The sequence below is a fragment of the Pleurodeles waltl genome, chromosome 3_1 (genome assembly GCF_031143425.1).
Source record: "Pleurodeles waltl isolate 20211129_DDA chromosome 3_1, aPleWal1.hap1.20221129, whole genome shotgun sequence".
Classification (NCBI taxonomy): Eukaryota; Metazoa; Chordata; class Amphibia; order Caudata; family Salamandridae; genus Pleurodeles; species Pleurodeles waltl.
This window is the reverse complement of record NC_090440.1, coordinates 1,046,608,321-1,046,680,409: the sequence shown is the minus strand read 5'-3', so window position 1 is coordinate 1,046,680,409 and position 72,089 is coordinate 1,046,608,321.

The following is a 72,089-nucleotide window of genomic DNA, read 5'->3' as shown; positions in this document are numbered from 1 at the left end:
AAGACCGCCAGCACTGGTAGTCTTCTGGTGCCCGGGGTTTTGGCGGTCTTCTGTGAAGACCGCCAAAGTTGTAATGAGGGCCATAGACATAAAATTAGAAAGGCATACAAAATACAGTTGGCTAAGCAAAATACCTTCTGCCTAAGATGACCTAACAAAGATTCTCACAGACCACCATTCTATATACACTGTGTGTCACACTAGGTGGCCAAATCCATTACCTACTAAAGTAACCTTAGAGATTCCATTTAACAAAATATCTGTTGGTAGGCTCTAATATAGAGTAATATCAAATCACACTTAAATTCCTATAGAATTTGACAAATGTGTTCCCAATAAATATATTAGGCCTAGTGCCTTTATCATAGGATTTCATCTTAAACAGCTCAGACCTATAGCCATTATCATCAGCTTGCCACCATAACCAACTCAGTCTTGCTTTATTGAGTATAAACTTTGCCACAAGCTCAAAATTGCAATGTAAGCAGTCTTTTTAGAGGACGTACACAAATGAGCCCCAATCAAATCCTGTACTGAGGGGAATCCACATGTGGTCCTCTCTCAGTGGCACTCTGAAAGTTATTTTTTGTTGATCACATGAGATAAGGCAACAGTTGCACTGTCAAAATACATCTAGATTAGTGTAGCCTGGGCTCTCAAACACCTCACTGCTTTTAAAGTCTGAGGTTAATGACCATCCACTTCTCATCTGTGCTGCTGTCTAGTTATCTATAATACTTTGAGAACATTGTAATGTCATGGGTGTGACACTGAAAGTTCAAGCTCAGGCAGCTGGATAAATAATATGATTACAGTTGCATGCAGGGCAATCACTTATTTTGTGGAATCAAACTTCTTCTGCCCAATCAAAACTTACTTCTGGCTACAGTGTTGTAATCGGAGACACAGCCCCTCTCCTGGTAGTGTTTTTTAAAGCCCTTTTAAAGTTGATCACATAATGTCTGGTGACAGCTGCACTATCAAGCCCGACCTAACAAACTAACACCTTAACAAGACTGTATCACTGAAAGAATATAACCAAATTCAAAGTAATGTACCAGAAGGGATTATTATTACTTAAGAGAGTTTTACTTAGACTTACAACACTAATTAAGAAATGAAAGGAAAAGGTTGTGCTAGGTTACCTGTGAAACTGAGGTTCTGAAGAACTAAATGGTTTCAGTTTCAAAGCCTGAAGTTTGCTAAATTAAGAGCCATGGAACTTCAAAACCACAAGAGACAATGTATCAATAGCACATTTTGAGTTGAAAAAGTCTTTCCGACTTGCACTTTGTCCTCACACACTGAGGTTGGAAAAGAGGAGAGGGTGTGAAAGGAACATCCTCTCCTTATGAATTGCAATGACCTGTATCAATTTACTGTCATTACAGTTGCAAACCATTGATGCCATATTCAGTCCTCAAAGGAGATAGTATTGGATTTGCAGAGTGAAAACTGTCCATGATTGATGGCTTCAACCTTGTGAAAGTTGAATCAGCCTTTTTGCAATGCACTATTTTCATTTTTTTTTAACACAGGAATACTGCTTCTTATTTATGTTGCTTTTGCCCTATCTGCCATCTCTAATGATGTCTTAGCTACTTACACCCACAACTGTACTACTCTACACCACACCTATTCTCTGTGATACTCCATTCTATACCACTCTATACCACTCCTCTGCACCGTACTCCACTCTATGCCACGTCACTCTAGTCTATGCCACGACTCCACTGCACTCCATGCCACTCCACTCTATGTCATTCCACTCTGCTCCATTTGACCCAATACCACTCTATTCTATGCCACTCTACTCTATTCCACTCTACTCAATGCCGTTGTGAGACACTCTAGACCATGCCAATCTACACCACTGCACTCTATGCCACTGTAATATATACCACTCCATGCCACTCTTCTCCACCCCACTCTATTCCACTCTACTCTACACCACTCTACTCTATACCACTCGATACCACTCTACTCCATCCTGCTCTACTCTATCCCATTCTACTCTATGCCACTTCTTTCTACACCACTCCACTATACACCACTCTGCTCCATTCTATGCTACTCTACTCCATCACACTCCACTCTACGCTACACTAGGCCATTCCACTCCTCTATGCTACCCTACCTTCTGCAACTCTACTTTGTGCCACTCAATGCTTCTCCTTTCCACACAGTGCCACACTATGCCACTCCACTTAATGCCACTCCGTGCCACTCTGCTTTATGCCACTCTTTGCCATGCCATTCTACTCACCACTCTACTCTACCTCACTCTATGTCACTCTAAACTATGCCACTCTATGGCACTCTACAACACTCCACTGTAAGCCACTCTACTTTATGCTACTCTGCTCTACCCCACTTTACTCTACACAGTGCCACTCTGGCATTCTACACTATTTTACTCCACGCCATTCTACTCTGCTCCATGCCACTGTACTCTGTGCCACTCCACGCCACTTTCCTCCCCTCTACACCACTCTACTCCACACCATTTTACTCCATGCCACTCTATTCAATGCCCCTGCACTATGCCACTCCACACAACTCCATACCACTCCATGCTACTCCATGCACTCCACACCACTCTACTCTATGCCACTCTACTCCATCCACACACAATGCCACTCTATGCCACTCTATGCCACTCTACTCCACTTTACTCTGTGCCACTCTACTCTATGCTACTCCATGCATCTCCAATCCACTCCACTCCAATCTACTGTGTGTCTTGCAACTGTTGTAGGACTTCTGTTGTAGCAATGGGACTGCTGGATTTTCGGCGGCAGCACCAATAAGCATGGGGGATTGAGTCTGATCACAAACCATATGACAACTGTCAGCCTATACCTTCTGGCTGCTTGCATCACCTCACCAGTACCAGAGGTAGAAGTAATTTGTGGCAGCCTATTGCATGACACTCAGATACCTCAAGGAAGTTCTGGTAGAACATATCGTACCCCTTTCTCTCAGTTACACAAGTATCATACATGCAAAGACAAACAGTAGCAGGATCTTGGTTAAACGGGTTTCATTGGAGCAACTGCGATCAATGTAAAAAGACATGAATTGTGATTATGAGGATAATGAAACACAATGCTGTTACAGCAGTGACCATGAAAGTGAAACACAGGAAGAATCCAACCATATTGTCATAGTGCATCTAATATCCCTACCTACACTACTAAGTTTCTACATGACAACAAATAGCAGTGGTAGCCCTAATCCGCCAATCTAGTCCAGGGAAAGAAGCCCAATCTCCATACCTGTCCTAGAGGTAAAGAAGAGGTCTGCAGAGCAGAGACTGAGATGACGTGCAGCATGAGATGGCAGGCTGGCTGGAATGTCCCCCTGACTTAGGTCTGTATGGCTGTTGTTTTATAATAAAACATGTTGTTGTTCTGAGAACAACCCTGATGTGATATTGCATCTTTTCTGTGTAAGGTAGACATTTCACTCTCTTGCACAGGATGAAATATTGTGCAGAAAAATGAAAAATAAAAATTCTGCATGGAAGGGCAACTGATATAAAATGATAAAACATCACCACTAAAAATAAAGCCTTGCTAAATCAATAAGAGGAATAAAATGACAAGTGACTAGGTGAGAGGACACATGCCTTAGATCCAAGCTAAAAAAAAAGTGCCAACATGAATGCTAAAATAACCACCCTACTCTACGCCCCTCCACACCACTCTATACCAATCTACTTTAGGCTACTCTACTCCACGCCACTTTACTCCATGACACTCTACACCACCCAAATTATGCCAATGTACACTATACCACTCTGTGCAAATCCATGCATTATATTCCACTCCATACCACTCCATTCTACTCCACTCTAAGCCACTCTACTCTATTCCACTCCACTTCACAGCACTCTACTCCACTCTATGCTGCTCTATGCCACTTCACTCTATGTAATTCTATGTGACTCCACTCTATGGCACTCTACTTCAAGCCACTCTACTCCATGCTCCATGCCACTCCCCTCTATGCTCTTCCACTCTATGGCAATCTACATTACACCACTCTATCCCAGTCAACGTACTCTACTCCACTTCATACCTCTCTATGCCACTGTACTCTAAGCTGCTCTACTCCACACCACTCCACTCCACTTCATGCCACACTATGCTACTGTACTCTATACCACTCCACTCTATGCTATTCAATGCCATGCTCCACTACACCACTCTACTTGACACCACTCCATTCTACTCCACTCTACTCTATGCCACTTTATTTTATGCCTCTCTACTCCACTCTATGTCCCTCCACTCTATACCACTCTCCTGTATGCCCCATGACTCTCCACTTTACGTCACTCCACTCCACTCTATGTCACTCAACTCGAGATTACTCCACTCTATGTCACTCCACTCCACTCAACACAAGTCCACTCCACTCTACGCTACTCTATGCCACTCCACCCCACTCCACCCAATGCTATTCTGCAGCACTCCTCTCTACCCCACTCTACCCTACTCTCCTCTATGTCACACACTAACTTTCAGCCATGCTGAACAGCAGCCATGCCGCTGTACAACATGGCTAAAAGACATTGGCTAGGTCAAGAGCTCTCACATCGGCAAGACCTATTGTCTTTGCCAAGGCTTGTTTTTTTATTTTTTATTGTGACCACCGTACCTTTAAAGAGTAGTGGTGGAAATCAAAGGCAAAGTAGACACTCTGCAAAGGCATGAACGGTAGTCTGCTGTTCAATGCAGGTGTTGATACCACCATTCCAACAGATTGGCAAATTTGTTACTACTTCAATAACATGAATGAGATCTGCAATATGCACATTTCTGAGACCTGTCGCTTTGAGGTATAAGAGCTTATTAAACCCCTCCTACCACAAAGGGAGTAGGTATTGTAGCGCAATGTAAACATTTGCTCTAAAACCAACCTGACTTGTAAAACAGGTAGAGAAACCTCAATGCCTAGACAGAGTCTTACCAAAAGCATGCAACATTCAATATGCACATACCTTGAATTTACAGACAGAAGCTGGGTATTGCTATAGATGCTGAAGAACAAAGTCACCAAACAAAGCCAAAAAGCCTGAAGGCTCTATATTGGCGACTGTCAAACAGGGATCTTACTTCATTGCTTTATGGGATAGTGTACAAGGCGTTAGCAGGATTTCTCCTGAATACCTTTAAGATACATAACCCATGCAAACCTACCAGAACTCATTGGTCAATCAGTTTGCACTGAAACAGTGTAAAAATAACTGAACAGAAAAAAGTAAGTGGCACAAAGCCATTTACAAAAAATGTGTGAAAAAAGAATACAGGCACATTAAAATCGAAAAAAGTGACAGAAAACATTTTCAAAGATAACTGTTTCATTAATGAAATGTGGGAGCGCTGATAGGCAGGGAAATGGCAAAAAATGTCCAGGGCTCCTGGAGAGGTAAGTGTCCAAAACTCTTGCTTGCTTTGCACCATTATTTAACACCTGGGTCAGACCAGGCATTAGCAGACCTGTGGAGCCATTTCCATGATTAAACACCATGGAATGGGTCCACAGGTGCCCTCTCCAAGCACCAGGAACACCCCCACCACCACCAGAGGGACACGGGAGGATGGGGGACCCCATTCTATGTAAGTAGGGTAAGTATTGGTAAACATTTTTTTTTTTTTTATTAAAGTTCCATCAGGGGCCCTAACATGGGGCCCTCTGGATGGCACAGGGTGCAATGGCCATGCCTAAGGGACACGTTTTCCCTGTGCTGGCCATTGGGGTGATGGGCATAACTCCGGTCTTTCTCAAGGCCGGAGTCATGTTTTTGGTGGTTGTGCGCCAGAAAATGATGCTGGTCTGGTTAGAGGAATTTTTTTGTTGCCTCAAACAAGGCTAGAGAAATTTCTTGGTGCACAACTCCCTCCTTCCCTACCACCACCCCCTCCCAGATACCATCTTTTTAAAAGATGTTAGCCCTAGTTGAGCGCCAACTTGCGCCATTCAATAAATACGGTGCCCGGCTGACGCTTTGGAATGGCACAAGCCAGCGCTATCCTTTTTGCCGCAAAACTGCATTTGGTTGTCCATGATGCTGAGCAAAGCTTGCTCCCAGCCCACATGGGCTCACATCAACAGTGATCTCACTGTGAAGTTTAGGATCAAAGGAAGCCATCTCAGTAACATTTTTAATCACGTTTTATACTTTAGAAGCAGTGGTCACATACAGGTGACCATCAGAATGGTCACTCACTGTGGCAAAGTCACAAATGTACCTGGTCATGCCCAAGAAGGACTGTAACATGGTATCATCTTGTGGAGGACTGGTGGCTGATAGTGCTTGCACTTTATCAAGATCAGGACTCATTCCTCCATCAGAAAATATGTGCCGAAAGAACGTGAGTTTTGTTTCATGGAGTTCACCCTTTTTGGCATTTAATGTTATATCTGCATCTGTAAGTAACTGGCACACTTTTTTTAGAGCCTTCCATGTTGTTCGAAATACCAGTATATCATCACTGTAATTGAAGGCATGTATAACAGGCTGAATAATTCTTCGTATAAAATCTTGGAATATTTCTGCAGCAGATGTCACCACAAAACTTGGTCTTTTATATCTGAACAAATCAACATGATTCAAAAAAATGGTAATGTGCCTGCAGTTTTCTCCCAGTTCGAGTTGATGGCATCCCTTATTTAGATCAAAATGGGAGAAGACTTTGGTTCCATCCACCTGCATGATCCTAGCCACAGTGTATGTACCAGGATCTCTTTCTTTCTCAATTGCTTTGTTGGCTTAGTGAATATCCATGCAGATGCGTACAGCACCTCTACTGTCATTTTTCAGCAGTACCACTATGGTCGACACCCATGGTGTGGGACCAGTAGAGCACTCGATAATGTCATGTTCCAGTAAGGCTTCTAGTTCCTTCTCGACTGGTTTTTGTAGATGAAATGCTATTCTGAGGTATTGCTGTGTAACAGGCCGGATGTCTTAATAAATGTGAAGTTGCACCTTCATTGTTTTCTGAATCCTAAGTAATGAAACAGTGATGGGAACTGACTCACAATTTCAGATTGGTATTTAGGATGTAATTGATAGATATCAGCCCCATGTCAGCAGCAGTTGCAAAACTAAACAGTCATGCACTAGATGGAGTACCTTAAAGAACATTGTTCGGGGCCTGCACAGACGTCTTCTTATGCCGCAATGCTGTTGTGGTTGATCCTTGACTCTGTAACGGTTTGGAAGCCGCCCATGTATACACCTTTGTATTTGAATGATTTGATTTGCAGTATGGGTGACAAACTGTTAAATTGTTTGACTGGTGTGATATTGATCAATGCACCACTATCAATTACAAATGTTAGGGAGCAACCATTGACCTTTAGTCTGACCTTTGGGCAATGTCCATATGAGTTCATTTGTTTAGTTAACTCACATGTTTTTGGCATTTGTTTGTCTTCTTTGCAAGTGACAAGACTCATATGTGCATGTCGCTCCTTTTTATCTATGACCATCGCACATTTACCCTCTCTACTGTTGCTCAATGGTGAAATTGAGGAACTCTTGTAGGATAAATGTGATGATGATCGACTTCGTTTAGCTTCCGCCTGTCATAGTTGAGGTTGTTTTTTGTCTTTGTTGGTGTGGTGAGAATGCTTCTGAAACTTCTGCATCCATTTTCTCATCTTGCCGTGACGCAATAACTTTCTCTTTTGCTTTAAAAACCGTTATGAAGTGATTCTCCTTTCCGCACCCTTTGCATGTTTGTTCGATGGCTGGACATTTATTTTCATGTGGAAATGACAATCCACATTGGAAATACAATCTTTCCCTGAAGATGTCAACTTACAGGTATTTGTTCACTGCTTGTGTCTACTCTTTATGACCAATGCTAATTCACCTTATGCTGTTCCTGCTTCCATATTGGCAGCCACCAGTACGTTTTCGAGACAGAGTGTCTCTTGCAACATGCATCTTCAGAATGAGTCTGACAAACAACCATCGCATGGTTTCTTAATCGTTAAATTCACTAAATTTGCAATGTTTGATGAGCACATCAAGTTTCTCAACAAAAGCTTCCATCGTCTCACCAACTTGTCTCGCTTGAATGAAAATGTACCTTTCATAGTCGACATTTGTTGACAGATTGAACTTGGCTCATAAAGCTTCTTTGATTTGATGGTATGACTGTCTCAATTTGTGCGATTTTTCTTTACCATTTATTTCACTCTGTCACCAGTGAGATTCTTTAAGTATTTAATGTTTTTCTCATCATTTATTTCTTCTAGAGCATATTAAATCATTGAATTATTCAATCCATGTGGTCCATCTGGCATCAATATTCTGTTTTTTGACGGTTTCGGGAAAGAAGCTGCTGTATATTTCACAATTTTTTTCCCTGTTTTTAGGGTATGTGTTGTTCAGGCAGATCTCATTGTGCATCTGAATCTGCCACTCAGGAAGTACCATCCTCGTGTCTGAGCTCAGATTGCTGTACTGGCTCAATGTGTGTGTGGTACCCTCTTCATTTTTTACAGTGAATGCACTTTCTGTTTCTTGCACTCCTTGGTCTTTGCTTTCGTCGTTCTGTTTTGTTCAAGTCATTTCTCTGTGTTATTTCAACAGCTTCCACTATTATTTGCCCAATTTGTGACTTTTTTTATGGTGGGCTATGTGTTTGTGTTGCCTCACTGGTTACAAGATTTGGAATGCAGTGGACACCACTTGCTACTTTGTATGGATTGGCTTGACTGTTGTGTCTTATGCTGAAATTTTGAATGTTTGCTTTGTTGGTGAATGTATTCCTATTTCTAGTACCTGGTTGTCACTGCCTTTAGCGTTCTGCTTGTATGAAATATGGCTCAGTGTTGTGGCACAGCACTGTGTTCTTTCTGCCTGGCTGGGGAGTCTTGATGGGCTTTTTCAACAGCAGTTCTCTGCTAGGCCTTCAAGTTCTCCATGAGGCCTCGTACGAACTGGAGTGGAGATTGCACTCCACATATGCCAACTGCACGCTTCTTTGCACCAGCTTGGGGCACACGTAGCATGCACAAGCAGTTTGCTATATCCTTGCAAATTCTCAGGGAGAGTAGTCTTGTTTCTTCAGGACATGTATCCCCTACTCATCGCTAGTTGTCACAACCTCCCCAGCCCGAGAGGACTCACAAAAACACACCACACACAGAGCGCATAGTTAACATCTTTATTCTTCAGAATACATCATTCAACTGACTTCTCAATATCTCATAACTGTTAAAGGCCACACCTTAACACCTCCCAGATTGATAACGTAATCCCTTCTTTGAGTCCACCCTGTGCCATGGGGTCCGAGTGTCCTAGTGTCCTAGTGCTCCCAGTCCTAAGACACTACAGTAAGGATGTTCGAGTGGTGGCTGGGAAAGTTTAAAAGTAAGACAAGAAGTAGGGCAGAGTGACCATGAGATATAGCATTTGGGTGAACAATTGGTGCAAGGGGGAGCACAGAGTTATCTAAGTAAGTGGAATATGTGGCAATAAAAACAATTATCTTATCTTAACTCCTTTATGGTACTCTTCACATAATCAAAAATGCTTGTTTTCTACCACGAGAGATTAGAAATAAGTGCATCACGTCAATTAATCGTCTCAAAGTTATCAACATGACTTTTTCAAAAAGAGCAAACTGTAGGAGCAAATTTGATATTCAATTTGTTAATCAGGTCAACAAACCACCCCTTTGTTCTTTGATTCACAACCTGTTTGGTGGAAGAATCTTCTCTGCGAAAGGGTCCAACTTTAGGAATTCCATTGCACAGAATCTTAATCACAAAAATATTTCCTCCAGGGTTGTAAAGCATGTAGCTTAATGCCTCCTAGTCATCCATGATCTCTAGACCTTGTATCTTGGAAGACTACTCTCCACATAAATAGGCACCAGAATGTCCTTCTAATCATCGTTCTCTTCAGAGAGTTATGGTGCCCTGAGGCACCAATAAGGCGACATGAGCGCTATAGTGAACAATAACCTACTTTACAAAGACTCTCAGCATGCAAAGAGTTGTTGGCTAAAAGTCCAAAACTGTATGTAAGTGTCACACAATTAATATGATCTAAATGTAGCTGATTCAGGGGCATTACAATGATTAGTGCGACAGGTGCAGTGGCACCAGGGCAGGAGTGAAAATGTGCTACTGAGGCCAATTATTTATGTTGCTTCACACCAAACCAGTGGACAAGGCTGTCTATGTTACTTGCCTGCATTAGGCAGATGGCACCCTTGCTGTGCCACTGAGCTGGGTGCACTAGTTTCATAGTAAGTGCTGCCATTTTGCTTATCACTGAAGCACCTATTCTACCTCAGCTGAGTTCCTACGCCAGACCAGACCAGACATCTCTGTCTCTGATTACTTATTGTGTACATAACTAAAGAAAGTCCTTTTGACATGGGTTTATGAGTCACAGGTAAGCATTAGAACCTGCCAAAAACCTCGCAGCTGCCACAGAGCAAATGTGAGGTGGAATCAGAGATGAGTCACGCAAAACCTTCCCATCACTGGGGAAGCCTCAATGAAAACGAATGTAGGGTGTATTTTTCCAATAGCGTGTGAATGGTGTTGTAACTCCCTAGCGCCAGAAAGAACACATCAACATAATAACTTGTGGTGAATACAGAGGAGAGCCAAGGATTTCCAAAACTGCACCTCCCAGCATGTGGCAGGTAGTTTACCCATAAAAGAAGCCAGCGGCACTGAGGCACATTATGAAATACACGTCATGTGTTCTCTGCAGTTACATTAACGATTAGTGGATGCCAAGGGGTGGATCTTGTACTCCACATTGCTTGGCGAGGTTTGTGCCTGGGATTTTGCGACCGAAGTAGAGCGAAAGTCAGTGCAGCAGGGCAGTGAAGTCTAGAAATCTCTTCCCACATATTTGAGAGACTTTATAAAGTCTCTAGATGATGGAAATTCCTTTTTAATATGGCTCTGATAAGAAAAAAAGGGCACCAGCTTAAGAAAGTACATATGCCCTTTTGGCCAGTTCAAGAAAATGACACGACCAATGAAACATTCAATTTAATATTAGGATGACTAAATGTTTTTAATGAAATTCGGAATACTCTGTATGAATCGACAAATAAAAAAATCAGTAATAGCTCATTGATTTTCATGCAATGGCAAAACACGCATTTCATATCGCACTGAACTGTTTCTTTTGAAATACGTGCATTGAGAGGGTTGTCACCACATTATTTCAGTCCCAAAAACTATTCCAGGTTTCTAATCTATACTTGATCTACTTGCATCATGTTGACGTGCTCTGGCTATTAAGTTTAAAGGCACGTCTTAATTGTAAATTGCCTGGAAATATCTGCATCCCCTGTTGATCATAGTTAGGGGTGTGCGAAATCGTATATTGTTTTAGCATGAAGTTGACAAACTTTCCGAAAAGCGCACAGAATTATGCAAAAGTCAACAAGTGTGGTTTCATCTTGGCATACCTCATGTAAAAAAGTTAGCAAGCTAAAGCAAAAGACAAGTTCAACCAAAACATCTCTTGGCAAGACAAGTGTTTGGTGTAATTTGTATACAATTAAAATTGCATTTTTTATGTATTTCGCCTAACGTGAAATGTACAATTTTTTGCTATCTTCATGAGTGTAATTAACATTCACCCAGGTTTACTAACAATCCTCCATAATTTAGGGGGTCATTACAACATTGGCAGTAAATGCCGCTTACCGCCGTGCAGAAGACCGCCAACACACCGCAGCGGCCGCGGAATTCCACAACAGCTATTAAGACCTACAGCTCGGAATCCGCCAAAATTTAGACACCCACACAAGTCCGCCACACCAAAGGTCAGTGATAAACTGTTGATAACAAAACCTCCATGGTCACGCCAACAGGAATATGCCCACACTATCATGACCCACGAATCCACGCGGCGGTCTTTCAACTTCGGTATTCCATTGGCGGTACACACTGCCGAGCTCAAAATACACACACATTTACAAAACACAACCACATTGGACAATTCAAAATACACACACCTGATACACATACACACACCAATCCCACACATCCAATACAATAAAAAGCACCCACCCACATCACCCACAAACCCTTACTACCAAAATTGCGACTGAAGGCCAGAGAGAGACACCACCATCTACAAACTAGCATCCACAGGCACTCAACACCATCACTCACACAACATACACGCACAAAACACCACACACCCCTAAACATCACCCCACACATCACAACACACACCACCCCACACATCACCCACACCACCCCATGGCACTGCAAAGACACCCCAGGTTCTCTGAGGAGGAGCTCAGGGTCATGGTGGAGGAAACCATCATGGTAGAGCCACAGCTATTCAGATCACAGGTGCAGCACACCACCATAGCTAGGAAGATGGAGCTATGGCGCAGAATCGTGGACAGGGTCAACGCAGTGGGACAGCACCCAAGAACACAGGATGACATCAGGAAGAGGTGGAACGACCTACGGGGGAAAGTACGTTCTGTGGTCTCAAGACACCACATCGCGGTTCAGAGGACTGGCGGCAGACCCCCACCTCCTTCTCCACAACTAACAACATGGGAGGAGCAGGTCTTGGCTATACTGCATCCTGAGGGCCTCGCAGGAGTAGCTGGAGGAATGGGCTCTGGTAAGTCAAATCTTAACTATTACATCCCCCACCCTACCTGCATGCTATCACATACCCCCACCCTCACCCCCATCACTCCAACTCCTCACAGATGTCCCACTATCACAAACCACACATCCCAACACCAAGCCCTGCATGCAACACCGAAGCATGGACACCCATCACCAATGCATGGCCACTGCACATGCCCACACACACCCCTAAACAATTATCACACAAGGTCCCACACAAGAATGCAAGCACTGGGGTACAGGGTCACCCACCCATTGCACACCATGGCACACACAGATGCAATAATCATGCCTTTACACCCCTGCAGGACGCCTACCCAACATCACCGGTCAGGAGGGTCCAGACATGTCCACTCCACCCACAGAAGAGGCCCACAGTGATGACAGCAGCTCTGTCCAACTGGATCTAGATGACCAGCCCGGCCCATCTGGGACCTCGGAACAGTTGGTTCCCCTCACACTGGCACAAGCCACAACAGAGCCTCCCCCCTCTGGAAACACCAGCACAGCACCCACCCAGCGGGCCCATACCTCTGTCCCCAGGACACGTCAAGCAGCAGTGTGTCCACCACTACAGGGAACCCAGGCTAACCCACCACCCCAACAACACCAGGGACCTGGGGGCAGTGGTAGTGGGCACACGGTTCAGGGGACAGAGGCCCAGGAACACAGGGGAACTGGGAGGGCTGCTGTGCCACAGGGGGAGGACAGGCCCAGGGAACCCACTCTCCATGAGGCCCTCTCCAACATCATGGGAGCATACCACCATTCCCAGGAGACGATGGCAACAATGGCCAAGTTTCAGGAGACCAAGCAGCTTTAGGAGGAACAGTATTTGGGGTTCAGGGAGGAACTCAAATCCATAAACACCACCCTGGGCACCATTGTAGGAGTGCTGAAGGAACTCGTCGAGGAGGGACAATGTGGCACAACAAAGGGCCCCTGACACTAGTCTGGACGATGAACTGCCCACCACCTCCGCCGGCGCTAGAGGACAGGAGGCACCGCCACAGGATCACGACACCAGCACCCCACTCCCTGCAGATGGAGAACCACCCAGCAAACGGTCCATGAGATCCAGGACAAAGACAGAGAACAATGCCAAGACCCCCCCCAAGAAATCAGACCACCCTGATTGTCATCCTTCTGTCCCACTTTTTCACCCTGTCCATCCATCAACTGCCCCAGTTCCACTTCCCATGCCCCTTTCGACAATGCACCTGTGAGACTAATAGACTGGACCCTGCCATGGACATTCCTCCACCATCACCCCTGACCATTTTACAACACCCTCCAATATTTAGCACATAAATAAACACCCTTAAATCACAAAATAATCTGGAGTCAGTCTGTGCTTTCGAAAATGTGTATTTCAAATGACTGTGTGAAAATGCTATATCCATTGTATTGTCAACATACCTATGTCACACAGCTCTAGTCCATGCGGAAACAAAGCAGATGTCACACAGTGGAACCCACATCTGTGAAATTGAAAGGGAAAGTGACAACTCAGGGTCCATACACTGGGTGAAAGTGACAGACAGATGAGAGGTAGAACAATTATATCAGATGTAGCAGGCAGTGATGTCTTCTTCCCTGTGTTTCACTGGAAGTATTTTTGGATCACCTTGCTTCTGTTGTTGATGTCCTCTTCTTCTGCTTCCTCTTCTTCACTGTCCACAGGCTCCACAGCTGCCACAACACCTCCATCTGGACCATCCTCCTGCAGAAAAGGCACCTGTCGTCGCAAAGCCAAGTTGTGAAGCATACAGCAGGCCAGGATGATCTGGCACACCTTCTTTGGTGAGTAGAATAGGGAAACACCTGTCAGATGGAGGCACCTGAATGTGGCCTTCAGGAGGCCGAAGGTCCTCTCTATAACCCTCCTAGTTCGCCCATGGGCCTCATTGTAGCATTCCTCTGCCCTTGTCCTGGGATTCCTCACTGGGGTCAGTAGCCATAACAGGCTGGGGTAGCCAGAGTCACCTGTAAATGTCGAGGGAAATCTGTTAGACACACACTAACTCTTAGGGACATGCCCAGACCCAGACACCTAGTCACACTGTATAGGGTCCATGTTCTCACCTAACAGCCACACACAGTGCCTCTGGAGTTGCCTCATCACATAAGGGATGCTGCTATTCCTCAAAATGTAAGGGTCATGCACTGAGCCAGGAAATTTGGCATTCACATGAGAGATGTACTGGTCGGCCAAACACACCATCTGCACATTCATTGAATGGTAACTCTTCCGGTTTCTGTACACCTGTTCACTCCTTCGGGGGGGGGACCAAGGCCACATGTGTCTCATCAATGGCGTCTATGATGTTGGGGATATGTTCCAGGGTATAGAAGTCACCTTTCACTGTTGGCAAATCCTCCACCTGAGGGAAAACGATGTAGCTGCGCATGGGTTTCAGCAGGGCAGACAACACTCTGGACAACAAGTTGGAGAACATAGGCTGGGACATCCCTGATGCTATGGCCACTGTCGTCTGAAAAGACTCACTTGCCAGGAAATGGAGTACTGCCAGCACCCTCACTAGAGGGGGGATACCTGAGGGATGGCAGATAGATGACATCAGGCCTGGCTTCAACTGGGCACACAGTTCCAGGATTGTGGCATGATCAAGTCTGTAGGTGACAATTACATGTTGCTCCTCCATTGTCGACAGGTCCACCCGCTGTCTGTACACCGGAGGATGCCGCCACCTCCTCATCTGCCCCAGCAGACATGCTCTATGGAGGAGAACAGCGAGCAGAGAGTCAACCAACACTGTGGTACGTTAACATGACTTTATTCCTCAATTTTTTAAAACCGCTATATGCCTGTATTAGTGTATATGCAAGGCCTAGATATGTGTGACACATTTAAAATCAATGCCATGTGGCCTCCTGAAATGGCGGCTGCCTGACCTGTAATGTGGGACAAGCGGATATGAGGTAACTGCGCTAGTGTTGTACACAGTTGCGGTAGGTGGTCGAAGACCGCAGCGCAATCCTGCATTGGTTAACATTGGACCCTATCGGTCCCAGGAGCCAATGACGATGTACGCCGGCGGTGACAGTACGCACCGCCGCGCACGTGACTGCCATTTTATCTCTGTTCAATCACTTGATACCTGATCTTCCACAGGAGAGGACCTACACTGCAAGTGGTGCTGTGACCTCAGTCTGGAAAAGACAATGGCTCATGTGTCTGGGGAAAGGGCCCCTGCCTTCAGCACGGAGGAGTTGGAGAAACTAGTGGATGGGGTCCTCCCCCAGTACATGCTACTCTACGGTCCTCCAGACAAACAGGTAAGTACACTGTAAGCATGCCGAATGGACAATGCCTGTGTGGAGTGGTGTGGATGGAAGATAGCGGGGGAGAATGAGGCGTGCATGAAATGACGGTGAGTGCATGTGTGTCATGGCAAGGGTAGGGATGCGTGCCAATGACTGTGACGGTGCGGATGGGTATATCTTCTCCTTTTCCCCTATACTATTCCTGTAGGTCAGTGCCCACCAGAAGAAGGATATTTGGCGTGCCATCGCCAAGGAAGTCCGGGCCCTGGGGATCCACCACAGACGGAGCACCCACTGCCGTAAAAGATGGGAGGAGCAAGAAGATGGCCGAGGCACAGCTGCGGATGGCCTCCCAACATGGGAGGGGTGCCCGTCGCTCCATGATCCCCCTGATGTTCCAGATCGTGGCGGTGGCCTATCCGGAGTTGGATGGGCGCTTAAGGGCATCACAGCAGCCACAAGGGGGTGAGTACACTCTCATTCAGCTGGTTCTGCGCACAGTGGAGGTGTCTGGGTGGGGGAGGTGGGCTGTGAGTTCCCCTAGGCCAGGGCGAGTTTAGTAGGCAAGGTCCCGTCGTAAGGCAGGCCATGTGGCACCCCACCTGTGTTCAGAGCCAACTATATCTAGTCAGGCTCCTGTGACTTCCATGTGTGCAGCAATCGGGCATATGCCTTGTACCCCATGTCCCTGTGATTAATTAGGGTACTCAAAGTGCACAGCATAGTGCAGGGGGCTTCTGTGTCTGTAGTGTCTGCCAACGGTAGCGGTATTGCATGCACTCAACATGTCTTTCTTCTGTCTCCCCCCCCTTTTTGTGGTCTCCCTGTTCTTGTGTGCATTAGCATCATCAGGCAGAGGAGCAGTGGCGCCGGAGTAGGAGGGTGCTGCATCCCACATGGCCCTGGAGGGTGAGACAACGGAGTCTGAAGCCACCAATGGGACGGAGGGCGAGGGGAGCTCTACGCGGGGACAGGAGCTGAGACCAGCGACACGGACTCCTCCTCTGATGTGAGCTCCCTTGCAGTGGCGGGCCCGTCTGGGCCCACCGCATCTACAGGTACAGCCGCCACCCCCCCTACCAGCACCATTCTCCCAGCAGCCCCTCAGCGTGTCCCCCGTGGCCGCTCACCCAGGAGGGTGGGCATCTCCTTCGCCCCAGGCACCTCAGCCCCTGCCAGCCCTGCTGCCCTCAGTGAGGAGGCCATTGACCTCCTCAGGTCCCTCACTGTTGGGCAGTCTACCATTTGAATGCCATCCAGGGTATAGAGAGGCAGTTGCAACAGACCAATGCATACCTGGAGGGCACTCATTCTGGTGAGGCAGCCCAATAGCGAGCTTTTCAGACTCTGGCCTCAGCACTGATGGCAGCCATTGTCCCTGTGTCCAGCCTCCCCCCTCCAACTTCCTCTACCCAGACCCAAAAACCCTCTAACTCAGCCTATCCCAAGCACACCATCAGACCAGCATGCACACACATCAACATACAAGGGAAACTCTGGCAAACATAAGCACCACACATCCCACAGGCACTCACACAAGCATCATACCCATGCACACATGCCAACATCCACTGCCTCCACTGTGTCCCCCTCCTCCACGTCTCCATCCTCCCTCCCTGTCTTGTCTCCAATCACACCTGCATGCACTACATCTTCATCCACTATGTCCATCACCAGCACACCCATCACCACACCCAGCTCACTTGCACTCACCACCCCCACTACCATTCACACATCCCCTGTGTCCTCTCCCAGTGTGTCTGTGAGCCCACCTCCCAAGGTACACAAACGCAGTCACACACCCACCCAACAGCCATCCACCTCAGGACAGCCTCCAGCCATGCACCTTCACCCAAAGCCAGCAAAGGTACACCTCCTACAACCACTACCTCTTCCTCCACTCCCAAACCCCCTCCATCTACCTGTCCCAGTGTGTCCCAAAAACTTTTCCTGTCCAACCTTGACCTCTTCCCCTCACCTCCCCCACCCCTTCAGTCCCCTAGGGCCCGCCTTTCCAGGTCCCAACCCAGCACCTCAGCCACAACATCAGCAGGAGCAGTGGTGCCAGCAGTAACCAGCTTCTGGAGTGTGCCAAGCAGCAGGACAGCCAGTGTGCCAAGGAGCCAGACCACGGACAGTCCCCCACCTCAAAAGCATAAAAAGTTGGCCAGTGCCTGGTGGGAGAAAGGCAAAACATCTACCACCAAATCCTCTCTCATGAGTACAGTTGGGAGTGGGAAGAAAGCTGCGCCACCATCCAAGGTGGGAAAGGGGAACAGAAAGACAGGCAAGTCACCGAAAACCTGCATGGCGGACAAGACCACCACCACCACCACTGCCAAGGACACCGCCGCCACCAGCACCGCTACCAAGGACACCGCCGCCACAAGCACCGCTGCCAAGGACATCGCCGCTTCAAGCACCACTTCACAGGACACTGCCGCCACCAGCACCGCAGGCCAATGAACGCCAAAAGCTCCAACGCAACTGGGGCCGCGACGAGCAGATTGAAGCACTCTGGGCACCAAGCCCCCTCCAGAACCAGTGGAGAAAGGCATCCACTCTTCAGTCCTTGGCAGGATGAAGCACTCTGGGCACAAAGCCCCCTCCAGAACCAGTGGAGAAAGGCAAACAGTACCTCAGTCCTTGGCAGGATGAAGCACTCTGGGCACAAAGCTCCCTCTAGAACCAGTGGAGAAAGGCATCCACTACCTCAGTCCTTGGCAGGATGAAGCACTATGGGCACAAAACCCCTCCAGAACCAGTGGAGTATCCCATCCACTTCCTCTGTCCTTGGCAGGATGAAGCACTCTGGGCACCAAGCCCCCTCCAGAACCAGTGGAGACTGTTATCCACTTGATCCACTTGTGAGACTGTGGCTTTGCACTCCCCAGGATGCAGCAGTGGGCAACCCACCCACTTGAGAGACTTGTGAGACTGTGGCTTTGCACTCCCCAGGATAAATCAGTGGGCAACCCACCTACTTGAGAGACTTGTGAGACTGTGGCTTTGCACTCACCAGGATACATCAATGGGCATGGAGCCCCCTCGTGGATCTGGCGTTGTGCACTCATCTGGCTGAGGTGCCCCCCTTCCTACCCCCTGAGGTGCCTGTTGTATTTCGAACTGATGCCCCAGCAGTGTTCTCTCCATTTTGATCGGGTATCTTGTGTGCCCATGCATTTTGGGCCCAGTGGTCCACTGACTTTAATGGTGGAATACCTTGGACTTGTATTCTTGGTGTATATATTTGTTTATAGTTTATTTATATATTTTTGAGTACTGGATTTTAACAGATTACAAACGTTCAAATAATTTCCTTTTGTCTTTGCTTTCTTCCGGGGAGGGGGGTGTAACTGTAATGTATCATGATGTAGTAGTTTGTGTGTTGTTGTGTGTGAGGGTTGGGGGTGTGTGGGTGGGGGCGTTGCATGTGTGTGTCACTCTTTTGTCCCTCCCCTGTGTCGTAGGTGCAGTGCTCACCGTGGTCTTCGCCGCCGGCATTCGTGCTCCTGGTAGAGGAGCAGGAAGACAAAGTCAGGGAGTATGTGGAGTTCCGGTTCCATGGCGTCCTGGTTCCTCGTGGGGTGTATAAAGGTGAGCGTTTTCCCTTCCGAGTCCTGTTTCTGCTGTGTTTTTGTTCGTGGCGAATCCGCCCCGGAAAAGGTGGCGGATTGGACTGTTGTAATAGTGTGGGTGGAACATTGTCTTCCGCCTGTCTGTTGGCGGTTACCGCTGCGGTGTTTGTTTGTACCGCCGTGGCGGTCGGAGTGTTAAAGTGGCTGTCTATGTTGGCGGTTTCCACCACGGTCGTGATTCAATTTTTTTTGCCGCCGACCTGTTGGCGGTTTTACCGTCGCTTTAACACCGACTCCAGGGTTGTAATGACCACCTTAGTGTGTCACAAACGTATGGGTTCCTCAAGTAACTAGCAGCACAGAGCAGAAACATATTTAGATAGGAATTGTATTATTAATTTGGTCTGATGGAGTCCTGAGGTACCGAGTCTACTCGTTAGCAGAAATACATTTATGCACGACCATGTTTAATTAAAGGACAAAGAGCGATGTACATGACTGCCTTGTATAAAGAACTGTAGTTTTGACATGACGTCGATCATTCCAATGTACTTCGGCACATTTTGACCCTTATACGAATTGGATTGTGGAGAATGCATAGTTATCACAACTGCTAAAATTCAATACTGTAGGAATCAGAATTTAACAGATGGAATAATTATTACCTTTCGTAACTTTAGATTTTTAAAATGGACTATAGTATATTTTTGGGGACAGTGCATACATTTGAGGGGTCATTTTGCTTTTATAACACTAGTTTAACAAGCAATTCTCATGGGAGTCAGACTTGCTATTCTAACTCCAGTCTAGCAAACATTGAGGAAAGTGCATAATATTTAATAAAGTAGAATCCCTCAAACACCTTACACAAAACATACAAACATTAAAGTAATAGCATATGTTTTGATAAAAATGAATACTTTAATTTTTAACTATAATTTAACGTAAAAACATACCTACCTTTTACCCTAAAAAAAAAAAAAAAATTAAACAATGTAAATAATAAAGCAAGTAAAAAATAAAAACAAAATTATGTGGTCCAAATTTAACCATATAAACAATTAACAATAATTGATATAAACTTTAAGATAATAATATGTAAAAAAAAACTCCAATAAGCACTACAGCCCATAAAATAATAAACTAAATTAATAATATTAAAACACAATAATACATATTTCCATAAATTACAAATTAATAAATACATAAATTGAAAAGCAATTTCTTAACACAAGATTTGCATAAATAATTCCTTATTCTAATATTGTCTATATATCGTTTGTGATATGAGTCAGTAACTTTGAGGTGGAACACATGCGCACCCTTACAGTAGGATTTTGTTGGATTTAGGTATTGACATCAATATTAGTACTAATAGTAGTTTAGGTCCTAAATTAAGCTTTGATCTAAACATGGCATATAACAACAATGTTGTGTTACAGAGTGTGATCATTAATGACCTTAGAAAATGGAAAATAAAATCCATTGCATGAAGTAGACGCAATAAGGCAGATTTGGGGATTAATGATATCCCGGGGAATGATGAGAGAATCATTATTAAACTTCCAGATAAAGGATATGGTAATAGATAGGCCCATGTACCTAGAGGACACCATGTGTCAGCTTAACGATTCACTATGTTACACAAAGATCTCTAGGTTCAATTACAAATAAACAGTACAGCAACATTCTGAATATCTTGTGATTTAGAGACATCAAGGGTTGATTGAAATGGAAGATCATCCATATTTGAAGAATGAGCTCCCAATTTTACTTAAAATATATTTTGTGTCTCAGAGTCATAAAAATGTTACAAAATGTATTCCTTCTTATCATAACAGTCCACTAGATTGTACCTCTGAATGCTTTGAAAACTTTCATCATCTCATTCCATATTTTGTTCTTGGTTTGCTATCATATGTACAAGACACCGTTGATTTTCTATTGAAAACCAATCACATTCCCTGTCAAAACTCTTGCACTATGATTGTGATTGACATAACTTCACTGTGTACCTCTTTTGAACTTCAGCTGGCTACTGCTGCATGCAAATATATTTCGAGTATCTGATTGATGAAGTACCATGAACATAACAACAGTTTTGCATTTCAGAAAACTCTATACCTGCAAATATGGGACACAGCTATGGGTACCTGTTTCACACTGAGATATATGAATCTTTTTAAGGGCTGGTTGGAGGTGCAGGTTTGCTGGACAGAGCTAAAGACTAGGTAAACAAATAATGCAGTCTTGTGGTTAAGGTACATTGATGACCTTAATGTAATATGTAAAGTTTACCTTTTTAAAGAAAAGAAGTTACTAAAACGTATTAACTGCAATGATTTGAATTTGCAATTTCAAATTGAAATTGATAAACACACGGTAATGACTGTACACATACATTGAAATTTGGAATATGCTATGCTATGCTATGTGCATTTCTAACAACACAAAAGGATGATGGACGGAGTGTTGAAACTTTTCAAACACTCACCCCCAGTCACAGATCTGGGTTTAATCTATTGTTCTTTTACTCACCATGCCACCCCAGTTGGACCGAGCCATATGCAAATCAGACTTTACCCTGTTCCTCATGGGAACAGTTCAGCCTGAACTGCCAGACCAGGTTTTCACTGAACCAGAAACAAGCATCCTAGGACCGGTTTAAGGGTATCACTCTTCATCAGCCAGGCTAGCTTGAATCCAGTGGCAGAGTAAGCAAGGGACCCACGTCTGGGAATACCCTTCCCACTTGGGGCAACATTAGCAACACAAAGGGATGATGGACACTATTCAAACACTCACCCCCAGTCACAGATCTGGGTTAAAGCCATCATTCTTTTGCTCAGCATGCTACCCCACTTTGGACCCAGCCATATGCAAATTAGTCTTGACCCTGTTCCTCATGGGAACAGTCCAGCCTGACCTGCCAGCAAGTCCTCCCCGGATCAGAAACAAGCATCCTAAGACCAGTTTCAGGGTACCACCCATCATCAGCAAGGCTAGCTTGAATCCAGTGGTACAGTGGGCAAGGGGCCCATGTCTGGGCATACCCTTCCCACTTGATGCAACTTTAGCATCACAAAAGGATGATGGACGGAGTGTTGAAACTTTACAAACACTCACTCCCAGTCACATATTTAGGTTTAATCCATTGTTCATCTGCTCACCATGCCATCCTAGTTTGGACCCAGCCATATGCAAATCAGTCTTGACCCTGTTCCTCGTGGGTATGCCCAGACATGTGTCCCTTGCTCACTATGCCACCAGATTCAAGCTAGCCTGGCTGAAGAGATACCCTGAAACCAGTCCCAGGATGCTTGTTTCAGGTTGAAATTTGGAAAATGCTATGCTATGCTATGGGGGTTTCTAAAGCACATGGCTACCTGTAGGCTTCCTAGCACTCGCTAATACATAGTATTGCTTCGGGACAAGTGGCAGAACACTGGGCAAATTAATCTGGATCTAGCCATGCTTTTAGCATTTTCCTTTATTTGTGATTCATTGTTTAGGCATCTTAAATAATGGGAAGAGTCTTTCTAAGTTTGTGGGTTACATGTGAAAAGTACCCGCTACCCCATCTGGCTTTGTGGATTCTAGGTACTTGAAGAACTGACACATAGAGGATCTTATACCTCTACCGGGGGAGAAGAGGGTGAAGAGTCCCCTTATCATACATTACATCACAAGTCTGTGGCAGGCAACATTTTATTAAAAAGCACAAAGTTTCATCCACATAAGCTAAAGTAGAGTATCCCTTATGGAGAATTAATAAAACAGCAAAGAAATGTCAGTTACGACAATGATTTCTGAAAGGACGCAGAAGTGGTTTGACCCTTTTTAGTGAATGAGGATACCTGAGCACTTTCCACTTGAAGCAAAATTAACAATGGCAAGATCAATAGGGATGAATTAGTGGCCTCTAGGATGAGAATAGAGAAAGACAACACTATCAGTTTTGCATAGCTTGTCATCATAATCTGCGCACCCCTCAAATCAAAACTATAATAAAGAGACACTTAAGCTTATTGCATAAAGATAAACTGTCACTGAAAATTGTCAGTTTCCTATTCTTGGTATTTAGAAAGGCTAAGTCACTGAAAGATTTGTTGGTACAAATGTATTTACCTCCAGTAATAAAATGCCTCTTTTTGCATAATCACCCCCATTTTTGGAACCGATGAACAGAGCATTAGTCAGCACACCTGACAAGCTCACCATTGCAGATCCATCCTTAATGTGTACATCTAGCAATGAATCCTCACCTGTGTGTGAAAATAAACATTGCAAATGCAGAACCCTGTCAGCAATAAGTTAAACAGGCCACATTGCACTTTTCTTTCCTTCATGATACATATGTTTTTTAAACTACTCTGTGGTGACAATGTACTACAACACAGAAGCACATTTTATAATGCAATCTTTTAATTTCCTTAGAATACACTTTAATTTTAAAATTTGACCTATAATGATACGCATGCTGCATAGAAGACATTTAAATATTAGCACATATCTCCAGCAAAACCATCAATTTCCCAAATCATTACCAGATACATCTGTAGTATTAAGCAAATGAGTACTAAATGAGTGAAGCTAAAATGGTAGTTCTTTTTAAAGAGCACTACAATCAATAAACAAACCATGTAACACAAAAATAGAGAGTAATCTGTAATATGGTCCTATATTTTCATCTTGGGTTTCAAGTGACATATGGCAAATGCTCAGCCTTCGGCCACATAACCTAAACATGTAAACACATTTTTAGCATTTAAAAAAATAACATGTTAATCAAGACAATTACCTAATACATCATTTTAAAAAAACACTCCCAATAAAGCCAACAAACAGGATATACAAAATTATACAGCATTATATTATTTAAGATTAATTAAACTATATTTCTTAATAATTCATAATGAAATGAAACAATACAATACAATAGTTCAGCTTAATAAAAACAATATTGTAGTAAACTATCTTTTAAACTCTGATGGTACTGTAAAAACAAGATATACTTATCTTCAATATTTTTGTACAGAATACTATTATAGTTGTGACCTTTTGCATAGCTGACAGTGAAAAGCGCGACGGGTGCAACTGCACCCGTCGCACCGCCACAACACCGCCAGCTCCATTTGGAGCTGGCTCCCGTGTTGCGGCCGACATCCCCACTGGGCCGGCGAGCGGAAACTCGGTTTCCACCTGCCGGCCCAGCGGGGATGTCGCAATGGCGACCGCAGAAGTGCGCCCGCATTGGCGGCAGCACAGCGGTTACAACTTGGTGGGCGGCGGTTGCCGACCGCCAAAGTTGTACTGAGGTCCTTTGTCTTCTAAGTTAAGCCTTCTTGCTCATGGCTAAGCTACCGAGGGTTGAGCTGAGGTTGATTTATTGAGACCTAACTGGACCTAGTGAGAGTTATTTGTCTTTTGCTCAGTGTAGATGCTTAGCTGCCCCAACCAATAATCCACTTTCCAACAGGTTACAGTTGCTTTTGCTTCACAGTGCTTAAAGGCTTCTGAATGCAACTACAGTACCATTGAGAGGGAAGCTTTGGCTTACACGTGGGCTGTGGAGAAATTCAAAATCTTTTTATGTGGTGATAGGTTTACCATCTATATTACTCACAAACCACTTATTTACCTTCTCAATGGTACTGGAATGGGCATGGCTTCTGCCCGCTTAGTAAGATTATTGTCACAACTTCAAAGATATGTTTTTGATATTAAGTATATTTCAAGAGTTAAAAATATAAGAGCTGACTGTCTGGCAAGAATTGGTTGCTTTTCTTGTGATCGCATTTAATAAAACAATTTAATAAAAAAATAGAATTCCTTTAGTTGCTAGCAATGAGAATGACTGCCAGGAGGAAGTAGAATGTGTTGTGGAAATGGTTGAAGATCTAGTCAACGGTAATGCTAGTGTTTCAAATCAAGTATGGTTGGAAGCTCTAAAAGTAGATAATATTTAGCAGGAAGTTATACAGTTTTAAAACTTGGTTGGCTGAGAGAAAGGAATTTGAGCATTGCGGTAAAGAAAATTGGTCAGGTGGCACAGGAGTTATTAGTTCTAAATGGTATTCTCCTGCATAATGACAAATTTGTTCCACTTACCAAGCTTTTAAGCACTTGAATTGAACTAGGCTATGAGGGTAATTTAGGAGCAAATAGTACAATCAAAAGTTTAAAGCAATTTTATTGGTGGCCAGGTGTGAACTCTCAGGTAGCTGGTTGCATCAGTAATTGTACACCCTGTCTTCTATCTGATAAGCATTGGAGTACTTCTGAAACTCTTTTGAATATGATGCCCATGCCTGAAAATGTATCGGATAAAGCTGCACTTGACTTTGCTGGTCCTTTTAGGTTCTTGCCTGTAGAAACAAATACATGATTGTGTTGGTGTAGTATTTTACTTGATGTGTATATGTGGATTTTGTACCATCTCCCAGCACTGAATGTGTGATCAAGGATTTGAGGAAGATTCTCTCTATTTAGGGTCTACCCAAATACTTGGTTACAGATCATGGAACGCATTTCACATCGAGAAGCATGACAAGTATTGTTACATTTCTGGATTTAAATAATCTTTAAGTGGCATTATACTCAACTTCATCAAATGGTTTTGTGGAGTCAATAGAATCCTTAAAGAAGGGGTACAAATGGTGTTATCAGCCCATATCTATGTGGAATGTTTTGTGAAGCAAACGTTGTGGAATTATCTGACTACAACACATACCACCACAGATATTTGACCTTTTTAACTTATTAGAAGAACTCCTACGTCATTGGTGAGTCCAGATTGGTGCAGGAATAGAAGTCACTTAAGACTGAAATGTTAGATAAAAGAGGTCATTATGACTTCGACAAACGGTGTAAGTCCCGTTGGGCAGGTTGCTGCCAGTGCGGCCGCATCCCCGCGGGCCCCATTACGAGCTTCCCGCTAGGTCAGCAGGCGTAAAGAGAGTTTCTGCCCACTGACCCAGTGGGAACCGGTCTACAGCATGGTCTCTGGCTCATAATAGAGCTGTGGTAATGCTGTAGTGCATAGTGTGCACCAGCCCCATCACGATGTTCACTGTCTGCAACGCATACAGTGAACATCGCGACGGGGCTGGCCAGGGGGGGCTCTGCACTGCCCATGCCAAGTGCATGGGCAGTGCAGGGCCTCCCCAGGACTCCCTTCATCCCATCTCCGCCAGCCGTTTTATGGTGGTTCTACGGTGATGAAACCGCTGGTAGAGAGGGCAGTCATAATCCCCAGGGCAATGCAGGGGATTAGGCAGGCTGCCCTGCCGCATTAGGACCTCCAGTCCATTTTAGGGTGAAAGAGTGGTGGTGCTGGCAATCTGACTGCAGCACGACGTAGCGGTCAGACGACTGCCAAAGTGGTCGGACCGCTGCTTTGGTAGTGGTCAGACCGCCACCGCAGCCAGGGTCGTAATCAGGGCCAAAGTGTTAGAGAAGAAAGCTTTAACAAAGGAAAGATCTAATAAAAGATGCAATGTGAAAGAAGTGGTATTTGATTTTGGTGACTGTGTTTTAATTAGAAAAATCATTTAGAATTAGGAAAGAAGAATCAAGGTATATGTCTCCTGTAAATACTGTGAAACTCTCCAAATGTTTCTGTCAGAAAAGGGTGGTGGAGTAAGAGAAGATTGATAAAATTCACAGAATTACAAGCAAAGAAAATACTCAAAGTGAAAGAAAGCATTAGCAATTACGCCTGGTTTGATTATGGACGTTTATGTGCTAACAATATGTCTTCCAACAACAAACTTTAAAGCTGCTTTTTCTCTTTCATGATCACCAGTAGATGTGGTACCTTGAGCTGCTAAATCTATGATTAGTGATTCTGGCTATCGTAATGATTTGGTTAAATATAATAGTAAAAATTCAAATGTGTCCGATATTCACAGATCAGTTTGTGTTACCTTCAAAATTTAAATTGTATTGATATCAGTGTGTGATGCTATCCTCAGCATGGTTCTGTACCAGATGTTTGATCACTTTGTTCTTATTTATAATATAAAGAATATTGTAGGCACTCTGGAATCATTTCACATGAAAGATTCCACACAGCGGTCCTACACAACAGATGCTGTAGGACTTTCATGTGAAGGTTCGCTGTCCAATGGGCTCCTCTTCCTAATAAATCTCTAAATACTTACCTGCATATTCCTATAGTCATTTTTGATACTTCCAGTGAAGTTACAAAAAGCTACATCTTAACACAACCAAAGAACAAATGTGTCCAACTTTAGAATCTATCACCCAGTAGTCTAAAACATTGCTCAAGAAAGCAGGATTAGCACATTCCTTCTAACAAAGACAGTGTCAGCCTTTAGTCAAGTACACATTATTAGCATATCTAATTTCAATCTGAATGAAATTCGCTCCAGAAGAACTATGTGGAACAATGTTGTTTTTGTAAACTCACTGATGTTGTTCTACTTCTTGGCGGAAAAGTTTTGTTTGTGTTTGTCCATAGAATGGGCACACAATATGCCTCTGAAGTGTTTGGTACCCTTTTAAGTTTTCTAAGAGTGCTATGATAAAGTAAAAACTCAGGGGGCTATTCACAAACTCTAATTATAGTACTCAAAATATTAGTATCAATGGACTAAAATGCTATACATACGCTGTGTGGGTGGAGTCCTTCACCTCCCATTCACCTATCTTTTCTAGGCATAGATCTCTTCTCCGGTGGCACCACTTAGATAGATTTGGTAGCAAATGTGGAGTGGAAGACCAAGAGGGAGGGGCTAGAAAATCAAAATTACGTACCCCCAATCAGAGGGGATTAGGGAGCGTTAAGGAGAGGGGCTAGATCAAAACATGTTAACACATATATCCACAAAAAAAATCAAACATTCAACCTTAATTTTAAAAAAATGAATTAATTTAACATGTTTCTTATCAAAGTGTACTACATAATAAATAAAAATAAAAATGAAAGTGAGGGTGTTATTTTTAAAAATTATAGTTTAAAAATATTTATAAAATAAATTAGTATATATTCATATTAAAGAGTTGCTTAATACATGTTTAATTTAATGAGTTAATGTGCTGCAACATTTCATTTTAGTAATTTATATTAAAAAACATTCCAAAATGTATTTATATGTTTAATGTACATTCAAATATTTTTCATGTGTTAAAGAATAATTAACTTTAATAATATTCCATATACATTCCGATTTGGATATCCCTATCACCACCTACCAATAACTTAACTAATAACTTTACAGTCATAAACCCTGTTGCATAAGGCTCCATCTTCTGACTTGAGGCAGTGGAGACAGGCAAGTCTACATCAGAGTTTAAATCTACACATGTAAATGGTGAACAACAGCTAGTTGTAGCAGTTTATATAGACATGAAAATATACACATGTATATTTACCTTTGTGAATAGGTTCCTTTATAAATGATCTTCAGCATTTAGGAAAAAGGGGTATTTTAGCTTTTTCAAAGTTGGCCTACACTTCTACTCAGTTAAAATAACAAGAATTGCAAGTTAATGTACAACTTAGACCCCTGAGAATTTCTTGTTTAAAGTTACTAAAATTAGTTAAATAACTGTTGTATGGAAAAGTCCCTTGTGTGGCTTCTGGGAGCTTATCTCCTTCTCTGTTAGACCAAACAGCATGTATTTTCAGTCTCTGCAAATGTGGCACCCAAACTAGACCACTCGCTAATTACTGAATAAATGAAATTAATTAATTAATGTAATCAATTAATGATGTATTTCAAGGTTGGTTCAAATAATTAAAAACATTTAAAATCAATCTTTAGAAGTCTGGATGTTAGAGGTGTCAAGGCTGTACAATTCTACTTAGAACACAGAAAGACTGTATTGATCAGCATTGTGCTGTTCGACAAAAACTTTATTTAAATAGTATGCTATATTAAAAACTCCTACACTGAAAAATATAAGGGATATATTTCAACATTCATCAGTACATCCCTTATGGAGCCTGACCATCTGATTGGCACTTTGCTTTAGGGTGAATCAGTTCTTCAAAGGCTGCTTTCATAAATTAAAAATAAAATGATGAACCATAAGCAAGCTGTCAAAATGATACGTCATTTGTTCTCTTTTCTGCAGTGCCATGTTTTTATCAAGTAATAGTGATCAGCTGCAGAGTCTTAAAGTGCAAGTGTGTTCTTGGCATGAGGCTTTTTTCATAAATCTTCTAGGTTCTCCTCAGCCAATATTAGCGTGCCTGTTTTTTCAGGAGAGTGAATAGAAGTTCACAGGATAGATCCTTGCTCCCAAGTTCTGCTGCTTCTAGATGCAATAGATATATTTAAAGGTATGAAGAACATCCAAACCTTCTTTTGCCCATTGTTACCCTCAATGTATGCTTTAAGGTATTTGGCTCAGCCACATGTTACAATATGAAAGGAATGTAGCTTAAAGCATAAATTTACAGCACACCAGGTTAAACTCCAGTGATAACTGAGATTGGCAGGTTGCATGCTGCAATCAGAATATAAAGTGGTAAATAATCCACTGTACTTTCTCTAACCAGTCTACCATGGTGTCTTTAAAGTTGTTAAAGTCTTTGATGCCATACTGTAAAGCCGGTGAGAATTTGCAGCTGGTGACTTTACAGAGTTGGGTTCTGTCTGGGCCAGTGATGCTCTTTAATATCTGCAAAAAAGTGGTTCTTAGGAGGAGGGTAGTATTTTTAATTGAAGTTTCAGAGGGGCTGTGTGCACCCTCCCTTGTCAAACCATACTCCCAGATACTTGTAGTCCAGGACTCTTTAAATATGTTAATTGAAATTTGTTTAGCTTTCAGCCAAAGATGATATTAGTTTTAGATGTGTAGATTTAAATGTTGTTAATGTTAAAATCTGCAGCTAGTTCACCCAGCTGTATTTGGAGCCATGTGCTGTTTGGTAAAATATATGGTGTCGTCGGCATTCTGCAAAATGTTTAATTAATGGCTACCCTATTTCCCTCAGTGTAGTTAGAGAGACAATAATATCTGATGTCTTGGGGTGTTCTTTCATGTTTTCAGGTTCCGTCCTATATAATGGTAGACTTTTGTTGACGTACAGAATTGTATTTTAATTTATTCAATTGACCAACTTGATACTCATTTGCATTGGCTTCCTTGAGTTAGATTAAAAATGATTTACAATAGACCAGATTTTCCACCAAACTTTGGGGCAGATTAAAGGAAAGTGGTGCTGCACATAGTGCAGCACCACTTTCCTTGCACCTCTTAACTTCCCGTACCGCCACCATGTGTGCGCCGTTTATAAAATATGGCACAGGGTGGGGGAAGTAGCATAATTTATTTTACGCTACTGATGTACTCTTCAGAGGTACAGCCAAAATGTTGGTACTACTCCTGCAGAGTACATAGGGGCCCATTGTAACAAATGGTATGCCCCCTTTTAATGCCTGGTCTGAGCAGGCATTAAAAGTGCTGAAAGAAATGGTGCAAAAAAAACTCTTAGATTTCCTTGCTCCATTTTTTCGGCCACGCTAACGGGGGAACGCCCTCTTGCATCCATTATGCATGGCGCAGGCATAATGTGGTGCAAGGGTTTACAAAGTGGCACAATGCATGCACTGTGCCACTTTGTAAAAGTGGCACGGAAAAAATGCGACTTTAGCACCACCTTAGTGTCAAAAAAATTATGCTATGGCAGCATTAAGGTGGCACTGGGGCTCTTAAATATGCCCCTTTATGTTTGGCCACTTCGTTTAACAAGATCAATTGACCTTCTTAGTTGCCTTTTTTGATAGCCCATAGTTATTTCCTCTCAGTTACTTTAAAGTTTTTTATTTCTCTCCCTAATACTGAAACGTCAAGGATGTGCTTCCTTAATGAATTGATTTGGCATGATGGTAGTAATGCTTAATAACGTTTGTGATGCTGATTATAATAACCTTTCTTAAAATGTGACAATTTGTCAATGAGCAGAAACGTGTGGCTGTCCTCTCTAAGATGGTTTCAGTTAATTTTTCTGTCCTCTTGACCTGCCAGATTATTTTCAGTTTTTGGGTGGTAAGTAACTTTTGTCAAAAGATGCAATTATTTTTTTACAGAAATGATTACTTTGTAGAGGTGGGACAATTTGAAAGTTTGATACGTGCTGCCACTAATGACCATGTTTCCCGCAGATATAGAGGAGCATATTTATAAGCCCTTAGCTCTACCTGGTGCCACATTAGAGTAATTTTTTTTAAACGCTAATGTGGCCCAACAAGGCCAAAATCCTTGTGCCATATTTAAAAAGTGGAGCAATGCATGCATTGCGCCACTTTGCATCCCTTTGCGCTACAATAGGCCTGTGTCAGGTATAATGTATGTAAAGGTGGTGTTCCCCCGTTTGTGGGGGCAAAAAAATTGAGCAAAGAAATCCAACAGATTTCATTGCTTCATTTTTTACAACACTTTTAACGCCTGCTCAGAACAGGCGTTAAAAGGGGACTTCCATTATTTTGCATATAATGCAAAGTGCCCCTTTGCACTCTGCTGGAGTAGCGCCAATACTTTGGCACTACTCCTGCAGAGTACATCAATAGCATCAATGAAATGACGCTATTGCCCTCTACCCTGTGCCATGGTGCACCATATCTTAGATAAGGCATATACATGGTAGTGGTAGGTGGGTGCTAAGGAGCGCAAGTTAAGTGGCGCTACACTTATTGAAGTGCCACTTATATGTCCCATAATATCAGATTTTTTTAGGGATTGTAACATGTCTGGTTTGTGCCCAATTCAGTCGATTCCCCTAACATTCTAGCAGCAAAAAGACAGCACAAAGACAGCTGCTAATTCCGCTCATCATGGATAAGCTGTGCTGTAAAGCAGATGGCAGCCAGGGCTAGGTCTCTGTGAGGTGATCTTTTGTACTATTTTCCCCATTCCAAAATGTTTTTATTAGTTTTTGAGTTTAGCAGAGAAACAAATATCACAAGTACAGTATAGCTCCCAATATATGATTAGAGATAACAAAATAGTTATTGGCTTACCTCAAAAAACTATAGTGGAATAAATGACAGAGAGCTCCTGGAGAAGAAGTAATATTTCAGCCAATTTCCACGTCAAGGAGCTAACTCTAAGAGGGGGGAAGCAATGCCGAACTTTGCCGGGAAAGGGGGATCAGGGAAAAGAAGAGAAATTGGTGGGGTCCATGCAAACAATGTCAGAGAGTAGGCAGTCTACCTTATTCAGGCCTTAAGACCAGTATGATAATGTGCGAGGCAGGAATGTGGAATCCTTCATTCACTTTGTTTGTTGTAGGGGGTGTCTGGGGTATGTGGTCAGGGGAAGGATGGGCACCCTTCGGCAATAGGTTCATGTTGTGGAGGAGCCATCCAGCTCCAAAAACTGGGATAGTAACTTGTCCCACCCCACGGCTATCAGGGAAGGCTTCTCACTTTTACCCTGCATAAGGCATTTGTCTCCAGTGCAGCCCAGCATATAACATGGCTCTCCAAGCTACTTTCCTGGAAGTGGTTACACTTTTGAATTTCATTGTTGCTATCTGTTTAGCTGGTGCTAGGCAAGTAAATCAAGTAGCTGTTTTGTGTCTCTTCAAACTCATGTAACTTCCCAAAGCTCCAGCCTCCCAAGTATTCAAGCGTGGTCACTAAAATTTTCTGAGTAACCTCTCGCTCCCCAGTAGTGATCAAGATTGTGACATTCCCATAGCACATGTTTGAGGTCTGCGGCCAGAGTTGAGCAATGGGCACAAGTGTCAGGGGCATCAAGAAATATGGGATGGATATGTTGGGGGAGAGAAAGGCTCTGTGAAATCATAGAATTTTATCACCTGTTACTGCATGTTGCAGGATATCCTGTCATGCATTCTAAGGCCCCACGCCCACTCCTTCTCATGTAAGGCTTAGCCAGACTCTGCTGCCCATGTCTCATCGAGGGGTTGCAAAGACACCTGAGTGATCAAAGTGTGTAAGTAGTCTATATTATTCATAACTGTTTCGGAGTCCTCCACTTCCCAATGATCCAGTAAGAGGTGATATAGAAGGTCATACCTCAGATAATGGCCTGCAAGAAGGCCATATTAATGCATCTATTCTTCAAAGGACACTAATTGCCCACTTTGCAATAAGTGGCTGAGGCTTAAGAGACCAGCTCAGTTTCAGGGGAGCAAGCCACTCCAAATGAACAGCAAGACCTTTTCTGTCCTTTGGGGAGGCCTAGTTAAGGAATGAAGGGAGCATATTGGGGAGAGCCCCTAGTGAGTCACCGTCCCTTGATTAGGCACTGTAGAGTTACCTGCACCAAGCGGGGACCCTCTCTCTGGTCTAACCCCTGCTACTGTCAGTTCTAAGACAGCGACCCAGTCGAAGGGGGTTAAAATGTACCATGGTTTTCTAGGGTGTGTCTCATCAATCATCGGGCAAGCTTCTACATTTGAGCACTGTGAGAAAATGGGTTGTTGGTTGAATGGGGGTGACCCCCTATTCAAGCAACAGACACAAATTGTCAGGGTGAAGCACAAAAGTACAAAATTACCCTGTGCTTAACCCCTGATAAATTGGCACAAAAAGCGGTCCGGCTTAACTTAGAGGCAACGTGTAAGGTGTTTACAGAGCACAAAACAGTAAGAAAGTGAAAATACAACACAAGAATAATCCCACAACAGTTTAGAGAATATAGTACATTTTAATAAATTATTTGACACCAAAGTGACAGAAATCTAATCAGTTGAACCAGAGGTGTTAAAAGTTTTTAAATTTTTGGTAAAAACTAGCACCTAAAGGATCAAACTGCCGATTGCGGTCATCTGGTCGAGCAAGACCTGATCAAAGTTGAAAAATATGGCCAACCGTGATGGACCATGCATTGGATACAAGAAGTGGATTGGGCTTACACCCGACTTACCTTCAGACGTAGAAGAAATTTTGAAGCAAAGGTTCTGAGAAGGTAAAGGTCAACATGACAAGTCTGCATGTGTTGTCCGAAGAGTAAGAGTCATCATCGGGGAGCCGCAGGACGAATTTGCAGTGAAGATTTCTACATTCAGATTCTCCTTTGGAAGTGAACAAATCTTCAGCGGGAAAAAGCTGTAGCCATTAAGAGTTTGAGAAGGCTGGATACCCCTCTGCAGGAGCTACATTGGAATCACGTCGACTGGCAATGCACCTCAAGTGCATTTACAAGCAGGTTGGTTTTGGTCTTTCCTTGGTTTTCAGAACATGTTTTAGCCAAAAAGTCCCAAGTTCTACATTTTGGCTATCTTGACATCATAGCACTACTACCAAGGGTCCAGGACTGGAGGTGCACAATTTGGGGGAATAGGACTCACTCAGGCTGGGCACAGGTGCAGGATCAAGATGGTGGGAGACTGTTATGTCCCTGTGGTTCTGAACAGGAGGACAGCAAACTAGCCCTTGGAGCCACTCTGGTACTCCTGATTTCAAGTGATGCAGCAGGGTTCAAGCAGCAGGGCAGGCCTATGAGGGCTCAAGGCAGGCTCCAGGCAGCACAACTGTCTTGTAGTGTACACAATAGACAACAGCAGCAGGCACTCCTCTGAGAGTTCTTCCACAGGTCCAAAATGTGAACTGAAGAGTGGCTCTGAAGGTTCCTATTTTATACGTGATGCATCTTTAAAGTAGACGTTTCTATTGATTTTTCCTTAAAGTGTTTGAAATTTCATGACTCCACTACCCTGGTTCAAAGCTGGCTGCTGGGACAATGCATAGCCAATCCAGTTGTATTTGAGCTGTGCCCAGCTCTGCCCCTTTTCCTGCCAGCAGATGGCCATTCAGGCACACCTAATCCCTCCATTGTGTGACTGTCTAGGGGGTATCCAAAGTCCAACTGCTAGCAATATCCAGTCATGTGACCTAGGACAGGCTGAAGGTACAAATACAAAGAGCAGGAAAATGTAAACTTTATAAAAATGACCGCTCCAAATTGTAATTAAAAATTGACTTTAGCATTAAGGAGGATTTTTAATTACAATTTCATAGTTACCAAACATTACATGTTTACCTATTTCCAATCAAATGTTAGCACCCATTAAATATAATAAGGCAACCCACTGTTATCCTATGGGAAAAGTAGGCCTCACAGTAGTGAAATACGAATTTAGGAGTTTTTCACTACCAGAATATGAAAAACTTAAAAGTACATGTCCAACCGTTTAATTGCAATACACCCTGCCCTATGGGCTACCTATGGCCTACCTCCGGGGTGATTTATATGCAATAAAAGGGGAGTTTAATGATAGTCAAGGTGTTATATTACTAAGTTGGATTGGCAGTTTAAAACTGCAGTGAGGCTGCAATGGCAGGGGTGGGACATGCCTTAAGGAGCTACCTGAAGGGGAAGCACAAAAAGTGGTGCAGACCCACAAGTAGCATTTCATTTCCAGCTATGGGGTATATGATATACTATACGACGATGGAGGGGTCTGGAGTGGTAGGGGAGGTGGGGGGGTTACTGGAAAGGAAGGCGGGGAGACCCCTATCAGTGACAGGAAAGGAACTCCATGTCACTGACATGGCCTAACGCCACGAAAACCATGGCGGTAGGCGGGTCATAATCCTGCAGGCGGAACAATGGCGGCCACTGGGCTGGAGATGTATATCTCCAGCCTGTGGCTGTTACCTCAGTGGCGGTCGGAGTGAAGCCAACCCGCCAATGTCATAATATGGTGGTAAGTACCGCCAGCCTGTTGGTTGTACTTACCACCACATTAACGCTGACCGCCGGGGTCGTAATGACCCCCTATGTATTAACTGATGTTTTCACCTAACTATTATGTTACTTTAACCTTGGTTTTTCAGTGAATTTCAAGTTTTTTTTTTTTTTTTTAAATGGAAAGTAAGATATTATAACCATACCTATCTATAACCTCACTATTGTTTGTTTTTTTCAGTGAATTTCAGGTTTTTTTTTTATTACCCTTTCTAACTAGGCCTCCCCCTTTCAGTACATGGCCTAGAGCCTTGTATACCATGGGGATGGTTGCATGTCTTCGCCTTCACCCAGGTCCTGTGCCAAAGAACTCAACAAGTGGCCTGTCCCTTGCCACTCATAGCTTTTGACAATGAGTAGGTTAAGTTTGGCCAAAGGGGCTGGATTGCAGCTAGGCGCTATGCCCAACTTCCAACTGGAAATTAAGACCTTATTGCTGGCCAACCCCACCTGATTTTGCAGTCAATCCCTCCCACTCTTTTTTCTTTCTTTGTTTTGCAGTGGTCATGCTGTTCTACCATGAAATTACATGGGTCCTGGGCTATGCATCATGGTTCTACAGCAGTACCTAGAGTTGGGTGAGGCAACAAATTAACAGGGAGAGCAGAGCCAAGCCAAGGTTCAGGCTTGGAATTTAAAGGATGTGCACAAGCTGAGCCCTGAAAATATTTGCTGTGTAAATCATACAACCAACATCACGTAAAATAGAATAAGTGGCTCTATTTAGAACTTGGTGGATGGGTGACTCCCTCACAACAGTGATGGATATCCCGTCCGCTGAATTCTAAATCCCATTGGATATAATGCGATTTAGATTTCAACAGATGGGATATCCATCACCGTTAGGGTGGAGTAATCCGTCCACCAAGTTCTAAATTATGCACAAAGTCTCTTCAGCATTCAAAAACGTGAAACAAATGAAAACTTTGACATAAATACGTCATAATACAGCACCACAGTGAGAAGTACTCATCAAAAGTGATAATTTAGTACAACTGGTAGTCTGAACTCACATATTTGAAAGTGTTTTTTTAAACATAATAATGACCAAAAAAAGAGCTGAGGCTGCGATTTCTCCTGGTTTTCTCGTTTCAGTTGGTACAAATTAGCCAGTAAATGGGTATACTTATATTAAAACTTTGTTTTTACCTTTTAGTGATGTTCTGCAGCTTTTGAAATATAGACTAAACCTGACCCTAAGGTACTGAAGTGCTTTATATGAGCACCAGTTACATGACATAAGGTCACACCATTGTTTATAGACGTGGGGGTATTTAGCGATTTGCATGAGAATCTCAGGCCATTGATCCAATGCCGAGATTCAAACCAGGTTCCCCCATTTCACAGTCTGCAGCTCTGGCCATAACACCACATCTTTGGGCAGAGGGAGAAAAGCAGACAGAAGACAAATGAAAACTAGGCTTGTTATGGGCTGGAGGTTCCAACAGAACCTCGAGCTGAGCCAGAGCCAGGCTTCAGGGTCAAGCTTTCAGTAGCTCACCCTCCTCTAGCGGTAACGCAGCACCGCAAAAAAAGACTGTTTAATTTAACCATGAGGGGTGTCACTCTTAAACTTCCCCTTACCGGCAAAAGGGCCTGAAGGTCAGGGTACCCTTCCCCTTCACACTTATTGCTTATTTTTGTTTTGCTTTTTGTGACACAGAGAGAAAGACAATCCATTCAGATTGCATACTTTGAGTTTGCAGTGGCACAGTACTCTGCATAGTACTGCAAAGATACCACATGGCTATCAATACATGCATTTCAAACCCAATTTCTCAAAAACTATTGATCAGATTTACACCAAATCACAAAAAGCACACTTTCTGGATCAAGATCTAGCTTTCTGGAAAGTCAGTGTAATTCTGTTCAGCTGTTTTTCCTGTATTGCTGCTCAATTTTCCTATGATTGCACTGGGGAAATATGTTTAGAGAACCCCTACCCCCACAATATGTTTGGGAAGCTAAGTTGGCTTATCCTTTTTTGTGACAAGTTTTGCAAAGATTCAGTAAACAGCACCAAAGTTATTAGTAAACCATAAAAATCCATTTTGTATGGGAGCCAGTTCCTAATTACAACTACAGAGTGGCGACTGCCACTGTTGAATATATAACCTAAATCTGAAGGTTAAAGTGATGTTCTTAATTGTTAAAATTGATAAAACACAAATTCCTGAAATTCACATGCTATCATTTATGGAGCTAACTATAACCTGTGCCCCCTCGTACAGTGGCCTTCCGCCAGACCCAGCACCAATCCCTGCCCTCATGTCATTTAACATGTCACGAGTTGTGATATATGTGATGTCATAAGCAGTGCATGGTGGAGGCACAAGTTATAGTTAGCTCAGTAGCCTATAACTTGTAATTTGTTTCATTTTGAAACTTTTTTTAAATCTCAGTTGAGCACCTAACTACAGCATCATTTTAACCTTTGTTTTTATTCAGTGACTGTTCAGTGAATTTCTGTTTTTCTTCTGAAAGCTAATATATTATTACTATACATAACACTAACATCATTTTAACATTTGATTTTTTTTCAATTAATGTTTTTTTTTTTCATCATTATCAAACTTGAGCAAACACCCAACCCCATAGGGCAGCCAGCAGCCACAGCCCTTGCTGCACACAGCCTTTTGCCTTGTGCCCAAACACCCAGCAGCACCCAACCTCCCAACCTCCGCTGTGCATGGCCTTCAGATGTGCAGCAACCCCCACTTTAAAATCCTCTACTGCACTGGCCTTTGGGATTGTACAATGTGGTTTGGCCAAAGGGCCCAGCCTTCGGCCAGGTTCTGTGATCAATTCCCCACATGCAGCCAACCCACACTGCAAATGTCCTTCAGCCATATGCACCCAGCCTACGTCTTTTCTCCTTTTTCCCATTTTTTCAGGTGCACTGGAGTACCACAGTACCTAACAGGAGGGCTGCACTGGGTCCCATGCCTGGAAAAAAATATATATACATATTTTTATTTCAGGGGACTCCCTCTGGGTTCTTCGCACAAATGGAACCAAGTCCTGGAGTCCTGTAATGGTGGCTGCAATATTTTCTTCAGAGTTGTAGCTAGCCATTCAGAATCTGGAATCGATAGTGCTGGGCAGAAATCGCTGATGGGAGAAAACTGGCCTTCGGCTAATCAGAAGGCCCAATTTTTTTAATTTCACAGTATTGTGGAACTCTTGTGGGACTCTCCATTCAGTTATATTTAACTGTTCTGAGTATTAGTATTGTTATGCCTAACCTGAGCAACTCTTCAACAAATAATTGTTCACAAATGGCTGAACCAATGAAATCCATCATTTATGGTTACCAGCACACGCAACACATGCCATAAGTTGCATCACCTTCAACCAGAGGCCTTTTCTTTGTTCTGTACCATTGGGAAACTTGTGGTTAGAGCACAGCAGGCAGTTCAAGTTATGGAATGTGTTCATAACTGGTGAATTTATGTGGTTTTATGAATTGAAGCCTGACCCATAACTCAATGTCTAACTGTTTTTTTCAGTTAACTTTGTTGTTTTTTAAGGTGCACTAAAAGTTTCCATCTCCTGCTGTCCATGACCCTTCAACATAACATTGTTTTGGCAACAGAGAATGGGATGCAAGTTCCCATGCTGGAAAAACAGCTGGCAATATTGTTGCTAGCCTTATTGTTGAGTCACTTGAAGCAGTCATGAACTCCTCTGCTGGGTATGCATCATCCATCCGAGTCAAGACATGCACATCCCCAGAATGCGACAATCCAATCCCATGTGACTGTCTTACTGCCTTACTGCCTTGTGAGATTCGGGCAGAGTGTAGCTGAGGTGTGGTTGCTACTGCACATACTAATACCTGTGGACTGGTCTGTGATGCTGATCCCACTCATTTACTTCAGGCCTTATCTGGACTTGGCTTGAGATTACTTAGCTCCTCTATCATGGCTTGTGGGTTGGTGGTGGGATTGACAAGGCTGTTGGGCTTCTCTGCTTTAAATGGCATAATCTTCCCAAGGCTGAACATCTTAATGAAGAAGATGAGTATGATGACTACAAGGAAGCCCTCATCAAAACAGAAAATATTTAAATCCCACCATCTGTATCATGCTGGAAAGGTGGCATTTTTACACATGTATACAAAAAGGAGGAGAGGGCTTTGATGAATGTTTGACAGGATTGTCGGCCTTTCAGAAACTTGTGACTGCAACCAACAAAATGCAACAGAACCAACATATGGCAAACACATGCAGTAAGTTCATACAAGAGAGACTATGGGGGATGGGCAAGCCAGACCTTGATTAAGTAATTAGGTAGGCGAATGCTATAGAACAGTCAGTGTCCTGGGTGAAGGATGTCACAAAAAGACAAGAGAAGAAGAAAAGAAGAATGCAGCATTTGTGTGATGAGCAAACAAATAAAACATGATATTTGGGAGAACAAAAGTATGAGAAGGAAGGCCAGCTTTTGTCATTGCAGAATCAAGTTCTAAATGGCATCTTTGAAAGCCTGTCTTGTCTTAAAAAAGAACTGTATCATGTTTGGAAAAAGCAGGCCACTTTTCAAGAGTTTGCAGGGAAGGAAAATGTCATTTTAACTCAAGAATTGCACAAGTGTTCAAGGGGAAAATCATGCAGTGTAGACTGAAGGAAGACCAGGAGTTAGAAGCTAGTGACGTGGTACTTGTGATTAATAAAGTAGAAGGCACAGTTAATACAAAATTTGACAACTACCCAATGTGCAAGCCAGAATTGATGGGTAAAGAACTTATTGTGATGGCTGACTCTGGCAATCCACACATCGTTATAACCAGAAAGTTATTTGAAAATTGTTCTCCCATTTAAGGTACAAAATAGTTGAACCTGACTTCAGGATGTGCCATTCATGGTAGACTCAGGGACCTTATGGGATACTTTCCTGCTCTAGTTTATTTCAAGGGGAGATCAGCTGAGATCAAAATCTTTATGACCAACAAGGGTGTGTGTGTGCTGGGTGGAAAATCCAGCACTTATTGAACATTATTTTGAATCCAACACTGTCTGATCCAGTGTTGGTGGTAAATGGGATGAAAAATGATGACCAGTTTTATAGGTTGTACCTCAAAGAGTTCAACAGGGGTTTGGGGAAGCTTTGTTCACTGCATGAAATTCAAGGAAGGTGCTACACCTCACAGACAGAAACTTAGGGGGTACCTTTGTGTTTGTTTGTGTTAAAAAAATGCAAGAATACAGTTTCAAAACTATATATGAGCTAGTAAAAAAAAACTTTACACACATTGCTTATCATGTTTACCATACAGAAATGTGGAGGGTGACCTGTATGATGACGAGGAAAGGGATGCAGTGGCTAATGTTGATGAAGTCAAGTTTCAGATGACTTGAGTACGGTGAATAGGCTAGTATTTTGCAATAACAAATGTGTTCTCTCAGAGGGAGTGCATGCTTTATGTCATTATCCGCTAACAAGTTAGAATTGAATGAATAACATTTGCAAGACATGCATTTAACTAATGGAGCATTATTGAAGTGTTGTAATTGATGGTCCATGAAGATGTTCACTAAATACAAAGTCTGCTTGTGGCCAGTATGCATAAATAGGCTTATTGCAGCATATATAAGGTTATATGGAATAGGGATTGGTATTTACTGTACCCTGTAAATATCATTAAAGCATGGTGAGGTAGTTATGGGCTGTGGTACAAACCTCCTATTCTGCATTTTCAACAAGAAAATGAGGCATGCCATGCAGATTCTTTTTTAACACTTGAATTACACATTTTACCTTTTACCTGGACTTTCCCTCCAATACATTTTGTAATGTGTGAACTACACCATTTATCATGGGAAAACTCCCAGGGTGTGATAATCACACAACTTTTAATTCTGATTTTTGTGCTAACCTTTGTTTTCTTATGGATACAAATTAAGCCCTGATCTTGTAATGCAGGCCTCAGTGTGTTATTTTACACAACAAGGTTAAAAACCTAAACAATGGTCAAAACAATAAGCTGCATAGCTCTCGCAGGAAATAGCCATCATAGAATCAACTGCCACGTTTGATAATGATCATACGATGGGATAGTCAAAGTAGAACATCTAATCTCACTCCAAACAGACCAAAAGGGATGAGTAATCAAATCATTACAGGTACCACTATCTATGTTACCTTCTTGCATTCAATTAAGGGCCATTAGTTTTGTCTGGAAACTTTCTATATTACCTGGGTCAGGGCTTAGGCCCTCATTCCAACCCTGGCAGACGGCATTAATTTGGTGGTAGCACCGCCAACAGGCTGGCGGTAATTACCACCAAATTATGACCTTGGCAGTTTGGCACATGCCAAACCGCCAATGCACCACACCGTGTGCCATGACGGTAACGACCGCCAGGCTGGAGACAACGGTCTCCAGCCCAGCGGCCGTCACTAGTCCGCCTGCGGGATAATGACCCCGCATACTGCAATAGTTTTCATGGTTTTTGTCCTGCCACGAAAGCCATGGTCGTAGGCACTGACAGGGTCTCCCCCACCCCTCTCCCCCTCTCCCCCCTACACCCCCAGAGTCCTCCCCCAACAGCCATGACCCCTCTACACCCCCTAAAGGTGATAGGGCCCCCTCCCCTCCATCCCCCGAACTCCATGGGCCCCCCCAACATACCCCCCACTCATGCACGCACACACCACTCACACACATGCACACATGCACACACACACATACACAATGCATCTCCCTGACACACATCACACCCCCGCATACATACATGCACTCACACCCCCCTCTAAACACTCACAGTGACACTGCCATTCACGCACACACCACACAACGTCCCTCCACCCCCTTCCCCTGTCGGACGATCACCTTACCTGCCTCGGTGGTCGTCCGGGAGGGAACGGGTTCCATGGGGCCTGCTCCGCCACCAGCACCCCGTCACCAGAACACCGTCAAGCCGAATACTGAAACTTAAGTTGGTGGGCTGTGTTCTGATGACGTGGCGGTGACGGAGGAGTAACCTCCACTGCACCGCCGACCGCCACCACGGCTGCTGGCGGCTCTCTGCCCGAAATATGGCGGGAGGTTGCCAGCAGTCATAATATGGTTGGCGAAAGACCCCCTACACTGGTGGTCTTCGGTCTGGAGGGACCTCTGCGGTATTCTCTGAAGATCGCCGAGGTTATAATGAGGGCCTAAGTGAACTCATGCAGATATTGCAGTACATGTTTTTGATCTCACAGTCACAGGTTCAGATTGCGGTTGGTTCACTGAAACATTCCTTCTACCGAGGTCAACAAAATGTGAATCATTGACCTGGGTAATGATTAACATCTGTTAAAAAGTGCCAACAAACCCTTTTATGTGACTATGTGCTTTGAAATAATATGATGTCAAAAAAGCTAATTATGGTTTTGTATTAGGCACTTGTGTGATTACTCCCAACACATGTTTGGTCAATCCCACTACGGCAAAGTAAAACACACTTTCCAACCTAAAGGCATGTGGACTCAGAGTAGTCAATTCTACAAATTCAAATCAAGATACAAAGAGGCCCAAGGATGGGGCTTTCACACTAGAGGATCTAAGTTGCAGAAACCTGTGAGTACTTATGTTTTACTTACCTGCAGAAAAAGTGTCAACTACACCAGCACATAACATATCTCCACTGCCAGAATCAGAGATCTGCAGATTTTTACAGTCGCAAAAAGTCATGGCAACTGCATAAAAATTGGAAGGTGCATAGACTTTCCGCAGTGAGTTTAGAAAAGCATTGGAAAACGGCAGTTCATGGGAGACTGGAGAGGATGCCCAGTATTAATATTATGATCATCAACAGTTCTGTAGCTTTGTGGATATTAATACATTTCTAATAATAAAATTTTCAACCTAATTGCAGAAAAAATGAAAGTAGCAAATTATGATGGGAATGTTCCCACAATCACCAACCAGTTTTGCAGGGGGTTCCAGCAAAACTATTCCACGTAAGGAAATCAGAACCAAGCAGTTGCACATTACCTCTCACAAAAAACTGTAAATTTAAAGCATGCTTAAAACATACTAGTATTTGGTTAAGGAAGTTGGTGAATTCTTGGAACCCTATAATTCAAGGAGATTTTGGAGCATTCTATGCACATTTTGTGAATCTAAAATAAGTACAATTCTGAATCTAGTTGACTTACTATTTTAGACCTGGTGTGACAATACAGCTATCTGCAAGAGCACTGGTTCAACTCAGCGGAGTACCTCTCTCATCTCATACAATTACCTGTTTGGTGTATAATTTCACCTCTACAGGAGCACTATTTTACATATCAAAACTACATTGGATCCTCACACATTAAGGGGAAGATTTATGAAAAGAGGGGCTGCATCTAGTGCAGCGCTACATTTCTTTGCTCCCCTTAGCGCCTCCCTAACGCCACTGTGTGTGTGTGTGTCAGATCTACAATATGGCGCACCATAGTGGTAGTCCGAGGTCATTGCATCATAATTTTTTATGCTAGTCAGTTGCTTCACAGAATTAGCATAAACAATGTTGACACTAATCCTGCAAAGCAACCAGAGGCCCATGGAAGGCAATCAGAGCCTCCCTTTAACGCCTATTAAAAATGGTGATAAAAATAACAAAAAGAAAGCTCATAGATTTCTTTGCGCCATTTTTTCGGCCCCTCTAGCGCCAGAACGCCCCCCTTGCATACATTATGCCTGGCGCAGGCATAATGTGGCGCAAGGGGTTACAAAGTGGCGCAATGCAAGCATTGAGCCATTTTGTTGATATGGCACAGCGTTTTGGCGTCCAACGCGACATTAGTGTCACAAACATTACACTAATGTGGTGTTGAAATGGTGCTAGGCCCTCTTAAATCTGGGCCTAAGTTCTGTGTGTATATCACAGCAAATTACTGTTTTGTTTTTTTATTCACTTTGTTGCCTTCCCTTTAAAGGCATGACTCAAAATGCAAGGCAGGCGTATTATTTTCCTATGCTTACTTGGAAACTGCTTCCTATACCAAATACAGGAGGTACGAGCTATTTATGCAAAAAGCAAGAATAAACGTTGTCTTCCTTTTAGATAAACGTGTCCATTTATTTTTTTACCACTTAAAAAAGTCAGTAAACTCTCATATGAGCAGAGAACTCGTCAACCTAGCGTCTCAAACCTGGAGATGCTTTTAGAATTACCATAAAGTCTGGCAGGATGACAAATTAACCTACTGAGACCATCCGAATCTTACTGGCCCTGACGATATGCTGATAAAGTTATAAACAAACCATATAATTATACATTCTGGCTTTTCGAATGAAGCTAGTGTTTTTTTTTGTATTTGTATTTCCTTCTAGAAGTCCACTTAGACTTTAATACGTGGATTAATATATTTAACGAACAAGCGTCATATGTATTATATTTTTATTATAGAAATAAATGAACAAAGACACACAAAATGCGGTATCGCGAACAGTCTACTATTAGGATATAATTAATAGTCTCAGTGGCCATCTGTGCTGGTGTCGCCCTTCCATTGTCCTATTGTCACTAATAGACACGTTGTAACAGACACGGTGACCTCCGTTCCCAAATACCAGTTCACTGAACCCTTACCGAAAAATAATTACATAATAATAGAAGCACATCGGAATAAAGGGACCGGATTGATTTCCTAAACCTGCAGTAGTGTTGCACGCGGGTATATCAATTCATGCGATGATTTGACGTCGGTTGTCACCCTGCGTAGATGTGCGTCATTAAGCGCTAGAAAGACGCTTTGATGCAGCCATCTATGTGTACCCTAACTCTCAGTGTCATATCGTCTTGGCAAAATACGGAAGTCTGCTTCCAAATAATTACTGCTCATACTTGGGGGCCCTACAGCGTCGGACAGGGAGAAAAAAATAGGCCCTGCACCAAAATAAAAGTGGCCACGTTAAAGAATGAGATAGGTAGAAATGTGGTATCATCAGGGAAATTAACAGTAAATAGCGGCCCACCTGGCCATAAAACTGACAAACATCTGTTGAAAAACGGCCCACACACTGATCTGTCAGACCAGTCCATGGGGCACTGCCGAATGCTCTATAGGCCAATCCAAACATGGGGCCCTACCACGATGGCCTTTGTTGAGCAGTAGGGAACTGTGGGCCTGATTCACAAAGGTAAACGTAAATTTTTGTGTAAGTTTACACATTTTCTGCTATTCACAAACTATGAGTTAGTAGTAAAATTAGTCAGGGTGTCCTACCTTTTTATGTGTGCAGTTCACCTCCCCAACTGTGGAGTCTCCCATTTACAAACATACTTTTAACTCGCAGTTTGCGGATAGCAAAAAATTAAGTACCTTCGCAAAAGCCTTTGTGAATCAGACCCAAATGTATTTTACAAGTAGTATCTTTACATCTGCTGAGTCTCAACACATAAAAAGATAGGACAGTCCCATCTTTTTATGTGTAGTACTACACAATCATAATGATACTAATAGTAAAATACCTTTGTGACTAGCAAACAATCATAAACGTACACAAATTTGTAAGTTTGCATCTCTGAACCAGGCCCAGAGTGTCTGTTGTATGGGCCTACAAGGCGTAAACTAAAAGCAGACTTACGTAAGACATTAAATATTAGGAGACACACATGTTCACCATAAGATTCAATGTATCTTTTCTCAGAGTTTTTTTCATTGGTTACCTTTGACACGCCATGGGACGTAAAATGGTGGACTATGTTGGCGGAGCACAAAGCTAAATGCCAGTTTTATGCGCATGCAGTGCTTAAACTAAATTCATTTACACCGATATTTTAGTGAATTAGACCATTTTAAAATCGAACAGCTCAGAAACAATGAGCAATGTTTGCCTCTCTCTGTTTGGGAACTGCACTGTCTGATAATAAATCACTAACTCAGATAAATATCTGGTCAAATTAATTCAGGGGCATATTTGCTAATGGTTCCTGCAATGCACAGGGGCAAGCAAAATTGTTGCTTTGCTCTGTGTTTACAGGAGAGAGCTGAACAATGTCATATCTACTAAGATATGGTGCTTTTTATCTCTAAACCCTCAATGGTGCACGTGAGGCTGCCGAACATCAATGCAGAGATCCTTGTGCCATGCTGCAAGGGGGCCGGTGTTATAAGCGGTATTGTTTTTGTGTAGAAAGATACTTTCCTGTGCAAAAACAATCCTAAAAGGCAATTTCCACTATATATACCTGATCTAGAATTAAAAAGAAAGTAACAAGGAGAAATAAAGATATTTTAACTTGTGACTTGTGTCTGTGCTAGGTGCTCCATTTTGGCCAAATCCCAGTTTTACTACCTTTAGTTATTATGGGATTGCTTCAAATTCCATGAGTGGATGCTTGGGATCACCCAAGGTCCACCAGTGCAACGCCTACCTCAACGAAATGGAAAACAACATGGTGCAAGCCACTGCATTGCATTACATTTCTTTACAAAGTCATGCTAGGTGGTGCAAATAGCTCCTTGTATGGGTTTGTAAAACCCATTAAAGGACTTGTGCTGCTTTACAATGACTTGGGTCGCACAAAGACAATGTACGTTTTTAAGTCTGGGCCTCAATTTACAATGCAGGTGCATAAAACTAGCACTCAGCTTTGCAGTGCAACAACAAAGGCTATCATGATAGGCCAGTTTATGTGTAACCATTTGAAAAAAGATGAGAAAGAAGACACATTGAATCCCATATTAAACATGCATCTCCTAATATTATTATCACCGGTAAATCTACTTTTAGTTTCCAAATCATCAATTCAGCGGTACATGTTCCCCTAGAGAAGGTATTGCATTGTATTGTGCACTATTTCAGCTAACCTGCACTGTAACTACTTAATTAGAGGTTCTATAGATAATTTATTGGCTTACATTATGGAAATGGATCAGCTTTTGTGGAGGATTGCCAACACTCATTTTCAAATTGCTGGGTTGGCTCCTGTTTGTAATGACACAGAAGAGCTGAGCCAAATAATGGTGGACTGGAATACAGCCAGAATATCAGTTGATGAGATTATTTAAAACATTGAATCCATCAATTTGTTTGCTGTCTAAGTGAGTTCCCCAAAGAAGAAGAGCTAGGCCCAAATGTGGGCCTCAAGCTAACTGTGTTATAGTACCCAAGCTGCACCTCATTGATGAGGCCAAAAGACAGAAAATATTTGTGGGCTGCTTGCGTTTCCATTTAGGGGAGACCTGGCATTTGGTATGGATTGTACCTTGAGGGGAGGAGTCCAGACTGATTTATGTAAAGCTAATCCATACCATATATTAACCAATGAATGGCTCAGTTCCCTGAAACTCTGTGTCATTCAAGTGCCTGAGATACCACAGGTTTCAGGAACTCTTCTGTACCTCTCAATTTATTTTAAATTGGATAATTATTAAACACCTGTCAAAGGTTGCACATCCCATTTAACAAACAAATAGCTATACACAACTTTTGTAGCCTGACAGTGGCACCAAAACACTGTCAACTTTTCATGTTATAACTAAGTTCATAGCACACTCTTAGGGATTGTATTAATGCATCATTGACAGTAATGAAAATAAGAATATAATTTTAAATGTTTTTTTTCACGTTGTTGAAACAAATATAGTTAGTGAAAATATTAATGTACATAATATTGTTTTTATGGGTTATGTCATACATATTTTTTGTTGTGTGTTTTATTTTAGTTGTTTTTACATTTTTGAATTAGTATGTTATATAAATTATTTTGGATATTTGTCTAGTATTACATTTTTTTAAATTTCATTATGGTGTATAATTAATACTTATGTAACTATGTTATGGGGCGGGATGTTGGGTTTTTAGAGTACACATTTTCTGTTAATATTTTATAAAATGCAAATGTTTCTTTAAAAAAATGTAAATAATGATTTTTCTTTTTTATAATTTGAAAAAATTATTAAAATATTTTTTCTTATTTGGATTAAAATTATAACATTTAAATACATTTTTAAATTATTTTAAAAATAACTGTACATTTGTGTGTATAATATGAATGTTTAAAACATTTTACAGCTAATTTATACATTTAAAAAATATTTTGTAAATTAAAATATTTACTTTTCATATTGTTTAATGTAATTATTCCTTTACATTTCTTATTTTTATATTTAAAAAATAAATAAATTGATGAATTCAGTTTTCATATTAAATATTGAACACATAAATGATTTGGTTTTGGATGCAAACGTAGATTACTTAAAATGGATTATAAGCAATTTGTGTATAATATTAAAAACGTTAATATTATATTGTATTAATACATATTTTTATATGTTCAATTGTTGTTTTAAAATTGTAATAAATATGTATAAAATTGAAAGTATGTATAACAAATGCTTTTAATATTGTATATAGACTATAATTTACAAATAAAATAATAATTACTAATAACAGATAAAATGTTTTTAATTGTTATAAAATAGGTAATTGCCAGTTTAATTTGAGTATGATTTAAAATGATGAGATCATATTTATTTAAATGTATTAATGCTTTATTTCATATATAATTTTAATTGTTATTATATTAAATGTCATGAGTATTACTTTCATGTTATTAAAGAAAAATAATTATTTAGTGGTCATTTCTAATGTTAAATAAATAGCAATGTTTTATTTGGTAACAGTGTGTTTAAGTAGTGTTTTTATTTATTTTAAAAACACACTTTCGATGTGCTTGACTATGGAGTATGTATAGTGTATGCTATCCTTGTAGTGTCCAACACCCTGTCCAAAGCTGGTTTAGATTGGAGTTGGATTTTTAAACGTAAACCCTTTAGGGGCAGATTTAAGAGCCTCCAGCACCTCCTTGCGCCACATTAGCATCATTTCTTTTTTTACGCCAATGTGGCCCAATTTACAAAGTGATGCAATGCATGCATTGCGCCACTCTGTAACCCTTTATGCTACATTATCCCTGCACCAGGCATAGCATATCCAAAGGGGGCGTTCTCCTGTTAAAGGGCCTGATAAAATGACACAAAATTGCATAGCACTTTTAACTCCTACTCAGAGCAGACTTACAAGGAGGCACACCATTGTTTACAATGGGCCTTAATTGGCATTGTAGGATTAGCGTCAAAATTTTGACGCTAATCCTGCAAAGCTCCAAACTAGCGTCAACATTTTCTACTACTTTCTACATTTTACTATTGCCATGGTTCGCTGTATCTTTGATATGACGCACACGTGGTGGCGTTAGAGGGGTGCTAAGGGTTGCAAGAAAAGTGGTGCAGTACTGGGTGCAATGCCACTTTTCTTAAATCAGGCCCTTACTGTCTAACACTTTCCCCAAAGTGTTTCACATTGGAGAGGGAATAGTAAATGTTACCCCTTTAATGTCCAACACCTTCCTTAAAATGGTTTGATGAAGTAGGAATAGCAAATGTAACTCCGTTAGTGTACAGCACTTTCTCTGAAATGATTTAGATTGCAGAAGGAATAGTAAATGTAACCCATTTACTGCCCTACACCTTCCCTAAAATAGCTTAGATTGGAGTAGCTTTAGTAAATGTAACCATTTAGGGCCTGATTATAATCTTGGCAGAGGGGATAACTCCATCACAAATGTGACGGATATCCCGCCCACCATATTACAAATTTTGTTATATCCTATGGAACTTGTAACACAGCAGACTAAATATCCCCCACATTTGCGATGGAATAATCCCCTCCGCCAAGGTCTTAATAAGGCCCTTAAGTGTCCAACACAATCCCCAAATTGTTTAAGGTTGGAGTGGGAATAGTAAATTTAACTCCTTTCATGCACACCACATTTCCCAAAAAGGTTTTGATCTGAGTGTAAATTGTAAATGTAATTATTTTAGAACCCATCACAATCCTCAAGGTGGTTTAGATTAGAGTGGGAATAGTAAATGTAATTGTTTTAGTGACCAACACCTTTTTTTAAATGTTTTTCTTTGAACTTCTTAACATTAAATCTGACTTATTTAGTGTCTAAAATTCACCAAGAATAGTTTACATAGGGGCAACAGAAGGCCAGCTAGTCAGCAGGTAGGAGGAGCTCGAGGTGGTACTGCAGAGTGTACGTTTCAACCTCACCTACCATTGTTGGGACTGTTGTCACTGCTGCCGAAGTGGGAGCCTGTAGATACTGAGCACTGGTCACCAGCTGTGACTGGGCTTAGAAGGAGGAGGGAGACATCGGCGTTTATCCCGTTCCATAGGAATTCAGACAGAGTTAGCACCAGTGCAGGCAGCCCTTCGTATGAGGAGTGTGTCACTCGACAGGAAAGCAGCACTGGGGATCACTCTTATGCTGCATTGAAGTGGATGTCGGTGACACAAAGGTGTGACCCCAAGAAGCGGAGACATTGCTAAATGAGACACCACGAAGGAGGCAAAGGAGATTTTTACGTCTGGAGTAAGTGAAAAGGCAGTTGGAGCGATAAGTAGAGATAAGTAGAGTAAACTCCCTTTCAGGGCACAAACCTTTTTGGGGGGAATATATGCACACGGGTCAGCAGGGGAGAGCAAAAGGGTGGGTGCAGGTGGCAGAGGGGGTCACTAACAATGATGAAATGTAAGTGGGATGAAGATGACAAATTCAGAAAAGGTTTACTTCATGTGGCAAATTGCAAAGGGGGCAGTTGGGCAGTGGTCACCCAAGATACATTAGGAACACCACCAGTAAGGGGTAACTCAGACTACAAATAGACTGCTTAGACAAAGTGACATAACTACAGATATACTTGGGAATCTAAGCAAAATAAGTAGAACAGAAAAATCACTAAAGATTACACCCTTCCTTATTTTCTTTTTTTTAAGTTCAACCTCAGCGGTTAGGCCAGTAAGTAGATACGGATGAAATGAATAGTGTTTTAAGTCAAAATCAGGATTTCTAATGCCCCCCAGGGGCAAGCAGGATAAAAGGACAGGTAGTCAGGCATTGAAAGTAGACAAAAGATCATCAGGGCACCACAATTAATACTATGGAAGCCGGCCAAGAAAGAGATACAAATAGTGGGCCAGCTGATAATGTTTGAGGTATATTGGAAGGTTTGCCTCGAGAGATAACAAAGGGGCAGATTTAAGAAAAGTGGTGCTGCAACCAGTGCAGCACAACTTTCCTTGCACCCCTTAGTGCCCCCCTACCACCAACATGGGAGGCCGTATTAAATGTTTTAGAGTTTTTGACTCTATTGATGTACTGTTCAGAGTTAGCGACATAATTTTGGTGCTAACCCTGAACCGCACATAGGGGCCAAACAAATGGCACAAAGAAATCTCTTAGATTTGCCTGGCGCAGGCATATTGTGGTGCAGGGAGTTACAAAGTTGCACAATGCATGCATTGCAACACTTTGTAAATCTGGTGCAGGGATTTTGGCCTTGTTGGGCCACATTAGTGTAAACAGATGATGCTAATGTGGTGCAAGGAGCACTAGGCCCTCTTAAATCTGGGCCAGAGTTTGTTACCTCTGAGCAAAATCAGAACACCATAACAAAGGCCTGTGTAACTCTAGGAGAGAACATTGACAGTTTAGCAATACAAACCTAGGCACTTGGGGACTTAAAGTAGGGTGATAAAGAAATACAAGAAAGAATGGAAATATTAGAGAACAACACTAGACATAATATAAGGAATTTAGGAGTTCCTGAAGGGATGGAGGGAAATGACTTGAGATCCTTTGCAGTAAGTCTTCTTAAGAAGTCATTTCCCTTAGATGTGACAGAGTAACTCACACGAGATATCTAACAAATACATTGAGATCCCTTTAGACTAAAAACAAACATAGGGGCATATTTATACTCTGTTTGCGGCGGATTTGGATCATTTTTTTTTTACGCAAATCCGGCGCAAACTTAACTCCATATTTATATTTTGGCGCTAGACATGTCTAACAGCTAAATATTGGAGTTAAAGTCATTTTTTGCCTGCGGAAAACTACCTAGCGTCAATGAGAATCATGGTAGGTGTTCCCGGGCAAAAAATGACTCAAAGGCCCAGGCACTTTATTTATTCTCCCATACAAAAATCACGCACAGGAGGGAGGCAGGCCTAAATAATGGCCCTAAGTTTGCTTAGCGCCAATATTTAACACCTGGGTCAGGGCAGGCGATAGGGGACCTGTGGGCCTATTTCTATGGTGGAACACCATGGAAGAAGCCCACAGGTGCCCTCCCAGGCCCCAGGGACACCCCCACCCACACCAGAGGGACATCGGAGGATGGGGGACCCCATCCCAGGTGAGTAGAGGTAAGTACAGGAAAGTCATTCTTTTTTTTCTAAAGTGCCACAGGGGGACCTAACTTGGGTCCCCCTACATGGCACTGTTCCCAATGGCCATGCCCAGGGGACCTAAGTCCCCTGGGCATGGCCATTGGGCTGGGGGCATGACTCTTTCAGGGAGTCATGTCCATGGGAGTTGTGAGTCTAACAATGGTGCTAATCAGGTTAGAGTAATTATTTTGACTCAAACCTGACTAGCGGCATTCTTTCCCGCACAACCTCCAGGTTTCCCTACGCCTCCCCTACACTGTTTGCATCATGTATTTAGACACTAACCGGGCCTTAGCGCAGGCTTGCGCCATTCCTTAAAGATGGCGCCTGGCTGGCATCCTGGAATGGCGCTGTACTTTTTGACACAAACCTGCCCTAACACTGTTTTACATAAAAAAGTATAAATATGGGCCATAGTTGTTAGTGTATGGGGGGCACATCTTCAGGCAAACTTTCCAAAAATACTTCTGGCACCAAACTTATATAGGAACGGGCTTTCTCCCCTGTCCTCACCCATCAATGCATAAAAAGTGTTCTGTATCATTGAGGAGTCCAGTACCCTCATTATCATCCTTCAGTTTTTGATTAAAAGAAAACTAATAAATAGTTCTCTGTCAGTTTTTTAAGCACAAGATATTAAGGTGGCAGGCAAGTGCACATATACTTACTCACTAGTGAGATGTCAGTAATTTGCAGGGGAAGCATTAATGATGGCTGGAATGAAACTGTGATTTCTGGTGTGGAATATAAATGGGATGGGGTGAAAATACAAAGGAGGCTAATAATGGAATATATAAAGCACAGTATGATGCAGGTAATAATATTGCAATAATTCTTACTTAGAGGTGAGATTAGGGACCGACTTAAGAATCAAAATTGGATTCAGTAAGTTGTGGCCTCTGATGAAGAATGTTGTAGTAAGAATGTAGCAATTATAGTAAGAGGAGGTCAAGGGTTAGAAGTATTGAAACATGAAGTGACAGCCTAAGAATATGGGTAATAGTTGAGAAAACATTAAAATGTGTTTATGTGTGCTGGATACTATGGCCCTAATTCAGATGATCGAGAGCCTCTCAAGCAGTTAGGCATGGCTTTAGTTGAATAGAAATCTCCAACCATTATAGGAGACATTAATTAATGTAGTATTAGACCCAACAATTGATAGATTGTCACAGAGGTCTACAGTGATTCTGGAGAAAACTTATAGCTGCCTTAAGTTTTTGATGAATGGATTGAGCCTATTTGACATATGGCGCAAGAAAGTAAGCCCTGTCTGAGGTTACATATTTTACAGTAAGAAATATAGAAGTTAATCTGGTCTGATTATTTCTTAGAATAAGAAAACATGCATAAGGAAACAACTAAAATTAAACATCTCCTAGCCCATCTCTCGGAACACTTGTTGGTGCTTTGTAAATAAAACTACCTGCTTTGAATGATAATACAAGCTTGACATTAGAAAGAAAGATACTTTCAGAAGCACAGGTGATTCAAGCACTGCAGATCGATACATATATTTTTTAGAAAAATAATGGAAGGTCAATCCTGATAAACTTAGTATGGGAGACAAGAAAGGCCTATGTGAGAGGCAAGTTTAGTAACATCTTAAGGTGCAGACAAAATCTAGGAAGAATGAGTTGAACAGAACGGAACAAGAGTTAGAGCACGTGAAGAGGCTCTTAAAGAACTGGGCAGAGGAAGTGGAGAGAATAAGTTTAGGGCAAATCTCAGTGACCCTTCAGCAAAGTTTCAAACTAAAGATGGAAAATAAGATCTGCAAGAGATGGGATGTTAGCAGGCTGTGACTCTGAGTATTATGAGAAGTGTGGAAAGTTGTTGGCCTGGAAAGCAAGAAAAGGTTGAGTTAAGAGTCATATAAAAGAGATTTTTGATGGAAAGAGTGGTAGTTTTGAAACAAATAAAAAGAGGATTAACATCTTTTCTTAGAATTCTATCAAGAGCTATGTAGAGGAGGAGTGGTGGATTAAATGGATAAAGAGGTGGTTAGCAAATATGAAGGTTCCTAAGCTGGGAGAGGAACATTTAATATAGTTGAGTCAAGAAATAAGAGGTAAAGTAATTGCAGAGACAATTAAAAACAATAAAAAAAGAAATAGCACTGGGCCCGATGGCTCACCAAATAAAATATACATCAGATTAAGTGAAAACATCACATCAATTTGAAAGATGCTGTTAAATTCAATCCTTCTAGAGGGAGCTCCACACACCTAGTGTACAGAGATCATTGCTTCAAGTAGAATGAATGATGTATGATTTTGGTTGTGAAAATCTGGATATGCGTTCAACCAGGCAAAACAATGAAATAGGGCATGAAACTTGATATATAGTGGAGGCTCAGTGAAAAAGGAGAGAAGGCACTAGGTATAGTAGTCACACAAGATCTTGAGAAAGTTTCAGAGCTGGGCCTCTCAAAGGCACAACAGAATTGGATATACATTTGAAGCTATAGAAAACCTTGTCACTAATGATTTATGGAAGGGCTAACCTGAATAAAATGATCTCCCTACGTATGGTTACCCTCTTATGCCCTTAGCCTTTGACAAAAAGGAGATCCTTAAATTGCAGGAGAAAGTATGCAGTTTATATGAGCCTCAAAGGAAATCTGAATTTCCTGGAGGAACCTTAGGAGAAAATGGGATACAGGTGGTCTTACACTCCCAGATTTACAATATTTCTGCAGGGTGTTCCAATTTAAAAACTGCAGAATGCTAATGGGGATAGCGGACTCCTCAATAACCGGGAACACTTTGTTTGCATTGATGAGTGAGGAGTAGGGAGAAAGGGCATTCCTATATAATTTTGGTGCTGAAAAAAAGTTTGCTTGGAGCTTGTAAGAAATTGGGCTGTTGGTTGACTGGGGTATGAGCAACAGCCACAATCCCTTTCAGGGTGAACCACAAAGAGTCATTAATTTAACCTGCTCTTAACCCTGGGTAGCGCTTGACACAAAAAAACAGTCAGGCTAAACTTAGAAGCAATGTGTGTAGTATTTATGCAGCACACAAACAGAAATAACGTGACAAAACAATACAAGAAAACCCCAAACCAATTTAGAAAAATAGAGAAAATTTGAACACATTAGTTGACACCAACAATATTTAAAAACAATTAATTGAACTGAAGTTATGAATTTTTAAGTTTTAAGGTTTAAAATAGCAAGTCCTCAGTTTTGGAAAATGGACACCTGGGCACTTTAGCACCACAAACAAGTGTGCAGGAGTAGAGGGAGAAGTCTTGGGGGTAAAAGATGCACTTAGGCTGGGTCCAGATGCAGGTTCAAGATTGGGAGCCTGTTGTGTCACTGTGGCTCTGAAGAGGAGGTCAGCTAAACTAGCCTTTGGAGTCACTTCTGAAGTCCTTGGTGCAGGTAAAGATGCAGTGCTCCAGAACAGGCCTGGCCTCTGAAAGTTCAAGGCAGGCTTCAAGCAGCAAATCAGTCCTTTCAGGTACAGCATCAGTCAGTTGGAATGCACAACAGGTCAAGTCAGCAGGTAGCCATCTGTGAGTCTTTCTGCAGGTCCAGTAGTGAAATAAAGAGTGGGTCTGAGAGCCCTATTTTTATACAGTGATGCCTGGCTCATTAAAGGTGCGATACACTTCCAGAAAGATTCTTGGACGTTCTAGGAGTTCCATGCTTCCTCTGGCTCCTAGCTGGCTGCACTGAAAACACAAGGTCTTTAAGCCTATAGTGTTGTGGCATAACCCAACCTATTCAGGTGCAGTGGGGCTGTGCTTTGCACCGCACCCCATCAAGATAGTTAATGGCCCATTCAGGCTCTGCTTATCCCACTATTGTGTGACTACCTGGGAGGAATTTATAAAATACAAACTGTCAGTTACACCCAGTCATGTGACCTAAGGCAGGCTGTGGAACAGAGGGCTAAGGGCAGGACACTGCCAACTTTCTAAATGTGGCACTTTCAAACTTGTAATGATAAATACGACTTTGCCATTAAAAAGTGGTTCTCATAACAAGTTCATAGATACCAAACATAAAATAGCTACCTCCTCTGGTTTATGAATTACAGCTTATTAAAAATAATAAGGAATCCCCAATGTTATCCTATGGGAGAGGTAGGCCTCATAGTAGTGAAAACTAATTTGGGAGTTTTATACTGCTATTAGGACATGCAAACAAGTACATGTCCTACCTTTTAATTACACATCCCCCTTCCCTGTAGGCTGCCTAGGGCCTATTTTAGGGGTGACTTATATTTAATAAAGGTGAGTTTAAGGCTTGGCAAAGGATTTTAAATGGCAAGTCGGCATGGCAGTACAACACTGCCTTCAGGCTGCAATGGCAGGTCTGGGAAAAGTTTCAAGGTGCTACTTAAGGTGGTAGCACAATAAGTGCTGTGGCCCACTGGTAGCATTTAATTTTCAGGCCCCGGGTATATGGCATACCACTCTAAAAGGGGCTTACATGTAAAGTAAATATGCCAATTAGGTATATGCCAAATAGACCATGTTTGGGGAAGTGATCGTAAGCACATTAGCACTGGTTAACAGTGGTAAAGTGCACAGAGTCATAAGGCCAACAAGCAAAAATCTACCAAAATGTAGGATGGGGGAGGCAAAACGTTGGGGGGTGACCCTGTAAAGAGACCCATTTCTAAAAAAAAAAAGAAAAAAAAAGAAAGCTGTTATAAGCAGCCATTAGACTCTGATGTGAGATAAGACTAAAATTGGGGATTCCATACTATAATCAGGTTTCTTCTATTTGGGTCTCCCTAGGCATCCTGGAATGCATGAAAGACCAATTTGTGTAACATTTAGTTTTATATATTAATGCAGTTGTTTCAAATTCAATTTGTAAACAAATTTTACAAAATGTTTTAAGAATATTGTAAATAATCCCATATGTGTATACTACTATTTATGTTATACTTTACATGGTTTCCACATGTTTATAATAGTGTTTCAACATGTTTTACATTACTTATGCATTTCTACATTTTGGAAACATGTTTTTAACATTTGTAAATTAAATCCCCATTGTTTTCTCTGGGGAGATGTTTTTTTAGTTTCATTTAGTAGCTATTATTTTCCTCTGGTAACTTCAATTTTGTAATTCACTTGCCTAATTTTTAGTGCAGTTTCTTGGAAGTAAAACACAGGAAGGTGCTGCTGTTTGTCAAAGCAGGTAAGTCTTTTCTTAAGTCTTTTTATAGGGTTTGTATGGTGGGAGGAAGTAAGTGGTACTTATAAATTGTAGTTATAATGATATGTTTGGGTTTTGGTAGATTTATTAAATGTTTTTCTAATGTTTTCACAAGTGTTTTAGGATAGGTTTAGTTAAAGTTTGATAGTAATGTATTGTTATATTATACTATATTTTAATATGTTACACTATGTCCTTTGTGTTTATTAATTGTGACGAATATGCTAAGTTTAAAGGTACTGTTTTTTGTGGGTGGGTATTGTAACTTATTTTACAGGTTTAGAAATTCAAAGGTTTAAAATGGACAATTGGAGTCTGTGTTTTTTGTAATCAGGTTTGAGTTTGAGTAAAGCTTTGTTTATGTGTGTTTTATTGATACAAAGGACTTTCTCTAAGTACGTTGTAGTGGTTAGCTACCTCTGTGACAAAAACATAGGCTAGTGCAAACATTTGTTTTCATTTGCATATTTTACACTTAGGGCCATATATATGGTCAAGTGACACCACAAAGCAAGTCACCTTGCTGTGCTTCTTCACAGGGAAAGGGCAGGAATGCACCATATTTAAAAGAATACAATGCCTTCCTACCTTTGTCCCTGCAGTGGCACCATTTTGGCAGCCTGGCACCAATGCAGGCTTCCTTGAACAATGATGCAAGGGTGCTTTGGTTGTAAAAGGCATTATTTTTATGCAGGAAGGGACACTTTCATGCACAAAAACAATCCCCTGAGGCATATTCCTCTTTCTATGTGTGCTGCTGAATTCAGCACACATAGAGGAAGTAACAAGCAGAAATACAAATGCTTCTCCTCGTTACACCTCATCTGGGCAGCCACAGGTTTTTGCCACATTCCCAGGTCTACTACTTCTGGTAAGTATGGGAATTATTCAAAATCCATGGATGCTGCAAGGGGATACCAATGCAATACCCATGGAATGACTCCCTGTACCAGATTAAGGCAATGCAGTGATTTGCACTGCATTGCTTTACTGCAGGTTTAGGAAGCCACTCAGGACCACACAAGATGGCCCTGTGTTGGTCCATAAATCACATCTGGGGCTTGTGTCTGTCATGCACCACATGGCATGGTGCAATTGTGATGTAACTACTCTTGGAAATATGGCACTTAGTGCAGATTGTTAGGTGTCTCCATATGCTGTGGTTATAATGGTAGTAACAGCCTTGTAAGGCTGTTTGTGTGTTAAGATAGTTTGAATGTATTACTTTATGTGGAGAGTATTTTTTTCTATTTTAATGTGGTTTGGTAGTTTGTAGTAAGTGCTACTTTGTTTATTAAGTAGAAGGGCATATATGTAAGGTATATTAGTGTTTTAATATTCATGATATATTGTGTATGGTTTTATGCACATTCTGAATGTTGCATCCTTCATCCAGGTTAGACAATGGTTTAATTTTAGTAATATATCTGCTATAGAAAATATTGAGATTCAACTACTGTTAGAAATGGGGTCTTTGGTTGACAGTCAGGTTACCCCCTGTTCAAGCAAGGACCCTCACTCTAGTTAGGATAAAAGAGAATCACCCTCAGCTAACCCCTGCTTACCCCCTTGGTAGCTTGGCAGAGCAGTAGGCTTAACCTCAGAGTGCTGGGCGTAAAGTATTTGTACCAACACACACACAGTAACTTAATGAAAACACTACAAAATGACACAACACCAGTTTAGAAAAATAGGAAATATTTATCTAGACAAAACAAGACCAAAACGACAAAAATCCAACATACACCAGTCAAGTTATGATTTTTTAAAGGTTTAAAATAAAAAGAGTCTTTAGGTAGTTGTAACAACACACTAGCGCTGCTAGCGTGTAAATGTACCTGGTTTGCGGCAAAAATAACCCCGCACGGGCGGTGTGCGTCGAAAATAACCCTGCACGGGTATATGCGTCGAAAACAGCTCGGCACGGCGAGGCGCGTCGAAAAAGCCAGCCACGCGACGGTCCGAAAGTCCCGCGGCGCTGGTTGCGATCTCTCAGCCTTCGTCAGCGATGCTGCGCGTCGTTTCTCCTGCTCCGGGCGTCGATTCTCCGGTCGCGTTTCCTGCGGCGTCGTTTCTCAGCTGCGGAGCCGGCGTCGCGTCGTTTTCTCAGCCGCGATCGGATTCGCGTCGATCTTTTCTCCGCACGGTGCTCGGTGCGTGTATTTTTGTCCTTAGGCTGCCACCATCCCTACTGGACTGACTCCTCTGATCAATCTCTTTTAAACTGAGCTCATGAGCCATGTTTATCTTCCTTTCCTCAAGGGCCAGCTTTCTCTGTTCCACCTCAAGGGTCAGCTTTCTCTGTTCCCCCTCAAGGGTCAGTTTTCTCTGTTCCACCTCTAGACTGAGCCTTTTCAACTCCAACTGGTACTCCCTCTCTGCCTGTCTGTCCTGTAACTCTCCAGGTGTCAGACTCTTGGAGGACACACTGCTACCTGCCCTGGAGATTCTCCCCTGAGACATAGCAGGCCCACCCACTACATCAGTGTGAGTGACTTGCAACTCCTCTTCCCCCTCTGGCTCCTCATCTGTGTGCCCCTCAGCTGCTTTGGCTGTCACCCAGGCCCTCAGCGCCTTTTGCAACTCAACCTTCTTGGCTGAGCTCTCAATGGGACAGCCAACATTCCTACAAAACTGCTTCAACTGAGCCACCTTGTAGCTCTCCAATTTCTCCAAATCAAAAGCAGTTTCAGCTAGGGCATCTCCAGACTGAGACATGATGAGAGGTTAAAAAAATATGCACAGTTCCAAAAACAGAAAAGCAAGTTCTCAAATGAAGTTTCAGCAAAGTCAATCCCGGGATCAGTGAAAAAAAAGAAACTGAATGCAGAGAAAAACAGTCCAAGTAAAAAAACAAAAAATCACAAGACTAGTAGTATGTGGTCACGTAGTGGTCTGAGATCAAAACAGTAGTGTACACTTAATTACTGTATGTCAAGTACAAATCCAAGTCCAAATCCCGACCGCTGGTCACCAATGTTAGAAATGGGGTCTTTGGTTGACAGTCAGGTTACCCCCTGTTCAAGCAAGGACCCTCACTCTAGTTAGGATAAAAGAGAATCACCCTCAGCTAACCCCTGCTTACCCCCTTGGTAGCTTGGCAGAGCAGTAGGCTTAACCTCAGAGTGCTGGGCGTAAAGTATTTGTACCAACACACACACAGTAACTTAATGAAAACACTACAAAATGACACAACACCAGTTTAGAAAAATAGGAAATATTTATCTAGACAAAACAAGACCAAAACGACAAAAATCCAACATACACCAGTCAAGTTATGATTTTTTAAAGGTTTAAAATAAAAAGAGTCTTTAGGTAGTTGTAACAACACACTAGCGCTGCTAGCGTGTAAATGTACCTGGTTTGCGGCAAAAATAACCCCGCACGGGCGGTGTGCGTCGAAAATAACCCTGCACGGGTATATGCGTCGAAAACAGCTCGGCACGGCGAGGCGCGTCGAAAAAGCCAGCCACGCGACGGTCCGAAAGTCCCGCGGCGCTGGTTGCGATCTCTCAGCCTTCGTCAGCGATGCTGCGCGTCGTTTCTCCTGCTCCGGGCGTCGATTCTCCGGTCGCGTTTCCTGCGGCGTCATTTCTCAGCTGCGGAGCCGGCGTCGCGTCGTTTTCTCAGCCGCGATCGGATTCGCGTCGATCTTTTCTCCGCACGGTGCTCGGTGCGTGTATTTTTGTCCTTAGGCTGCCAGCCTCTCCTTTCAGGGTCCCAGGAACTGGAAGGGCACCACAGAGCAGAGTAGGGGTCTCTCCAGAGACTCCAGGTGCTGGCAGGAAGAAGTCTTTGCTATCCCTGAGACTTCAATAACAGGAGGCAAGCTCTACATCAAGCCCTTGGAGATTTCTTCTTCAAGATGGAAGGCACACAAAGTCCAGTCTTTGCCCTCTTACTCAGGCAGAAGCAGCACTGCAGGAAAGCTCCACAAAGCACAGTCACAGGCAGGGCAGCACTTGTTCCTCAGCGATCAGCTCTTCTCCAGGCAGAGGTTCCCCTTGATTCCAGAAGTGTTTCTAAAGTTTGTAAGTTTGGGTGCCCTTCTTATACCCATTTTAGTCTTTGAAGTCACCTTCCTTCAAAGGGGACTCACACCTTCTTGCGAAATCCTGCCTTGCCCAGGCAAGGCCTCAGACACACACCAGGGGGCTGGAGACAGCATTGTCAGAGGCAGGCACAGTCCTTTCAGTTGAGAGTGACCACTCCACCCCTCCCTCCTAGCAGAGATGGCTAATCAGGAATGCAGATCACACCCCAGCTCCCTTTGTGTCACTGTCTGGTGTGAGGTGAAAAAAACAACCCAACTGTCAACTGACCCAGACAGGGAATCCACAAACAAGGCAGAGTCACAGAATGGTTTAAGCAAGAAAATGCTCACTTTCTAAAAGTGGCATTTTCAAACGCACAATCTTAAAATCAACTTTACTAAAAGATGTATTTTTAAATTGTGAGTTCAGGGATCCCAAACTCCACCGGTCCATCTACTCTCTAGGGGAATCTACACTTTAATCATATTTAAAGGTAGCCCCCATATTATCCTATGAGAGAGAGACAGACCTTGCAACAGTGAAAACGAAATTGGCAGTATTTCACTGTCAGGACATATAAACCTCATTACTATATGTCCTACCTTATCCATACACTGCACCCTGCCCTTGGGGCTACCTAGGGCCTACCTTAGGGGTGCCTTACATGTAAGGAAAGGGAAGGTTTAGGCCTGGCAAGTGGGTACACTTGCCAAGTCGAATTTACAGTGTAAAAATACACATACAGACACTGCAGTGGCAGGTCTGAGACATGATTACAGAGCTACTTATGTGGGTGGCACAACCAGTGCTGCAGGCCCACTAGTAGCATTTGAGTTACAGGCCCTGGCACCTCTAGTGCACATTACTAGGGACTTACTAGTAATTCAAATATGCCAATCATGGATGAACCACTTACATATAATTTAAACAGGAGCACTTGCACTTTAGCACTGGGGAGCAGTGGTAAAGTGCCCAGAGTAACACAAACAGCAAAATCAGAGTCCAGCACACATCAACAACCTGGGGAACAGAGGCAAAAAGTTAAGGGAGACCACGCCAAGGATGAAAAGTCTAACAACTACATTATTTAGTTTGTCATTTAAAAGGAGAAGTTCTGCATTATATGTAATTTATTGGTGTTCAGGTATTTGAATATCTTGGTATCTTCAAGGGGCATGAGGGGTATCACTGGTGTTCTTTCTACTTCATGCAATTTAGTGTTTTAATGTGGGTATAGCTGGCCTGTGATGTGTTCGAGGACTTTAGGGAGTATATCTTTTAGTAATATTTTTGTGAGCTCTTTAGGGGCTAGCATTTGCCTCTCCCAAATTTTGTAATACATGTCTTAGTTCTATTTCAGTGACATTTAGCAGTGGTTGTGCTCCCTTACATTAGTTACAAAGTCATCTTTTGTAGTGGCCCTTCCATAGCAAGCATTAGAGTAATAGTTAGTGCATTTCCAATTCATAGTTTCTGTGTTTGCACTTTTCTGGCTGTCAGTGTAATCCATGGGAGATAATTTGTTTTCCTTTCTCTGATGTGACGTATCTTGCTCATTCTGACATTATGTCTGAAAATATGGTAATAATAGAAAAATTACATAGTTAAAATGCACAAGACCTTTGTTATTGACAACCAAAGTTGTGGGACATGTTTTCTATTTTATACTTATGTTTGTGATCTTGCTGGGTGTTGTAGACTTTGGTGGTCGGACTGCCAGTCTGCCACTGTGGCGGTCCCAAGTACACCGTTGAGTTGGTGGTCATTCGCTTGGCCTGTTGAAATGTATGTAGCCTGAAACCCTGACGGAGTGTGTAGTACCTGCAAAGCGGCAGGCTGCAATGTTGGCTATATATGCCCCATTGTCGTCAAGACATGTTCCTGCCAAGCAAATTACAGAAACACAGTGGCACTGGCGGCAGTTAACTGATGGCGGTCGATCGCTGTTGTATGCGCTCAGCAATGTACCATAGAAGTGGCGTTTGGATGGAGACAAATACAACACACCAGATGTTTTTGCAAAGTGGCTACACCTGCAAATCACAGTGTAAAACACACCCCATTCCAGACCATGATCCTTTGCCCCTCCACGGCTGCACAGCCATTTGGACACAGCATTTTGGTGAGAGAAGGCAGGCCTATTCCTTTTCCCCATCCCTATCATTACTCATCACACACTTTGCCAGCACTTTTTTCTCATCCCTTTGTGTAGTTTGTGGTTGCACTGTCACTGATTTCAATTTGGGAATATGTCACAGCCCAAAAACCCATGCTTTTCAGAGACAGAATTGATAGTAATGGTGTATGAAACCATAAGAGTAGAGCCACAATTGTTTGGAATTCATGTTCAAAATACCAGTATTAGTTGTAAAAGGGAAATGTGGACCAGAATAGTAGACAGGGTGAATGCAGTAGGTAACACCTTGCACACACAGGAGGAAATTAGGAAAAGGTGAAATGATCCGAGGGGGAAGGTGCATTCCCTGGCATACAAGCAACACCTGTAGGCCAGTAGGACTGGTGGTGATCCTCCCAGCAACACAATCAGATGGTTCCTGTGGGAGGAGGAGGTCTTGGCCATCCTGCAGCCAGAGGCCTTGGCAGAAATACCTGGGGAGTAGATTCTGGTAAGTTACATATCACTACCTGTCTCAATGTCTATCTGCACCAATCCTCCTGGATTTGTTATTGAGTTGTGTACCTAGTTTCCTAACATGCAATCCACAGAGCAGGTTGTCTTATCATTGCCAATTGTTGCAGATAAGATCACATGTATCAATTACAATCACATGCCACTTGTTTCAATGGAGTCCGTAAGTGTAGTCCCAAAAACACATCTAATTTCAGGGCCCATTATATGTATCAAATGGTAACTAGATGGTCCATCCCAAATGCAGTTTGTGAACAGGTATATTGCACTAACCATTTTGTAAGTATTCAAAAGTAGGCATTTAAATTATTACAACTACCATGAGGCACTGTTTCTGCAAATCAAACATAACAAAACTGGGATTTAGACCATTCTCACTTGTCTTAAATATCATAACTGATGCCCTTTCACACGGAGTGAGCAATCAACATAGAGGGGGTGATTCTGATTCTGGCGGGCGGCGGAGGCCGCCCGCCAGAATTCCGCCCCCATTATACCGCTCCGCGGTCAGAAGACCGCGGAGGGTATTATGAGTTTTTCCCTGGGCTGGCGGGCGGTCTCCAAAAGACCGCCCGCCAGCCCAGGGAAAAACTCCCTTCCCACGAGGATGCCGGCTCGTAATCGAGCCGGCGGAGTGGGAAGGTGCGACGGGTGCAGTGGCACCCGTCGCGTATTTCAGTGTCTGCAAGGCAGACACTGAAATACTTTGCGGGGCCCTCTTACGGGGGCCCCTGCCGTGCCCATGCCATTGGCATGGGCACGGCAGGGGCCCCCAGGGGCCCCGCGACCCCCCCCTACCGCCATCCTGTTCATGGCGGCTTTCCCGCCATGAACAGGATGGCGGTAGGGGGGGTCAGAATCCTCATGCCTCCGCCGCCATGAAGGACTCCCCCGAGCAGCGGTAAGTCGGCGGGAGCCCGCCGACTTGCCGCTTCTGACCGGTCAGAATGCTCGTGGGAGCACCGCCAGCCTGTTGGCGGTGCTCCCGTGGTCGGTGGCCCTGGTGGCCACCGGCCGCCAGGGTCAGAATGACCCCCAGAGTGTTTAATTTCAGGCAACTTTGCTTAATGTTGTCCTTGTCTCCCCAACTGAAGCAATTGATGGAATGAGTGACATCCTACCAAGTGTCTGAGCCAACATTTCGCAAGGCATAAAGTAAACTTAGCTTTCCAGAAGTTGCAGGTGAAGCATTGTCTCTGTACCAGTCACATGATGACTAATGTGAAATATACAACCAAGTTATGTGATTCTCTGTATTGGACAAAGCCAGGCCTTTAGAATAGTCAGATATACTTGTTAACTCTTCATTGTGTTGGCTAGAATGTGGAGATGTCATGTTCATCCCTCAGTACAAAAGGTAAACCCTTCAGGACATCAAGTGAGCTGCATAATTTAAGTATATGTATTTAACGTCTACAAAGTTCTTGTCAACAAGTTTAAGACCACTGGAATATATCACAATAGTAACCTCTATCTATGTTTTCTTCTTCTAGGTTTCTACTTACTGTCTCTTAAACATTTAGGATGTAGACAACACGCTTCCCCCAAGAACATTGTTCTCTATTTCATAACAGGTCTATGTAGCAGAACACATGGCCAGAGCTTGTAGACAGAGAAGACACCCACACCACCCCAGGACCAAGCCTTCATGGAAGACAAAACTCCTCGTGATCTGGATGAGGCTGACAGTACTGGTCCATCTGGTCAGCCTGGGCAAACGTCAACTGTGAGTGTCAATGGGCCCGCAACAGGACCTCCCACCCCAGGTATAAGAACTCAGTAAACATCATCCACCACAACCCATCTACCTAGCACCTCAGTGACCATTTTGTGCCCACCTGCCAGATCCTGATGTGAGAATCACAATCCCAGTTACAGAGGGGCCAGGAACCAGTGCGAGTAGGCACCCTTGGCCAAGGGCACAGGCTTGTGATGATAGGAGTTGTGGGAGGGTAACTGTGGCCCGGCATAGTCAGGCCACTGGGGATACTCAGACCCAGGACACCGTCGGCCAAGTCTTGGGAGCCTATCAGGAGTCCCAAGGCATGATGGGACAGGTACTCAACAAACTGAGTGAGATGAAGCAGCTGCAGAGGGACATACACCATCCGATGGAGGCCCATAACTCCAACACAGGCTCACTAATAGAGGTGCAGATAAACATCCATACCCACCTGCGCAGGGCTTTCCCAGCACCGTCTACCTCTTTCTGTGGTCTAACTACATCAGGACCCTCAACATCTGCTTCAGACACAGGAAGGGAGGCACTGTCAGAGGAAGACCCACCTCCAGTCACCTCTGTCCCTGCAGCTGTTGATCCCCCACACACTGGCAAATGGGGACATCCACAAAAAGGATGGCAAAACCTCTACCACCAAACAAACTCAAACCTAATTTCCTCAGGGGGTGTAGCACATTCACCCTGTGGACTATTTCTGGACACATCAGTATTTTGGACTCCGGACTAAAATAATACGGCAACTACAACTATGGTTCATTCCAGATGACTGACTTCTTCCCTTTTTATTTTTCATGTTTGTATTACCCAATGTTGGTTTTGTCCCTAAACATGGTTCAGCCTCCAAGGACTTGAAAGACTTACAATGGCTTTCAGTGGAACAGCAAGTACAGTTTAAGGCCCTTTGCATCTTGCATAGGGCAACCAATACCAAAGACCCCCTTTTGCTAAGAACCTTAGCCTGATCATATCTTCCGGGAAGAACCCTTCGCTCATCATCAGCCCATTTGCTGAAAGCCCCCGGAATCCGCATATCCCGCTGGGGTGGCTGGTCTACTTTTTGTCTGAAGACTTCAAGAATAAAATACAAGAGAATGTTTCTTTTATCCCTGTTCACTAAAATAAATCCACTAATATAAAACTCATGGCCTGCTGTTGTATATATCACAACTACCAATATATGCATGTACTTCCATGTAAACTTGACAATGGCATAAATATGTACCTGTGTAAGTATACATATGCTGGATATATACAATGTTTAGTGCAGGATCACAATCCAGTCTCACCCAAACATACATACAAGTGTTTTGTAGACATTTTAGCTATAGTTTTGTACACATTGTTTTAGCAAACTAGGCCTGCCGATGTGAACTTCAACCTAGATATATTTAATTTTAGCTTTGTTATATTATTTCCACAATTACCTACATTTGCGGTCTTGTTTTATTTTCTTTATCTAGCTGTTCTTCGCCTAGGTCAGAACTGCGTTCTTAAACAAGACATTTCTTTCACTCTGTGCTTTTCTCAAATCTGCAGTAAGATAGGTTTCCGGCAAAAGTGGTACGCTTTGTCGACAATGTTCACAGAAATATACACACTCTTATGTGGGAATCCTTTCTTGGAATATCAGCTGTTGTATTATAAAAACACTAGATTGACCTATATACATTAGAGAGAGATTCCAGCCAAATGACCAAGACTGTATGCTGATTGCTTTGCCTCAGCTGCTTATGGAGACTACAGGCCTCTTGCTCAGGTATGAGGGAAGATGACTTTCAAGGGCAGAATTAGAGCTTAACATGCTGTGTTCTAACATAGCTTAGGTAGGAACTATCCTTAAAAAACGTAGGCCCTCATTACAACCCTGGCGGTTGGTGATAAAGTAGTGGTATTGCCAACAGGCTGGCGGTAAGTACCGCCAAATTATGACCATGGTGGTGATATCTCCGAAAGACAGCCAATGTATCACACTGACCGCCAGGGCGTAAAAACAGTCACAGCAGCAGTAGCCACCTACAGCCAGGTGGAAGACAAAATTCTGGCCACCATATTATGGCATGGCAAACAGCCACCTTTTCCGGGGTGGTACCAACGCCATCAAAAACATGGGGGAGAAAGTGCTCAGAAGTCAAAGGACTCACCATTGGAGACACAGGGAAGAACCAATCCGCCATGGAACCAGAACTGCAAATCTTTCCAATGATCTTCTACGTCATGCTCCACCACGAACACCAACACCGGCAAAGCTGACGACGGTGAATACAGTTGCATGGCACACAAGGGAGGGGGGGAGGAAAATGACAGTGACACACACACACACCCACAACACACACCCCACACACACACACCATACACACAACCAGCTGCAGAAGAAAACAATGTATCCCCCAAAATTGCTGAATAATGCAAGGACAACAGGAATTGACTAAAGTCATTGTCATAAGATCAACATCAAAAATAATAAGTCGATGTGGCAATGTAACAGATATGTACAAATGAACAAAAAAGGGACACTGCCCGATCCACAGTTCACAGGGGCCAACACGGCCACAGGACAAAGTCCAAGGCCCCACTCAATCCCTGCACCAATACTGAGAGAACACTGCAGGGGCATCAGTTGGCAAATAGGCAGGCACCTCAGGGGGAGGGAGGCACCTTAGCTAGATGTGGAGGGGGCAACATGCCCTGTGCTTTGTCCTTGGGAGTGCAAGGCCACAGTCTCTCTAGTGGGTGACTTGCCCACTGGTTCTGGAGGGGGCAACATGCCCTGTGCTTGGTCCTGGAGAGTGCAAGGCCACAGTCTCTCAAGTGGGTGACTTACCCACTGGTTCTGGAGGGGGCAACAAGCCCTGTGGTTGGTCCTGGGGAGTGCAAGGAAACAGTCTCTCAAGTGGGTGACTTGATCACTGGTTCTGGAGGGGGCATCATGCCCTGTGCTTGGTCCTGGGGAGTACAATGCCACAGTGTCTCAAGTGGTTACTTGCCCACTGGTTCTGGAGGGGCAAAATGCCCTGTGCTTTGGCCTTGGGAGTGCAAGGCCACATTCTCTCAAGTGGGTGACTTGCCCACTGGTTCTGGAGGGGGCAACATGCTCTGTGCTTGGTCCTGCGGAGTGCAAGGCCATAGTCTCTCAAGTGGGTAACTTGCCCACTGGTTCTGGAGTGGGCAACATGCGCTGTGCTTGGTCCTGGAGAGTGCAAGGCCACAGTCTCTCAAGTGGGTGACTTACCCACTGGTTCTGGAGGGGGAAACATGCCCTGTGGTTGGTCCTGGGGAGTGCAAAGAAACAGTCTCTCAAGTGGGTGATTTTCCCACTGGTTCTGGAGGGGGCAACATGCCCTGTGCTTGGTCCTGGGGAGTGCAATGACACAGTCTCTCAAGTGGTTACTTGCCCACTGGTTCTGGAGGGGGCAACATGCCCTGTGCTTGGTCCTGAGGAGTGCAAGGCTACAGTCTCTTGAGTGGGTGACTTGCCCACTGGTTCTGGAGGGGGCAACATGCTGTATGCTTGGTCCTGGGAGTGAAGGGCGACAGTCTCTCGAGTGGGTGTCTTTCCCACTGGTTCTGGTCGTGGCAGGCTGCACATCAGCCCAAGGAGGCTGCATTATATGTTGTCCACCTGCGGTAATGGCTGCACTGTGGTGGTGGTTGTGGGAGGATCCTGCTCAGCCCCTGCACCCTCCGATGTCTGCACTGTGGTGGTGGTTCTGGGAAACTCCTGCTCAGCCCTGAACCCTCTGATGGCTGCACTGTGTGGTGGTTGTAGGAGGCTCCTGCTCAACCGCTGCACTCTCTGATGGTTGCACAACCACAGCAGGTGGTGGGGGCTCTGTAACAGGTGCTGGTGCAGGCTCCTTCCCCTTCTTGCTGGCTGGTGCAGGCTCCTTCCCCTTCTTGCTGGCTGGTGCAGGCTCCTTCCCCATTTTTCTGGCTGTTGCAGGCTCCTTCCCCTTCTTGCTGGCTGGTGCAGGCTCCTTCCCCATCTTGATGGCTGGTGCAGGCTCCTTCCCCTTCTTGTTGGCTGGTGCAGGCTCGTTCCCCTTCTTGCTGTCAGGTGCAGGCTCCTTCCCCTTCAGTATTTGTGGCCTGGAATCCTTTCCACCATGAGTAAGTGCTGCTGAAACTGGGTCCGTGGACTGTTTGGTTGAGGCTTGGCTGGGTCCTTGATGCCCAGATGTGAGTGTGGATGTAACTGGTTGGGAGGTGGTGGAGGAGGAGGAGGAGGAGGAGGAGGGGGAGACAGTGGAAATAGTGGATGTTGTTGTGCCTGCAACTGAATGATATTTGTGTGAGCGCCTGTGGGATGAAGTTTGGTACTTGAGTTTGCCTGTGACACTCTTGGGTATTTGATTGTGTGCATGCTCGACTGGCTGTGTGCTTGGGATGGGTTGGGGTTGAGGAGAATGGGACTGGGAAGTGGAAGTTAGAGGGGGGCGATTGAAACAGGGACAATGGCTGCCATCGGAGAGGAGGCCAGACCCTTTATTGATCTATGTTGGGCTGCCAATCCACCGTGAATGCCCTCCAGGAATGCATTAGATTGCTGCATCTGGGCTGCCAGCCCCTGGATGGCATTCACAATGATTGATTGCTCTACAGAGATGGATCTCAGGAGGTCAAAAGCCTCCTCACTCAGGCCAGCAGGGCTCTCTGGGGCAGGGCCTGAGGTGCCTAGGGCAAAGGAGATGCCCACCCTCCTGGGTGACCAGGCATGGGCAACTCGCTGAGGGGCTGCTGGGAGGGCGGTGCTGGTACGGGTGGCAGTTGTACCTGTAGCTGGGGTGGTCACTGAGGTGTCCGCCACCATCAGGGAGCTCCCATCGGAGGAGGTATCTGAGTCTGTATTATCCCCTCCAGTCTCTGCCATGGTGCTCCCCTCGCCCTCCGTCCCACTGGTGCCCTCAGTGTCAGTGGACTCTGACTCCTGGGTTCTGTGGGATGCAGCTTCCTCCATCGCTGGTGCCTCTGCTCCTCCGCCAGATGATGCTAATGCACATAAGGACAGGATGACAAAACAAGAAAAGGGGGGGA